This window comes from Oncorhynchus kisutch, unplaced genomic scaffold, assembly GCF_002021735.2.
Source record: "Oncorhynchus kisutch isolate 150728-3 unplaced genomic scaffold, Okis_V2 scaffold1115, whole genome shotgun sequence".
Classification (NCBI taxonomy): domain Eukaryota; kingdom Metazoa; phylum Chordata; class Actinopteri; order Salmoniformes; family Salmonidae; genus Oncorhynchus; species Oncorhynchus kisutch.
In genome coordinates this window covers 24500-87767 of record NW_022263060.1, presented here as the reverse complement: position 1 = coordinate 87767, position 63268 = coordinate 24500, and the positions used below count along the sequence as shown (strand labels likewise).

At 42.4% G+C, this 63268-nt stretch overlaps 1 protein-coding gene across 3 annotated transcripts; it reads left to right on the top strand.

Annotated features, from left to right (window-relative positions):
* Positions 1 to 3114: 3114 nt before the first annotated feature.
* LOC116364637 (B-cell receptor CD22-like) lies at positions 3115 to 37683 on the top strand. 3 transcript variants are annotated; one of them, XM_031817667.1, is made up of 11 exons: positions 3115 to 3412; positions 13517 to 13864; positions 14028 to 14240; positions 18977 to 19306; positions 25830 to 26084; positions 30169 to 30432; positions 30534 to 30621; positions 30714 to 30753; positions 30879 to 30959; positions 37079 to 37159; positions 37325 to 37683. In XM_031817667.1, the coding sequence occupies exons 1-10, from the start codon at positions 3358 to 3360 to the stop codon at positions 37145 to 37147; spliced, it is 1743 nt and encodes a 580-aa protein (XP_031673527.1). In that variant the 5' UTR covers positions 3115 to 3357; the 3' UTR covers positions 37148 to 37159; positions 37325 to 37683. The 3 variants fall into 3 exon arrangements, with proteins under 3 accessions (XP_031673527.1, XP_031673526.1, XP_031673528.1); XM_031817666.1 differs by lacking the exons at positions 37079 to 37159; positions 37325 to 37683 and adding exons at positions 31167 to 31249; positions 31368 to 31932; XM_031817668.1 differs by lacking the exons at positions 37079 to 37159; positions 37325 to 37683 and adding exons at positions 31167 to 31245; positions 31368 to 31924.
* Positions 37684 to 63268: the final 25585 nt, after the last annotated feature.

Genomic DNA, 63268 nt, shown 5'->3' with positions numbered 1-63268 from the left:
TGATTTAAGAATGTGAAATGTCAGAATAAAGTTTAATGAATTATTTCAGCACATTCCAGTGGGTCAGAAGTTACATACACTCAATAGTATTTGGTAGCATTGCTTTAAATTGTTTAACTTGGGTGAAACCTTTTGGGTAGCTTCCTCAAGCTTCCCACGATAACATTCCTCCTGACAGAGTTGGTGTAACTGAGTCAGGTTTGTAGCCCTCCTTGCTTGCACACGCTTTTTCAGTTCTGCCCACACATTTTCTATAGGATTGAGGTCAGGGCTTTGTGATGGCCACTCCAAAACCTTGACTTGGTTGTCCATAAGCCATTTTGCCACAGCTTTGGAAGTATGCTTGGGGTCAATGTCCATTTGGAAGACCATTTGCGATCAAGCTTTAACTTTGACTGTCTTGATGTTGCTTCAATATATCCACATTTCCTCCCTCGTGATGCCATTTATTTTGTGAAGTGCACTAGCCCCTCCTGCAGCAAATCACCCCCAAAATATGATGCTGCCACCCCTGTGCTTCACGGTTTGAATGGTGTTCTTCAGCTTGCAAGCCTCCCCCTTTTTCCTCCAAACACAACAATGGTCATTATGGCCAAATTGCTCCCAAGGATGAACCAGACTTGTGGAGGTCGCCAATTTGTTTTCTCAGGCCCCCCTTTGAACTCTCAGGCCCCTTATTGCCAGTTTGTTATTGTTATTGAACCAAGTGGATGAGGATATGATTGGGACATAGTCTCCCTAGGCAGACAGGTTGCCTCCCACAATGTTAACAATGTCCTTGCTGTTTCACTAAGGGTGGGATTTCATAGACTAGTAGACATATTAAGACTGTAGTAATGTTGAGATGCCAGTAGGGGGCAATCTAGTCTAGACCACTGGAGCCAAACATACTATTTAGTCTACTTTCAGTTGCACATTGATGCAGCTGATGAGGAGTGATGGGAATGATGGGTCTTTTAATAAATGTAGGCCCACTCAAAGAAAGAAATCCAAATATGCTGACTTTTGTCCATTTTCTATTAGAAACAGTAACATCGCTTTAGTGACATGCTGTTCACACCCTGACTAGGCTACTTTTAAAATGTATCAACCACAGAACTCACTTAGGTTACGCCTGCTTCTACTGATGCAGTAGACCACTTCTTGTTTCCATGCAGCGATAGTAAGTTGACTACTTCTTGTTTCCATGCAGCGACAGTAAGTTGACTAACTGTACAAGACCTTCCCTTCACTCTGTAAGTACTCTTGACAATATCTTGAAATATAGTTTCATGTTTTCTTGTAATATATCATATATTGAGGGTAAGACTTCCCGTATCGTTTAATTTTGATGTTTTGAGCTGTGTTTTGGTTGTTACATCAGGGCCAGTATTCATAAAGTATATCAGAATAGGAGTGCTGATCTAGGATCAGGTTCACCTCATCCAAACAATTATGATCTAAAAGGCAAAACTGATCCTAGAACAGCACTCCTACTCTGATACACTTTCTGAATACCGGCCCTGGACTATGTTGATGTGTTAAGTTAGTTCAGTTTATTCATGTGCATGTTTTTGTATATGTGGGGTTGTGTTTAGGAGTAGTATTAACATGAGACACAGTGATGGGGGTTGTGTAGGAGTAGTATTAACATGAGACACATTAGACAATGCAGAATATCGTCCTCTGTAACTGAGTTGGTAGAGCACGGCGCCTGCAACAACACGGAACCTTCAGTAGCAGCTGATGAGGAGTGATGGGATTTAGTAACATTTTGCCTCTAAAAATGTATGGCCACTTCTCAAAGGCAACTATTTTCTGACATGTTATTTGTGCATGTTAATGTCTAACGCCTTGACTGGGCTACTTTTAAAAATGTGTCAACCACAGAATTCACACTTACAGTAGGCTACTTCTTGTTTCTATGTACTGCCAGCCATCACCTTCCTGTCATCTGTAGACCTCTACAGCCTGAACCATAGTGTTCTTTATATGGACATTATACTGTATGTACTTAATTAGCACTTTATATTCACATAATAGTATGAAAACATGCTACATTAGACTGTGACTCGTTTCAGGAAACTAGACCTGGGTCACTACTTCACAGGAGAGCGATTTGAAAGTAAAGTTTTTTATTCAAAATGCGTTATTTGGCAGAAATGCCTTCTGGAACATGTGAACTTTCATGTGCCTTAATAACAAACTTGTATGCCAACTGTACATACGAATAAAAGGAGCCTAGTTGGTTTAGCCACAGAACCTTCCCGCTAGCCATGATGGCTGAGGTGAGTGGGCTGGACATGCTGAGAGATGAGTGCTGTTCTGGTCCTCTTGTATATTAATGACGTAAAGAGGACCTTAAGAGGAAAGGACAGTTCCCGACCACTTTAAATATGTATCAACCAGTTGACTCACTGTACAAGACCTCTCCTTCACTTCACTCTAAGTACTCTTGACAATAACTTTGTTAGTTTTTGGTTATTAGTTTGTAGCTGTAAGTCATTATTGAGGCTAATGTATCATTTTACTTGTTATGTTTTGGTTGTTACATCAGGGTCAGTATTCATAAAGTGTCTCAGTGTAGGAGTGTTGATCTACATAGTGATGAGATGATTAACCAGGGTAAAATAGACATGCAAACAACCATTTGAATCTCTGCTCAGTGTGCGTGTGAATGACAGTGGGTTTATCTGAGGGCCCTTCAGGACCAGACTGATGGGGAGGAGGGTTGACATCTTTACTGTGTAGGATGTGTGTTTCAACTTTCTACATCCATAACAACCAGCTCTCTAGACTTTTTATACAGACTCCATGGGCCTTATGGGCCTTCAATACAGATGGTTTCTGTATTTGTGTGTGTGTGTGTGAGAGAGTCACTTGCTGTTTAGCCTCACAGCTTGAGGATAGGAGTTATCATTGAACCTGGTGGTCAGTCTTTAGGCTGCTGTACAGCTTGACGGACCGTAGAGGATTGAACATTTATCCTCCTATATTTGGGGTTCTGAGAATAAAACAGCTTCAGAATAATCAATATAGAAATATGTTTTTTGCAGTTCTACAAATATGTTCAATAAGTGATTGTTGATAATGATGACGACTATTGTATACATTACGAATGTATTTTGTATCATACTTTATGTCAGATTAAATAGACAGACATGCAACACATTGCATACATACATAGTGCAATACACTTACAGACAGACAGTATTCACATAGACAACCATATAGCACAATACAACACAAAATGAGCCTGGTTCATTTTCAGTAATGAGGCCCTGTACCCCATTTACAGTTTATACTTCAATGTATCAGGTGGAGTTATTCACCAGCTATAGTGTTTGTTTCTAAGACTGCAGGGTGGGAGATGCAACAATGGCCTTGAGAACAGCAGGAAGTGTGTTGGTGGTCTTTCTCTGGTCTGTAGCAGGTATGGTCTCATTCTTATCTTTTAGTTGCTTTGTTTAATAATCTACAGACATTTCTAAAAGGATATGAATCATAATGTTAATCTGGTGTGTTCTGTTAGGAGTCTCCACTTCACTTTAAATAGTTATCTTTCAAGTGATAAGTGATGCGTATCTGTGATTTCCATTCACTCAACTCAACTATGGCGACAAAGTGGACAAAACATTTACAGTCAGTCATTTAGCAGACAAGCCTATGCAGAGCAACAAAGGTCAAGTGCCACGCCCAAGGGCACTTTGACAAAGTCAAATCGGGGCCCAGAACCACCTTTCGGCCACCGGCCCAAGCTCCTAACTGCCAACAAGATCCCCCCCCCCCCCCCCCACAGTTCCCAGAGAGCTGCCCCTCAACCATCCTCACTCAAAACATGCATTGGACGTAACAGCGTTGCCCCTCAGTGTCATTCAAAAAATGTTGGTTTATTTTGACTGAATTTTCTACTTTTGTCTTTGACCGTCATTCTATCCCCCACCCAGACACTCCACATCCCAACTCAGTTTCCCTCAGCCCATCCCACCCATCTCTGCTGGCCACAATCTTTGGATTTCTACACACCATGTATCTTTCAACTATGCTGTGATGTTTAACATACAATTTGAATAGATGTAATCAAATAGAATCCACCGATTGCGAGTTGATTCGTAAGAGTATTAGTATGTTAGTAATTGACTGACCAGGTCTCTCCAGATCTCTCAAAAATGCTATTTGTAGGGTCAATTTTAGATTCATGTTATGCTTTTTTGTCCATTCCTGAGACCAGCAACAGGCTACCTGAGGGCAATACCAGAACAAATGGTCTATTGATTTTTGCATCCACACAACTAAATCTGAAGAGCTACGATAATTGAATGCCCCAAATATTCAACATTGTTGGTGGCAAGAATTCTGTAGAATAATGTGAGCTGAAAAACAAGGGGTGGCAGGGTAGACTAGTGGTTAGAGCGTTGGACTAGTAACCGGAAGGTTGCAAGTTCAAACCCCCGAGCTGACAAGGTACAAAACTGTCGTTCTGCCCCCGAACAGGCAGTTAACCCACCGTTCCTTGGCCGTCATTGAAAATAAGAATTTGTTCTTAACTGACTTGCCTAGTTAAATAAAAAACGAAGTCTTGAGTCATTTTAAAAATGCACAGTTAGTCAGAAGTTTACATACAAATACGCCAAATACATTTAAACTCAGTCTCACAATTCCTAACATTTAATCCAGGTAAAAATTCCCTGTTGTAGGTCAGTTAGGATTACCACTTTATTTTAAGAATGTGAAATGTCAGAATAATAGAATGATTTCAGCTTTTATTTCTTTCATCACATTTCAAGTGGGTCAGAATTTGACATACACTCAATTAGTATTTGGTTGCATTGCCTTTAAATTGTTTAACTTGGGTCAAACATTTCAGGTAGCCTTACACAAGCTTCCCACAATAAGTTGGCTGAATTTTGGCACATTCCTCCTGACAGAGATGGTGTAACTGAGTCAGGTTTGTAGGCCTCCTTGCTCGCACACGCTTTTTCAGTTCTGCCCACAAATTTTCTATGGGATTGAGGTCAGGGCTTTGTGATGGCCACTCCAATACCTTGACTTTGGTTGTGCTTAAGCCATTTTGCCACAACTTTGGAAGTATGCTTGGGTCATTGTCCATTTGGAAAATCCATTTGCGACCAAGCTTTAACTTCCTGACTGATGTCTTGATGCTGCTTCAATATATGCACATCATTTTCCTTTCCTCATGATGCCATATATTTTGTGAAGTGCATCAGTCCCTGCAAAGCACCCCCACAACATGATGCTTGGGATGGTGTTCTTCGGCTTGCAAGCCTTCCCCTTTTTCCTCCAAACATAACGACGGTCAGTATGGCCAAACAGTTGTTTTCGTTTCATCAGACCAGATGACATTTCTCCTAAAAGTACAATCTTTGTCCCCATGTGCAGTTGTAAACCATAGTCTGGTGTTTTATTAATGGCTGTTTTGGAGCAGTGGCTTCTTCGTTGCTGAGCAGCCTTTCAGGATATGTCGATATAGGACTCGTTTTACTGTGGATATAGATTACTTTGTGCCTGTTTCATCCAGCATAGTCAGGGTCCTTTGCTGTTGTTCTGGGATTGATTTGCACTTTTCACACCAAAGAACGTTCATCACTAGGAGACAGAACGCATCGCCTTCCAGAGCAGTATGAAGGCTGTTTGGTCCCATGGTGTATATACTTGCGTACTATTGTTTGTACAGATGACCGTGGTACCTTCAGGCGTTTGGAAATTGCTCCCAAGGATGAACCAAACTTGTGGAGGTCTGCAATATTTTCTGCAATATATAGGTCTTGGCTGATTTCTTTTGATTTTCCCATGATGTCGAGCAAAGAGGCACTGAGTTTGAAAGGTAGGCCTTGAAATACATCTACACCTCCAATTGACGCAAATGAGCCTATCAGAAGCTTCTAAAGCCATGACATCATTCTGTAATTTTCCAAGCTGTTTATAGGCACAGTCAATTTAGTCTATATAAACTTCTGACCCGCTGGAATTGTGATAGTGAAATAATGTCTAAACAATTGTTTGAAAAATTACTTGTCATGCACAAGTCCTACTTGCTTTACCAAAACTAGTTTGTTAACAAGACATTTGTGGAGTGGTTGAAAAACAAGTTAATGACTCCAACTTAAGTGTATGTAAACTTCCGACTTCAACTGTATATCAACTCATACACCCTGTGCCATGGAATCGGTACATTCAAAACATTTCTTCCCAGCTGTTTTTCAATCTATATGGCACAGCTGTCAACATCCTGGTCCTCAAACAAAACTGGTATACTTTCCTATTTATGCTGTTTTTGTTCCTCCGGCAGTTTTGATCCTTTATATTGGGCAGACACCAGTTCCCTACCTCCTCCAGTTTGATCCTTTATATTGGGCAGACACCAGTTCCCTACCTCTTCCAGTTTTGATCCTTTATATTGGGCAGACACCAGTTCCCTACCTCCTCCAGTTTTGATCCTTTATATTGGGCAGACACCAGTTCCCTACCTCCTCCAGTTTTGATCCTTTATATTGGGCAGACACCAGTTCCCTACCTCCTCCAGTTTTGATCCTTTATATTGGGCAGACACCAGTTCCCTACCTCCTCCAGTTTTGATCCTTTATATTGGGCAGACACCAGTTCCCTACCTCCTCCAGTTTTGATCCTTTATATTGGGCAGACACCAGTTCCCTACCTCCTCCAGTTTTGATCCTTTATATTGGGCAGACACCAGTTCCCTACCTCCTCCAGTTTTGATCCTTTATATTGGGCAGACACCAGTTCCCTACCTCCTCCAGTTTTGATCCTTTATATTGGGCAGACACCAGTTCCCTACCTCCTCCAGTTTTGATCCTTTATATTGGGCAGACACCAGTTCCCTACCTCCCGCCGCTGCCACCTGCCTACTCCATTTGTGTAATGCTGTAATCTTGGACTGAGCAGACCTTCCCATACAATTCTGATAACTCCATGAAATACATTCTTCCATACCAATTTACAATAATTGCATAACCAAATTCTCTCAACATATTTTCCATAAATACAGGTATTTTATCAACCAGCACATTGAGGTCAGCCATAATGTAATATTTGTTCTGTCTTTTCTGGGGGATGAAATTGAAATCAGTTCTGCAATGCTTTTTTTGAAAAAGAGATACATTGAATGTTTCATTTTTAATTAATTGGTAATTTGTACAAAGACAAAAAGGCCATTTTTAAACAGTGGTTGAACATTTCTTAGTAATCCATTTGAGAACCATTTTGGGGTCAAGTAAAACTTTTGTATAAGTGAAGCTTTCAGAGAGTTTAAGTGCTTTTATATTTAGTCTGAACTCACCCAGTTCTAGCAGGACACAAGGCGAGACCCAGATGCAGACACAGGAGGCAGATGGTTGGAGTCTTACAATGTTAATTCATCCAAAAGAGGTAGGCAAGACAATGGTTGTGGACAGGCAAAAGGTCAAAACCAGATCGGAGTCCAGGAGGTACAGAGTGGCAGACAGGCTCGTGGTCAAGGCAGGCAGAAAGGTCAGGCAGGCAAGTATATAGTCCAGAAACAGGCAAGGGTCAAAACCAGGAGAACTAGAAAAGGATAATAGCAAAAAAGCAGGAGAACGTGACTTAAACATACAAGACGACCTGGCACAGAGAGACAGGAAACACAGGGATAAATACACTGGCACAGAGAGACAGGAAACACAGGGATAAATACACTGGCACAGAGAGACAGGAAACACAGGGATAAATACACTTGCACAAGAGACAGGAAACACAGGGATAAATACACTGGCACAGAGAGACAGGAAACACAGGGATAAATACACTGGCACAGAGAGACAGGAAACACAGGGATAAATACACTGGCACAGAGAGACAGGAAACACAGGGATAAATACACTGGGGGAAAAAAGCGACACCTGGTGGAGACCATCACAGGGACAGGTGAACCAGATCAGGGTGTGACATGTTCATATTAATTATATAGCTACAGTGTCTTTATAAATGTGAAATTTGACTTTGCCACTTCAGCATGTTTTTGCGGCACAGTTAATGCCATGCCGAGTCACTGGCCAGAAGGTTGAGGGTTCGCCGATCACCACCGACGAGATCACTCTCCCTGCCTGTTTCTTTACACTACAATCAGAGCCGGCTGCAGACAATGATCAGCTAGGGGGAAATCAGATTTTAAACATTTCGATGCAATATTTATTTATACAGTATAATATATGCAACAAATTTTCCACCAACAGGTTTCTATGCCAATGCACCACACAACCAATAAACAAAAGCATAATGACTTTGAGCACTTCAATATCATGGTTTGCGTTTTAAAACCACAATCAAAACTCAATCTAGAGAAACAGGAAATTACAGCCCTCCTTATCTTGTAGGCCTACCCAGTAAAGAAGGCTTGGCAAACAGAGAACACATCACTCCTTATCTTGTAGGCCTACCCAGTAAAGAAGGCTTGGCAAACAGAGAACACATCACTCCTTATCTTGTAGGCCTACCCAGTAAAGAAGGCGTGGCAATCTCTGAATGTTGTTGAACTTTTTGGTGTTTTGTAAGGATGTCTCTTTCCTTTCATCAAATGGTCACTTTACAGACTAAACTGATTGATTTTATTTGTCAGTAATAAAACACACACACACATATATACAGTGGGGAGAACAAGTATTTGATACACTGCCGATTTTGCAAGTTTTCCTACTTACAAAGCATGTAGAGGTCTGGAATTTTTATTATAGGTACACTTCAACTGTGAGAGACGGAATCTAATTGTATGATTTTTAAGTAATGAATTTGCATTTTATTGCATGACATAAGTATTTGATCACCTACCAACCAGTAAGAATTCCGGCTCTCACAGACATATTCGTTTTTCTTTAAGAAGCCCTCCTGTTCTCCACTCATTACCTGTATTAACTGCACCTGTTTGAACTCGTTACCTGTATAAAAGACACCTGTCCACACACTCAATCAAACAGACTCCAACCTCTCCACAGTGGCCAAGACCAGAGCGCTGTGTAAGGACATCAGGGATACAATTGTAGACCTGCACAAGGCTGGGATGTGCTACTAGCCAATAGGCAAGCAGCTTGGTGAGAAGGCAACAACTGTTGGCACAATTATAAAATGGAAGAAGTTCAAGATGACGGTCAATCACCCTCGGTCTGGGGCGCCATGCAAGATCTCACCTCGTGGGGCATCAATGATCATGAGGAAGGTGAGGGATCAGCCCAGAACTACATGGCAGGACCTGGTCAATGACCTGAAGAGAGCTGGGACCACAGTCTCAAAGAAAACCATTAGTAACACACTATACCGTCATGGATTAAAATCATGCAGCACACGCAAGGTCCCCCTGCTGAAGCCAGCGCATGTCCAGGCCCATCTGAAGTTTGCCAATGACCATCTGGATGATCCAGAGGAGGAATGGGAGAAGGTCATGTAGTCTGATGAGACAAAAATAGAGCTTTTTGGTCTGAACTCCACTCGCTGTGTTTGGAGGAAGAAGAAGGATAAGTACAACCCCAAGAAAACAATCCCAACTGTGAAGCACAGAGGTGGAAACATCATTCTTTGGGGATGGTTTTCTGCAAAGGGGACAGGATGACTGCACCGTATTGAGGAGAGGATGGATGGGGCCATGTATCGCAAGATCTTGGCCAACAACCTCCTTCCCTCAGTAGGAACATTGAAGATGGGTCGTGGCTGGGTCTTCCAGCATGACAACGACCCGAAACACACAGCCAGGGCATCTAAGGAGTGGCTCCGTAAGAAGCATCTCAAGGTCCTGGAGTGGCCTAGCCAGTCTCCAGACCTGAACCCAAAAGAAAGTCTTTGGAGGGAGCTGAAAGTCCGTATTGCCCAGCGACAGCCCCGAAACCTGAAGGATCTGGAGAAGGTCTGTATGGAGGAGTGGAACAAAATCCCTGCTGCAGTATGTGCAAACCTGGTCAAGAACTACAGGAAACGTATGATCTCTGTAATTGCAAACAAAGGTTTCTGTACCAAATGTTAAGTTCTGATTTTCTGATGTATCAAATACTTATGTCATGCAATAAAATGCAAATTAATTACTTAAGAATCATACAATAGGATTTTATGGATTTTTGTTTTAGATTCCGTCTCACTGTTGAAGTGTACCTATGATAAAAATTACAGACCTCTATGCTTTGTAAGTAGGAAAACCTGAAAAATTGGCAGTGTTTCAAATACTTGTTCTCCCCACTGTGTGTGTGTGTGTGTGTGTATGCATGTGTGTGTATATATACACACAGTTATTTAAAATTGACCAGTATTGCACAATACAGTCTGGGACGTATTTCCATACAATTACATAGATACAGACACTGCAGAAATGCAGACAAAAATGTTTGACCTACAGATGAGTATGAAGGGGGAGTTTAAGTACAATTCTTACAAGCCTTTGGCTGGTCTGTCGCTTATTCTTTAGATGTTTGGGGCTGCTGGTGAAACAAATATTTTAAAATCTGCATAAAAATTTATGCACATTTTCCCATCAGTTGTCTCTGTGCACTTTCACCCCCCTGTGAAGTTCATCACCCCCCTGTGAAGTTCATCACCCCCCCTGTGAAGTTCATCACCCCCCCTGTGAAGTTCATCACCCCCCCTGTGAAGTTCATCACCACCCTGTGAAGTTCATCACCACCCTGTGAAGTTCATCACCACCCTGTGAAATTCATCATAATATATTTCATCTGTAGCCTAATAAATGCTTTCCCATGATGTTGTACCATTTTCTATCCAACATGTACTTTTAATTCGCATAAAAAAAGTTGGTTGGGAACCTTGTTCACGTCAGGCCGTTTTGAGGTTCCTGGAATTAGATATTGGACGAATGTGCGCATGCCTAAAGGAGACTTTTAAAGTAGCCTAATCAGATGACAACATTGTGGCTGGTTGTGTTTATGCCACATATAAAAGGTAATACATTTAAATGATTATTTAGGCTATATTGAAGCCTTACGTCTAATGTACGCGAGGAATAGCTGGCTCGGGATTGGAGAGGAGGCAGATCCTGTTAAGCCTACCTGAATAACTGGGTTTTTGCGCCGATCCGCTGAAACAGACAGCGGATCTCAGTATCAGAAACACACAGCCAGACTGGCCTGCTACTGTGCCTTCCTAGACCTTAGAAATTGTCGATGACCCACAACTGATCCAAATGGAAGGAAACGTTCAAATCACAGGGCTTTTGCGCCGTTATTAAAATGACATTTTCACACAGTCTACAGTACAGTAGAAATGTGTACTCACTTAAAAACAATATTGCAACTATTCATTGCATTGTTGTTTGGTAGTCTAGTCTAGGTAGGATCATTGTATTGTCCCTAAACAAGATCATTGGGGGGCTTTTTAAACTGTGCATCTCATGTTCTTTCTTGCGCAATGATGCACCTGGTCTCTCTGCTGCCTATCAGCTATTCATATGTTTTCTTGTGGATTCATATTGAAAATGTGTGCAGCTTTGAATGATTTTATGTGTGGTATGTTTGCTAATTAGCCTATTACAGATCTGGACAAACAATCCATATACCACTATTGTCACTATGAATGGTGGATTTAGGGCAGGATAGACAGTTAGACTGGTAGACTATACTGACCTGTGGTAGGTAGACTATACTGACCTGTGGTAGGTAGATTATATTGACCTGTGGTAGGTAGACTATATTGACCTGTGGTAGGTAGACTATACTGACCTGTGGTAGGTAGACAATACTGACCTGTGGTAGGTAGACTATACTGACCTGTGGTAGGTAGACTATACTGACCTGTGGTAGGTAGACTATACTGACCTGTGGTAGGTAGATTATATTGACCTGTGGTAGGTAGACTATATTGACCTATGGTAGGTAGACTATACTGACCTGTGGTAGGTAGACAATACTGACCTGTGGTAGGTAGACTATACTGACCTGTGGTAGGTAGACTATACTGACCTGTGGTAGGTAGACTATACTGACCTGTGGTAGGTAGACTATACTGACCTGTGGTAGGTAGACTATACTGACCTGTGGTAGGTAGACTATACTGACCTGTGGTAGGTAGATTATATTGACCTGTGGTAGGTAGACTATATTGACCTGTGGTAGGTAGACTATACTGACCTGTGGTAGGTAGACAATACTGACCTGTGGTAGGTAGACTATACTGACCTGTGGTAGGTAGACTATACTGACCTGTGGTAGGTAGACTATACTGACCTGTGGTAGGTAGACTTTACTGACCTGTGGTAGGTAGACTATACTGACCTGTGGTAGGTAGACTATACTGACCTGTGGTAGGTAGACTATGCATGTGTAAAAGCATAGTGCACAATGGAAGTACCAAAACACCTTGATATAGGGGAGGTGCATACAAGATGAGGAGGACATTTAGCTAGCATGGAAGACATTATAAAGTAAACCTGCTAAATAACTAATTTTATCCAGATATACAACACACTACCCTCCCCTGTGGCCAATAAAAAAAAACACACAACCCTCCCCAAAGCAACTAAAAAGGTTTGACAACCCTCCCCAAAGCAACTAAAAAGGTTTGACAACCCTCCCCAAAGCAACTAAAAGATTTGACAACCCTCCCCAAAGCAACTAAAAGGTTTGACCACCCTCCCCAAAGCAACTAAAAAGGTTTGACAACCCTCCCCAAAGCAACTAAAAAGGTTTGACCACCCTCCCCAAAGCAACTAAAAAGGTTTGACCACCCTCTCCAAAGCAACTAAAAAGGTTTGACAACCCTCCCCAAAGCAACTAAAAAGGTTTGACCACCCTCCCCAAAGCAACTAAAATGTTTGACCACCCTCCCCAAAGCAACTAAAAGGTTTGTCAACCCTCCCCAAAGCAACTAAAAAGGTTTGACAACCCTCCCCAAAGCAACTAAAAAGGTTTGACAACCCTCCCCAAAGCAACTAAAAAGGTTTGACCACCCTCCCCAAAGCAACTAAAATGTTTGACCACCCTCCCCAAAGCAACTAAAAGGTTTGTCAACCCTCCCCAAAGCAACTAAAAAGGTTTGACAACCCTCCCCAAAGCAACTAAAAAGGTTTGACAACCCTCCCCAAAGCAACTAAACAAGTTTGACAACCCTCCCCAAAGCAACTAAAAAGTTTGATAACCCTCCCCAAAGCAACTAAACAAGTTTGATAACCCTCCCCTATTTTGGACCCCCCAGTAAATTGTGATGTGTCCCTAACACGTTAGTGAAGGAAATTAAGAAATGTATTAAAATGCTGGAAGTGAATGCTGGAATGAAACTATTAACTATGCAAATGAGCGAGAGCTGTGTACATTCAGGAAAGAGATGCCTGGCTCAAGTAGAAGCCTGTCTGTAATAAAGCATTTGTTATGTTCAGTTATTTATCGGTAATCAAATAAAACGCCCAAACTAATTGAAGTTTTACGGTAGGCCAGGCCTCACTAACTATAGTAGCACAGCACACCTTGATCTGTTGTCTCTCGATCCGTCCCTTAGTCTGTGCCAACAGACCTTGGCTTAATTTTGATACAATTGTGTTGCATGACTTTTTCAGTGGTGCTGGGTCAGGATGGCTGGAATGTGACTTACACCAAGAATAGAATCTGTGTCTTGAAGGGGTCTTCAGTGGAGCTGTCCTGCTCTTACACATATCCCAGTGGTCATACAGTCACAACAGCCTTCTGGTTCACTGAATTGGGGACTGGTGTAGAACCTGACAGTCTAGGTCAGGACCCAGAGTATTCAGGTCGTCTGGAGTATCATGGAGACAAGAAGAATGGTCAAAGCCTGAAAATAACAGACCTGGGAGAGAGTGACTCTGCTGAGTACAAGTTCAGATTTATGACAAATCAGGAAGGAGGGAAATATATGGGCAGTCCTGGAGTCACTCTGTCTGTCACAGGTACAGTAACATTCAATATAGTTAAACTGTTGAATTCCATTTAGTTCAGGATAATTGTCTTGGTTTGTATTTATGTCTGTATAACATAGGATTTCTTCCATCTTCGTATTAGAGTGATAAGTCAGTGATAAAGGGATTTACAGTGATATTGTTTTTTCTCCAGGTCTTCAGGTGAAGGTGACTGGTGGACATCAGGATAAGACACTGACCTGTAGCACCACCTGTACTCTGACTGACAACCCCACCTACATCTGGTACAAGAACGGACACAAAGTAAAGGAGGACACTTCCAGCCTGTACTCAGACTCCTTTAGTGATGCAGACAGGTACTCCTGTGCTGTAAAAGGCCATGAGGATCTCCACTCTCCTGCAGTCTGTGAGTGTGGACTTTTACATACATTTTCATACAAATAAAATGTTGTTTCCGGTTGTGAGATGATTCTAATTGTATTTGCTGTTAATGTGCCGTCCACTTCTGCTTTAGTTCCGTATCTTCGTAGGGCTTCAAGATTGTACATCAAATTCAGAAGATATATTCATGTTTGTGGGTGAATTTACTTCTACCAGATGCCTTTTATGAAGACCTTTACTCAACATGTTGACACATTGAACACCCTTTATGAAGACCTTTACTCAATATGTTGACACATTGAACACCCTTTATGAAGACCTTTACTCAATATGTTGACACATTGAACACCCTTTATGAAGACCTTTACTCAACATGTTGACACATTGAACACCCTTTATGAAGACCTTTACTCAACATGTTGACACATTGAACACCCTTTATGAAGACCTTTACTCAACATGTTGACACATTGAACACCCTTTATGAAGACCTTTACTCAACATGTTGACACATTGAACACCCTTTATGAAGACCTTTACTCAACATGTTGACACATTGAACACCCTTTATGAAGACCTTTACTCAACATGTTGACACATTGAACACCCTTTATGAAGACCTTTACTCAACATGTTGACACATTGAACACCCTTTATGAAGACCTTTACTCAACATGTTGACACATTGAACACCCTTTATGAAGACCTTTACTCAACATGTTGACACATTGAACACCCTTTATGAAGACCTTTACTCAACATGTTGACACATTGAACACCCTTTATGAAGACCTTTACTCAACATGTTGACACATTGAACACCCTTTATGAAGACCTTTACTCAACATGTTGACACATTGAACACCCTTTATGAAGACCTTTACTCAACATGTTGACACATTGAACACCCTTTATGAAGACCTTTACTCAATATGTTGACACATTGAACACCCTTTATGAAGACCTTTACTCAATATGTTGACACATTGAACACCCTTTATGAAGACCTTTACTCAACATGTTGACACATTGAACACCCTTTATGAAGACCTTTACTCAACATGTTGACACATTGAACACCCTTTATGAAGACCTTTACTCAATATGTTGACACATTGAACACCCTTTATGAAGACCTTTACTCAATATGTTGACACATTGAACACCCTTTATGAAGACCTTTACTCAACATGTTGACACATTGAACACCCTTTATGAAGACCTTTACTCAACATGTTGACACATTGAACACCCTTTATGAAGACCTTTACTCAACATGTTGACACATTGAACACCCTTTATGAAGACCTTTACTCAACATGTTGACACATTGAACACCCTTTATGAAGACCTTTACTCAACATGTTGACACATTGAACACCCTTTATGAAGACCTTTACTCAACATGTTGACACATTGAACACCCTTTATGAAGACCTTTACTCAATATGTTGACACATTGAACACCCTTTATGAAGACCTTTACTCAACATGTTGACACATTGAACACCCTTTATGAAGACCTTTACTCAACATGTTGACACATTGAACACCCTTTATGAAGACCTTTACTCAACATGTTGACACATTGAACACCCTTTATGAAGACCTTTACTCAACATGTTGACACATTGAACACCCTTTATGAAGACCTTTACTCAACATGTTGACACATTGAACACCCTTTATGAAGACCTTTACTCAACATGTTGACACATTGAACACCCTTTATGAAGACCTTTACTCAACATGTTGACACATTGAACACCCTTTATGAAGACCTTTACTCAACATGTTGACACATTGAACACCCTTTATGAAGACCTTTACTCAACATGTTGACACATTGAACACCCTTTATGAAGACCTTTACTCAACATGTTGACACATTGAACACCCTTTATGAAGACCTTTACTCAACATGTTGACACATTGAACACCCTTTATGAAGACCTTTACTCAACATGTTGACACATTGAACACCCTTTATGAAGACCTTTACTCAACATGTTGACACATTGAACACCCTTTATGAAGACCTTTACTCAACATGTTGACACATTGAACACCCTTTATGAAGACCTTTACTCAACATGTTGACACATTGAACACCCTTTATGAAGACCTTTACTCAACATGTTGACACATTGAACACCCTTTATGAAGACCTTTACTCAACATGTTGACACATTGAACACCCTTTATGAAGACCTTTACTCAACATGTTGACACATTGAACACCCTTTATGAAGACCTTTACTCAACATGTTGACACATTGAACACCCTTTATGAAGACCTTTACTCAACATGTTGACACATTGAACACCCTTTATGAAGACCTTTACTCAACATGTTGACACATTGAACACCCTTTATGAAGACCTTTACTCAACATGTTGACACATTGAACACCCTTTATGAAGACCTTTACTCAACATGTTGACACATTGAACACCCTTTATGAAGACCTTTACTCAACATGTTGACACATTGAACACCCTTTATGAAGACCTTTACTCAACATGTTGACACATTGAACACCCTTTATGAAGACCTTTACTCAACATGTTGACACATTGAACACCCTTTATGAAGACCTTTACTCAACATGTTGACACATTGAACACCCTTTATGAAGACCTTTACTCAACATGTTGACACATTGAACACCCTTTATGAAGACCTTTACTCAACATGTTGACACATTGAACACCCTTTATGAAGACCTTTACTCAACATGTTGACACATTGAACACCCTTTATGAAGACCTTTACTCAACATGTTGACACATTGAACACCCTTTATGAAGACCTTTACTCAACATGTTGACACATTGAACACCCTTTATGAAGACCTTTACTCAACATGTTGACACATTGAACACCCTTTATGAAGACCTTTACTCAACATGTTGACACATTGAACACCCTTTATGAAGACCTTTACTCAACATGTTGACACATTGAACACCCTTTATGAAGACCTTTACTCAACATGTTGACACATTGAACACCCTTTATGAAGACCTTTACTCAACATGTTGACACATTGAACACCCTTTATGAAGACCTTTACTCAACATGTTGACACATTGAACACCCTTTATGAAGACCTTTACTCAACATGTTGACACATTGAACACCCTTTATGAAGACCTTTACTCAACATGTTGACACATTGAACACCCTTTATGAAGACCTTTACTCAACATGTTGACACATTGAACACCCTTTATGAAGACCTTTACTCAACATGTTGACACATTGAACACCCTTTATGAAGACCTTTACTCAACATGTTGACACATTGAACACCCTTTATGAAGACCTTTACTCAACATGTTGACACATTGAACACCCTTTATGAAGACCTTTACTCAACATGTTGACACATTGAACACCCTTTATGAAGACCTTTACTCAACATGTTGACACATTGAACACCCTTTATGAAGACCTTTACTCAACATGTTGACACATTGAACACCCTTTATGAAGACCTTTACTCAACATGTTGACACATTGAACACCCTTTATGAAGACCTTTACTCAACATGTTGACACATTGAACACCCTTTATGAAGACCTTTACTCAACATGTTGACACATTGAACACCCTTTATGAAGACCTTTACTCAACATGTTGACACATTGAACACCCTTTATGAAGACCTTTACTCAACATGTTGACACATTGAACACCCTTTATGAAGACCTTTACTCAACATGTTGACACATTGAACACCCTTTATGAAGACCTTTACTCAACATGTTGACACATTGAACACCCTTTATGAAGACCTTTACTCAACATGTTGACACATTGAACACCCTTTATGAAGACCTTTACTCAACATGTTGACACATTGAACACCCTTTATGAAGACCTTTACTCAACATGTTGACACATTGAACACCCTTTATGAAGACCTTTACTCAACATGTTGACACATTGAACACCCTTTATGAAGACCTTTACTCAACATGTTGACACATTGAACACCCTTTATGAAGACCTTTACTCAACATGTTGACACATTGAACACCCTTTATGAAGACCTTTACTCAACATGTTGACACATTGAACACCCTTTATGAAGACCTTTACTCAACATGTTGACACATTGAACACCCTTTATGAAGACCTTTACTCAACATGTTGACACATTGAACACCCTTTATGAAGACCTTTACTCAACATGTTGACACATTGAACACCCTTTATGAAGACCTTTACTCAACATGTTGACACATTGAACACCCTTTATGAAGACCTTTACTCAACATGTTGACACATTGAACACCCTTTATGAAGACCTTTACTCAACATGTTGACACATTGAACACCCTTTATGAAGACCTTTACTCAACATGTTGACACATTGAACACCCTTTATGAAGACCTTTACTCAACATGTTGACACATTGAACACCCTTTATGAAGACCTTTACTCAACATGTTGACACATTGAACACCCTTTATGAAGACCTTTACTCAACATGTTGACACATTGAACACCCTTTATGAAGACCTTTACTCAACATGTTGACACATTGAACACCCTTTCATTTTTATTTATTTTGAAAGTTTAAAAACTACAATGCTGAAAGAGTAGTCACTTCCTGGTTACTTTCACAGCATATCATTATGGTTTTCACTACTAATTGTTTTCATACTTTATTAACAACATGCGTGTATACTAGTAGGTATTGCAATGACATATTTATGTAAGGTGTTTTGTTGTCTTTTTGTATTTCAGGTCAGAACTGTTGGATTGTGACTTACACCCATCAGAGTATCTGTGCCTTGAAGGGGTCAACAGTGGACATATCCTGCTCTTACACATATCCCATTGATCATGAGATCAAAACAACTTTCTGGTTTACTAAATGGGAGTCTGATATGGATCCTGAAGATCTGAGCTCAGTGCCAGGATATGAGGGTCATATAGAGTACCTTGGGGATAAGAAGAGTGAGGGTACCCTGAGAATCACAGACCTGAGATTGAGTGACTCTGCTGGGTACAGATTCAGATTAATAACATCTGGAGATAAGTTTGCTGGCTCACCTGTCTCCCTGACTGTCACAGGTAATCTGTCACACATGTTACGGTGACCATATTACCACCACACAGCCAGTCATGAGTCATGAGGCCTGTCAAATTCCACGTGACCGTTTAGCCACGATAATTAGCCTTCTCCAAGCTCAGATGCTTCTGATGGTCGTTGGTAGCCTTTCTAACTGCCTGGTACTCAGCAATATTTTGTCCCTCTAATAACTCTGACATCAATGCAAATGTGATCGAAAATCTAACCAAACATGAGCTCATGTTGTGCAACATTTCTATAGGCTGTACAATTGCGTGAGAAAACTGAGTGATGGCCTCTATTGAAAAGAGGAGGATCCCATCAGCTTTCTATAGGCTAGGCCTACTATACTGTATTTATTTCTCAACTTTCCAAATTTATATAGTGTCAAAAGACACGCGCAGGTGTCTGTAATCATGACCGGGTGTGGCCTGATATCATTGGTCAACTCTCATATATTAAAATAGCATACAAAAAACATAAATGGATAGCGTACAGTCATAGATACCATTTGGCCACATAAACCCACAAACATTTACAATAGCAAAATCACAATAATCACAAGAATGGCTTCAGATCAAAGTCCACATTGAGACCGAAGGGAGCAAGGGTCTTTAAATTAAAGATCCAGGCAAGCCTCTCGTTTTAACAATAAATTGTTGAGGTCACCCCCTCTCCTAGGGAGGGTGACATGTTCGATGCCAATATAACGCAGAGACAAGTTTTTGCACCTAATGGTGCTACGATACTTATTATTCACATAATTTTTACCACAAGGACAAGTTATAAGATAAATAACTGCCTTAGTGGAGCACGTGATAACACCTTTGATTGGGATCTGTTTCCATATTTGGTGGTGTTTGAATGATCTACATTTATAAGTGCCATTGCATTGAGCACAGCCATTACACTTGTAGTTTCCATCCATTAGGGGCGCAAATCAAATCAAATTCAAATCATATCAAATTTTATTTGTCACATACACATGGTTAGCAGATGTTAATGCGAGTGTAGCGAAATGCTTGTGCTTCTAGTTCCGACAATGCAGTAATAATGAACAAGTAATCTAACTAACAATTCCAAAAAAACTACTGTCTTATACACAGTGTAAGGGGATAAGGAATATGTACATAAGGATATATGAATGAGTGATGGTACAAAGCAGCATAGGCAAGATACAGTAGATGATATCGAGTACAGTATAACATATGAGATGAGTATGTAAACAAAGTGGCATAGTTAAAGTGGCTAGTGATACATGTATTACATAAGGATGCAGTCGATGATATAGAGTACAGTATATACATATGCATATGAGATGAATAATGTAGGGTAAGTAACATTATATAAGGTAGCATTGTTTAAAGTGGCTAGTGATGTATTTACATAATTTCCCATCAATTCCCATTATTAAAGTGGCTGGAGTTGAGTCAGTGTCATTGACAGTGTGTTGGCAGCAGCCACTCAATGTTAGTGGTGGCTGTTTAACAGTCTGATGGCCTTGAGATAGAAGCTGTTTTTCAGTCTCTCGGTCCCAGCTTTGATGCACCTGTACTGACCTCGCCTTCTGGATGACAGCGGGGTGAACAGGCAGTGGCTCGGGTGGTTGATGTCCTTGATGATCTTTATGGCCTTCCTGTAGCATCGGGTGGTGTAGGTGTCCTGGAGGGCAGGTAGTTTGCCCCCGGTGATGCGTTGTGCAGACCTCACTACCCTCTGGATAGCCTTACGGTTGAGGGCGGTGCAGTTGCCATACCAGGCGGTGATACACCCCGCCAGGATGCTCTCGATTGTGCATCTGTAGAAGTTTGTGAGTGCTTTTGGTGACAAGCCGAATTTCTTCAGCCTCCTGAGGTTGAAGAGGCGCTGCTGCGCCTTCTTCACGATGCTGTCTGTGTGAGTGGACCAATTCAGTTTGTCTGTGATGTGTATGCCAAGGAACTTAAAACTTGCTACCCTCTCCACTACTGTTCCATCGATGTGGATAGGGGGGTGTTCCCTCTGCTGTTTCCTGAAGTCCACAATCATCTCCTTAGTTTTGTTGACGTTGAGTGTGAGGTTATTTTCCTGACACCACACTCCGAGGGCCCTCACCTCCTCCCTGTAGGCCGTCTCGTCGTTGTTGGTAATCAAGCCTACCACTGTTGTGTCGTCCGCAAACTTGATGATTGAGTTGGAGGCGTGCGTGGCCACGCAGTCGTGGGTAAACAGGGAGTACAGGAGAGGGCTCAGAACGCACCCTTGTGGGGCCCCAGTGTTGAGGATCAGAGGGGTGGAGATGTTGTTGCCTACCCTCACCACCTGGGGGCGGCCCGTCAGGAAATCCAGTACCCAGTTGCACAGGGCGGGGTCGAGACCCAGGGTCTCGAGCTTGATGACGAGCTTGGAGGGTACTATGGTGTTGAATGCCGAGCTGTAGTCGATGAACAGCATTCTCACATAGGTATTACTCTTGTCCAGATGGGTTAGGGCAGTGTGCAGTGTGGTTGAGATTGCATCGTCTGTGGACCTATTTGGGCGGTAAGCAAATTGGAGTGGGTCTAGGGTGTCAGGTAGGGTGGAGGTGATATGGTCCTTGACTAGTCTCTCAAAGCACTTCATGATGACGGATGTGAGTGCGGTAGTCGTTTAGCTCAGTTACCTTAGCTTTCTTGGGAACAGGAACAATGGTGGCCCTCTTGAAGCATGTGGGAACAGCAGACTGGTATAGGGATTGATTGAATATGTCCGTGAACACACCGGCCAGCTGGTCTGCGCATGCTCTGAGGGCGCGGCTGGGGATGCCGTCTGGGCCTGCAGCCTTGCGAGGGTTAACACGTTTAAATGTCTTACTCACCTCGGCTGCAGTGAAGGAGAGACCGCATGTTTTCGTTGCAGGCCGTGTCAGTGGCACAGTATTGTCCTCAAAGCGGGCAAAAAAGTTATTTAGTCTGCCTGGGAGCAAGACATCCTGGTCCGTGACTGGGCTGGATTTCTTCCTGTAGTCCGTGATTGACTGTAGACCCTGCCACATGCCTCTTGTGTCTGAGCCGTTGAATTGAGATTCTACTTTGTCTCTGTACTGGCGCTTAGCCTTGCGGAGGGAATAGCTGCACTGTTTGTATTCGGTCATGTTACCAGACACCTTGCCCTGATTAAAAGCAGTGGTTCGCGCTTTCAGTTTCACACGAATGCTGCCATCAATCCACGGTTTCTGGTTAGGGAATGTTTTAATCGTTGCTATGGGAACGACATCTTCAACGCACGTTCTAATGAACTCGCACACCGAATCAGCGTATTCGTCAATGTTGTTATCTGACGCAATACGAAACATCTCCCAGTCCACGTGATGGAAGCAGTCTTGGAGTGTGGAGTCAGCTTGGTCGGACCAGCGTTGGACAGACCTCAGCGTGGGAGCCTCTTGTTTTAGTTTCTGTCTGTAGGCAGGGATCAACAAAATGTAGTCGTGGTCAGCTTTTCCGAAAGGGGGGCGGGGCAGGGCCTTATATGCGTCGCGGAAGTTAGAGTAACAATGATCCAAGGTCTTTCCACCCCTGGTTGTGCAATCGATATGCTGATAAAATTTAGGGAGTCTTGTTTTCAGATTAGCCTTGTTAAAATCCCCAGCTACAATGAATGCAGCCTCCGGATAAATTGTTTCCAGTTTGCAGAGAGTTAAATAATGTTCGTTCAGAGCCATCGATGTGTCTGCTTGGGGGGGGATATATACGGCTGTGATTATAATCGAAGAGAATTCTCTTGGCAGATAATGCGGTCTACATTTGATTGTGAGGAATTCTAAATCAGGGGAACAGAAGGATTTGAGTTCCTGTATGTTTCTTTCATCACACCATGTCACGTTGGCCATAAGGCATACGCCCCCACCCCTCTTCTTACCAGAAAGATGTTTGTTTCTGTCGGCGCGATGCGTGGAGAAACCCGTTGGCTGCACCACTTCGGATAGCGTCTCTCCGGTGAGCCACGTTTCCGTGAAGCAAAGAACATTACAGTCTCTGATGTCCCTCTGGAATGCTACCCTTGCTCGGATTTCATCAACCTTGTTGTCAAGAGACTGGACATTGGCAAGAAGAATGCTAGGGAGTGGTGCACGGTGTGCCCGTCTCCGGAGTCTGACCAGAAGACCGCCTCGTTTCCCTCTCTTTCGGAGTCGTTTTTTTGGGTCGCTGCATAGGATCCGCTCCGTTGTACTGTTTGTAAGGCAGAACACAGGATCCGCGTCGCGAAAAACATATTCTTGGTCGTACTGATGGTGAGTTGACGCTGATCTTATATTCAGTAGTTCTTCTCGACTGTATGTAATGAAACCTAAGATGACCTGGGGTACTAATGTAAGAAATAACACGTAAAAAAACTAAAAACTGCATAGTTTCCTAGGAACGCAAAGCGAGGCAGGCCAACTCTGTCGGCGCCGGAATCAAATAGACGTGGTGCAGGGATATCTTGGGGTGGTAAATCAGAGTTTACCAATTGATCTCTGAGGTTTCTTCCCCGTGAGAATACGACCAAGGGAAGGTCCTAAAACACATTACTGATACTATCATTGGATCTTAGAATGTGCCAATGTTTGTGAACGATTCCCTTAATTTGTTCAGTGCACCTTGAAAAAGGTCATGTCTCGTTATGTTTTGAATTTTCTCAATGACTGTATTAATCGGACCATTTTTGTACCCCCTCTCCTTGAATGTTCTCTGCGTTTCAGCCATATTTCTGTCTATCTTCTTTTTTTTTACAAACTCTTTTGATTCAACAGAATTGGCTGAAGAGCAAACTGTTTTTCAAGGGAACAAACTTTTACGATCAGTAGGTTTTCTGTAAAGATCAGTGCATAGAACATTATCTTCAAACAAGATCAGAAGATCAATAAATAAGTGAAGTGAAGTGATGGCTATTTAACAGTCTGATGGCCTTGAGAGAGAAGCAGTTTTTCAGTCTCTTGGTCCTAGCTTTGACCAACCTGTACTGACTTCAGCTTCTGGATGATAGCGGGGTGAACAGGCTGTGGCTCGGGTGGTTGAAGATCCTTATGGCCTTCCTGTGACATCAGGTGCTGTTGTTGTCCTTGAGGGCAGGCAGTGTGCCCCCGGTGATGCATTTGGCAGACCGCACCACCCCATGGAGAGCCCTGCAGTTGCAGGCGGAGCAGTTGCTGTACCAGGCAGTGATACAGCCTGACAAGATGCTATTACTATAATTACCTTATTAAGGGCAGTCATACAGACACAGTAGTGGTATGTCACAGAAAAGTACCTAATTTAGTATTGCACATAAGAGGACATGATACACAGTTAATGCGGAAAGTGTTCAGACCCCTTGACTTTTTCCAAATGTTGTTACATTACAGCCTTATTCTATAATGGATTAAAGATCACATTTCCATAAGTATTCATAACCATTACTCAGTACTTTGTTAAAGTACCTTTGGCAGCAATTACAGCCTTGAGTCTTCCTGGGTATGGCGCTACAAGCTTAGCACACCTGCATTTGGGGAGTTTCTCCTATTCTTCTCTGCAGATCCACTCAAGCTCTGTCAGGTTGGATATGGAGAGTTGCTGCACAGCTATTTTCAGGTCTCTCCAGTGATGTTCGATCGGGTTCAAGTCCAGGCTCTGGGTGGGCCACTCAAGGACATTCAGAGACTTGTCCCGAAGCCACTTCTGCGTTGTCTTGGCTGTGTGCTTACAGTTGTTGTCCTGTTGGAAGGTGCCTTTTGGCAAACTCCAAGAGGGCTGTCATGTGCCTTTAACTAAAGAGTGGCTTCTGTCTGGCCACTCTACCATAAAAGCCTTATTGGTGGAGTGCTGCAGAGATGGTTGTCCTTCTGGAAGGATCTCCCATCTCCACAGAGGAACTCTGGAGCTCTGTCAGAGTGACCATCGGGTTCTTGGTCACCTCCCTGACCAAGGCCCTTCTCCCCCGATTGATCACTTTGGCCAGCTCTAGGAAGTGTCTTGGTGGATCCAAACTTCTTCCATTTAAGAATGATGGCAGCCATTGTGTTCTTGGGGACCTTCAATGTTGCAGAATTGTTTTGGTACCCTTCCCCAGATTTGTGCCTCGACACAATCCTGTCTCGGAGCTCGACGTGCAATTCCGTCGACCTCGTGTCTTGGTTTTTGCTCTGACATGCACTGTCATCTGTGGGACCTTATATAGACAGGTGTGTGCCTTTCCAAATCGTGTCAATTGAATTTACCACAGGTGTACCACAATCAAGTTGTAAAAACATATCAAGGATGATCAAAGGAAACAGGATGCACCTCAGCTCAATTTCGAGTCTCATTTCAAAGGGTCTGAATACTGATGTAAATAAAGGTATTTTTTTTATTTCATTCAATCATTCAATCTAAAAACCTGTTTTTGCTTTGTCATTATGGGGTATTGTGTGAAGATTGAGGGAAACAATTATTTCAATGCATTTTAGAATAAGGCTGTAACATAACAAATTGTGGAAAAAGTCAAGGGGTCTGAATACTTTTGAATGCACTGTATGGGAGGACAATATTAATTGTTTTATTTTTACTCTAGATGTTGTGTTGGAGATGGTTCCTACATCTGTGTCAGAGAGTGAGAGTGTCACACTGACATGTAGAACCAAATGTACGATGGACCCAATCGCAGCATTTATTTGGTATAAGAATGGACAACCTATACCAAACAGCAACACCTACTCTCTTGTCTATAGCCTATTCTCAGTCAGCAGTGAGGATACAGGCAGATACTCCTGTGCTGTAGAAGGCCATGAGGATCTCCCCTCTGGTGAAGAGACTCTCACGGTCAGATGTAAGTTTAAACCTTTAGTTTGGTATTATAACATTGTATTGACAGACATTAGCTCCACATGATACTTGAATTGATCAACCTCAATAAAAGGGTGAATCTAAGAGTCATTGTGTGGAGGAGTACAGTTGAAGTCGGAAGTTTACATACACTTAGGTTGGAGTCATTAAAACTTGCTTTTCAACCACTCCACAAATGTCTTGTTAAAACCTCTTTGGGCTGCAATCCCGTTAACGGGATGATATGACAACAGCCAGTGAAAGTGCAGGGCGCCAAATTCAAAACAACAGAAATCTCATAATTAAAATTCCTCAAACATACATGTATGTAATACCATTTTAAACAGTCATCTTGTTGTTAATCCCACCAGTGTCCGATTTCAAATATGCTTTTCAGCGAAAGCACCACAAACGATTATGTTAGGTCACCACCAAGACACCACCAAGCCACCACCAAGCCATTTTTCCAGCCAAAGAGAGGAGTCACAAAAAGCACAAATTGAGATAAAATTAATCACTAACCTTTGATGATCTTCATCAGATGACACTCATAGGACTTCATGTTACACAATACATGTATGTTTTGTTTGATAAAGTTCATATTTATATCCCCAAAAAAGTTTACATTGGCACGTTACGTTCACTAGTTCCAAAAACATCCAGTGATTTTGCATAGCCACATCGATTCAACAGAAATACATAAATGTAGATGATAATACAAGTTATATACATGGAATTATAGATATACCTGTTCTTAATGCAACTGCTGTGTCAGATCTTTAAAAAAACAAACAGAAAAAGCAAACCATGCAATAATCTGAGACGGCGCTCAGAAATATAATGCAATTAGCCGCCATTTTGGAGTCAACAGAAACCAGAAATCACATGATAAATATTCCCTTACCTTTGATGATCTTCATCAGAATGCACTCCCAGGAATCCCAGGTCCACAATAAATGCTTGATTTGTTCGATAATGTCCGTTATTTATGTCCAATCAGCCTCTTTTGTTCACGCGTTTGGTACACTTATCCAAACGCTGGTGCTGGTCCACCATTTCTTCGGACAAAAACTTCTAAAAGTTATATTACAGGTCGAAGAAACATTTCAAACTAAGTACAGAATCAATCATTATGATGTTTTTATCATAAATCGTCAATAAAGTTCCAATCGGAGAATTCCTTTGTGTCTTGAGGAGGAACGGAACACAGGAAGATATCATGTGCTATGCGCGTGACCAGGAAATGGCTCTCTGCCAGAAAGCTGACTCATTCCCCTCTTATTCAGTCCCACAACACAGTAGAAGCCTCATTCAAGTTTATATAGACAGCTGACATCTAGTGGAAGCCCTAGGAAGTGAATCTTCATTCATATCCCAATGTGATTTCATTAGGGAATGGGTTGAAAATATACCAACCTCAGATTTCTCACTTCCTGTTTGGATTTCTTCTCATGTTTTTGCCTGCCATATGAGTTCTGTTATACTCACAGACATCATTCAAACAGTTTTAGAAATGTCAGATAATAATTTGCATATATTAGCAACTGAGACTGAGGAGCAGGCCGTTTACTCTGGGCACCTTTCATCCAAGCTACTCTCTTGGCAGGCATATGAAGTTTTAACAAACTACAGTGGCTTGTAAAATGGCATTTTTCCTATTTTGTTGCCTTACAACCTGGAATTAATATATATACATATATTTATTTATTTTTTACCCCTTTTTCTCCCCAATTTCGTGGTATCCAATTGTTTTTAGTAGCTACTATCTTGTCTCATCGCTACAACTCCCGTACGGGCTTGGTAGAGACAAAGGTTGAAAGTCATGCGTCCTCCGACACACAACCCAACCAAGCCGCACTGCTTCTTAACACAGCGCCATCCAACCCGGAAGCCAGCCGCACCAATGTGTCAGAGGAAACACCATGCACCTGGCAACGTTGGTTAGTGCGCACTGCGCCCGGCCTGCCACAGGATTCGCTGGTGCGTGATGAGACACCGGCCAAACCCTCCTAACCCGTGCGTCGCCCCACGGACCTCCCGGTCGCGGCCGGTTACAACAGAGCCTGGGCGCAAACACAGAGTCTCTGGTGGCACAGCTGGCACTGCAGTACAGTGCCCTTAACCACTGCGCCACCCGGGAGGCTATTAAAATATATTTTGGGGGGGGTTTGTAAATTTTGATTTACACAACATGCCTACCACTTTGAAGATGCAACATATTTTTATTGTGAAACAAACAAGAAATAATTTTTAAAAACTGAAAACTTGAGCATGCATAACTATTCACACAATGCCTTTTGGTGAACACCAAACTTGTTTGCTTATTTTTTTCTTTAAGCAATGGCTTTTTTCAGTCCACTCTTCCCAAAAACCCAGTTCTGTGGAGTGTACAGCTTAAAGTGGTCCTATGGACAGATACTCCAATCACCGCTTTGGAGCTTTGCAGCTCCTTCTAGGTTATCTTTGGTCTCTTTGTTGCCTCACTGATTAATGCCCTCCTTGCCTGGTCTGTGAGTTTTGGTGGGCAACCCTCTCTTGGCAGGTTTGTTGTGGTGCCATGTTCCTTCCATTTGTTAATAATAGATTTAATGGTGCTTCATGGGATGTTCAAAGTTTATGATTTTTTTTACAACCCAACCCTGATCTGTACTTCTCCACAACTTTGTCCCTGACCTGTTTGGAGAGCTCCTTGGTCGTCATAGTGCCGCTTGCTTGGTGGTACCCCTTGCTTAGTGGTGTTGCAGACTCTGGGGCCTTCCAGAGCAGGTGTATATATACTGAGATCATGTGACAAATCATCTGACACTTAGATTTAACTAATTATGTGACTTCTGAAGGTAATTGGTTGCACCAGATATTATTTAGGGGCTTCATAGCAAAGGTGGTGTATACATTTGCACGCACCACTTTTCCGTTTGCATTTTTAAAAAATATTTTTAAACAAGTAATTTTTTTCATTTCACTTCACCAATTTTGACTATTTTTGACGAAAAACTATTTAAATTACAGGTTGTAATACAACAAATTAGGAAAACGCCAAGGGGGGTGAATACATTTGCAAGGCACTGTATAGTTTTGGCAAGTCAATTAGGACATCTACTTTGTGCATGACACAAGTACGTTTTCAAACAATTGTTTATAGACCGATTATTTCACTTATAATTCACTGTATCACAATTCCAGTGGGTCAAAAGATTACATACACTAAGTTGACTGTGTCTTTAAACAGCTTGGAAAATTACACAATTTCAGATGTCATGGCTTTAGAAGCTTCCGATAGGCTAATTAACATCATTTGAGTCAATTGGAGGTGTACCTGTGGATGTATTTCAAGGCCTACCTTCAAACTCAGTGCCTCTTTGCTTGACATCATGGGAAAATCAAAAGAAATCAGCCAAGACCTCAGAAAAAGATTGTAGACCTCCACAAGTTTGGTTAATCCTTGGGAGCAATTTCCAAACACCTGAAGGTACCACGTTCATCTGTACAAACAATAGTATTCAAGTATAAACACAATGGGACCACGCAGCCTTCATACCGCTCAGGAAGCAGATGCGTTCTGTCTCCTAGAGATTAACGTACTTTGGTGTGAAAAGTGCAAATCAATCCCAGAACAACAGCAAAGTTAAAATGTGATGTGAAGATGCTGGAGGAAACGGGTACAACAGTATCTATATCCACAGTAAAACGAGTCCTATATCAACATAACCTGAAAGGCCACTCAATAAGGAAGAAGCCACTGCTCCTTAAACCGCCATAAAAAAAAAGCCAGACTACAGGCTCAATACTAATTGATGTAAACTTCTGACTCACTGGGAATGTGATGAAAGAAATAAAAGCTGAAATAAATCACTCTCTCTACAATTATTCTGATATTTCACATTCTTAAAATAGTAGTTATCCTAACTGACCTACGACAGGGAATTGTTACTAGGATTAAATGTCAGGAATTGTGAAAACTGAGTTTAAATGTAGTTGGCTAAGGTGTATGTAAAGTTCCGACTTCAACTGTACATTTGTGGAAAGTTAATATAATATTTAACTGACCTAATTTGTACTTTTACTATATCCAATGTATTTTACACCAGATGGACCAAGGAACACCTCAGTATCCGTCAGTCCCTCTGGTGAAATAGTGGAGGGCAGTTCAGTGACTCTGACCTGCAGCAGTGATGCCAACCCACCTGTGGACAAATACACCTGGTACAAGAAGAACGTAGCCTCACCAAAAGCATCAGGACAGAGTTACAGCATCACTAACATCAGCTCTGAGGACAGAGGAGAATACTACTGTGAAGCTAGAAACATTAAAGGGACAGAGACTTCCATCCCTGTCCATATTAATGTTATGTGTAAGTATGTCATGTTTTGTCTATTTCTGGTGCTCTGTGAGATGACTGATTTAACAGATATATGTTCTAACCTCTTGACACCTAAACCCATGTCCCTGCAGCAGTGTTTCCCTGGGTTCCTGTGATGGGGGTGGGGGCTGTCCTGACTGCTGGAGCTCTGCTCCTCACCATCTACTGCTATATGAAGAGGTGAGTCTTTCATTGAGAGATACTGCATTAGTAACACATCAACCTCCACTAGAGGTCAGTAAGAGCATAACTCACTCTGTTCCTCTTTACAGGAGATCCACAGGAGGAAATGATGCAACAACAGACACACAGGTGATTATATCAGTTACACCTCCACCTTCACGCCTGGTGACATTAATCTACTGTATCACAACAGTCTCTTTCACACTATTTTCACTTTTACTATGTTCTCTCTCTCCATTTCCCGCTCTCTCCAGAGTGTCCACCATGACCCTAACAGTGACACGTACACAGGTCTGAACGTGAGGACCAGTTCAACTGACTACGACACTCTGGCAGTAAGTCTCTTATTATGTGTTTGTGTTTAGAGAAAATGATAGAGGTGTCTCAAAGTGCTCATGCATTTCCCCTCCCTCCCTCCCTCCCTCCCTCCCTCCCTCCCTCCCTCCCTCCCTCCCTCCCTCCCTCCCTCCCTCCCTCCCTCCCTCCCTCCCTCCCTCCCTCCCTCCCTCCCTCCCTCACACCCTCCCTCTCTCACTCTACAGAGTGTCCATCCTGACCCTAACAGTGACATGTGCACATCTCTGAAGAAGAATACCAGGTCACCAGAGTGACATCCAGGCAGTAGGTGTGTGTGTGTGTGTTTGTTCCTAAACATTTTATGAAGTGGTGTATAAAGTGCTCCTTCAGTGTGTCTTTGTTCAGAAGGTGAGAGACTCACCCAGTGACACATCCCCCTCAAATAGATACTAAGCCACCATAGAACCTGGACTGAAGAGAACCACCACAGAACCTGGATTGAAGACAACCACCACAGAACCTGGATTGAAGACAACCACCACAGAACCTTGCATTAAAATAATCTATGCCGAATCTGGACCTAGGATTTCCAGACAATGAACTTTAACTTCTCCACAAACATTTAAGTTTAATGTTTTTTCCTTGTAACGTTAATTATATATATTGAAGATAAATAGGATGGATTATACTTCTACTCTTTTACAATGGGACATTTCCCCATTGTAAAATATGTATAATATTGAAAACAGCTTTTAATATGTTTTGCTTTCGCACCTTGTTGCTCCTCATGTGTTAATTGACTTACTTTGTATTGCTGTCAGACATTATTGTGCCATGGCATTTATGAATATTAATATCACAATCACACTTGATTTATGGTGACATTTTTTATGATTATTTCCAATACAGTGTGATTCAGTGTAAATTATGCATTTTGTTGTGAATTAGCTCAAAGTTTAAGACAATAAAATGTTTTAAACTTTAAAGCAATAAAAGTTGCTTTAAATATTACAGCCTAGTCTGTCTTTATCATCTGTTAACTTGAAAATCTTAAAAAGATTTATTTATACAAGTATCCCACAATACAGTAGAGTAGAGCACCCCGCCCTCCATTTGGCAAATCTGACCATAATTATATCTTCCTGATTCCTGCTGACAAGAAAAAACTAAAGCAGGAAGTACCCAGGACTCGCTCAATACGGAAGTGGTCAGATGACGTGGATGCTACGCTACAGGACCTTTTTTTCTAGCACAGACTGGAATATGTTCCGGGATTCATCAAATGGCATTGAGGAGTAAACCACCTCAGTTATTGTCTTCATCAATCAGTGCATCGACGACGTTGTCCCCACAGTGACCGTACCTACATATCCCAACCAGAAGCCATGGATTACAGGCAACATCTGCATTGTGCTAAAGGCTAGAGTGCACAATTATGAACTTGAAAATGTATGAATAAACCAATTAGGCACATTTGGGCAGTCTTGATACAACATCTTGAACAGATGTGCAATGGTTCATTGGATCAGTCTACAGTCTACTTTGCACATACACTGCGGCCATCTTGTGGCCAAAGTCTAAATTGCGCTTGGGCTGGAATAATACATCATGGCTTTTCTCTTGCATTTCAATAATGATTGTACAAAGAAAATACCCCAAAAAATGTATTTGTTTGTATTATCTTTTACCAAATCTAATGTGTTATATTCGCCTACATTCATTTCACATTTCCACAAACTTCAAATTGTTTCCTTTCAAATGGTATCAAGAATATGCATATCCTTGCTTCAGGTCCTGAGCTACAGGCAGTTAAATGTGGGTATGTCATTTTAGGCGAAAATGGGAAAAAAGGGTTCGGTCCTTAAGACGTGGAGGGTGTAGTACAGGCTTTTATGCACAACGCAACTCAGCATGCCTGGATACAGATTAATCATGTATTGTGTGGTTATGGTACAACAAAACCCAGAGGACTTTGCTTTTAAGGCTATGACACTCACAGCCATGATAAAAATGTCATCATAACACATGGGCTCTCATGCAATATTGCTTAAATATACCATGGCTGTTAGCCAATCAGCTTTCAGGGCTGAAACCTTCCAGTTATTACTACAAAATATACTACAGAATAATGACATGTTTGTCAGTACCGTTGACAGAGTACACAGTTGTTTCCTAATCCTTGCTTTGCCTGATGGCAATTGAAGTTGAACAAGGACATCAGGCCTTTGGTTAACCGTGCATCAGGCCATTGCTAACCTTGCAATCTATGTCAAGAGACTTTGTTTGAAACACCGGAAGTTATGCAGTAAACACTGTCTCAGTGTCACGCCCTGACCTTAGAGAGATGTTTTATTTCTCTATTTGGTTAGGTCAGGGTGTGATTTGCGGTGGGCATTCTATGTTGTCTATTTCTTTGTTTTTGGCCCAGTATGGTTCCTAATCAGAGGCAGCTGTCTATCGTTGTCTCTGATTGGGAATCATACTTAGGCAGCCCTTTTCCCACTTTCTGTTGTGGTATCTTCTTTTTGCACAGCTGCTGTTAGCCCCGCAGAACTTTACGTTCGTTTATATTTTGTTGTTTTTTGGAGTCAATTAATATTAAAGTATAATGTACACTGCACCTTGGTCTCCTTCTAACAACGGACGTAACAGGTTGTTATATCAGGGTCCGTATTCACAAAGTGTCTCAGAGTAGGAGCGCTGATCTTGGTTCAGGGCTCCTGGTCCAAATAATTAAGAAATAAAACGGTGTGTGTGTTGCACGCAGTGGATTTAGCTGAGGGCCCTTCAGGACTGATGGGGAGGAGGGTTGATATGTGTAGGATGTGTGTTTCAACTTTCTACATCCATAACAACCAGCTCTCTAGACTTTGATACAGACTCCATGGGCCTTATGGGCCTTCAATACAGATTGTGTGTGTGTGTGTCACTTACTGTTTAGCCTCACAGCTTGGGGATAGGAGTTATCATTGAACCTGGTGGTCCGTAGAGGATTGAACATTTATCCTCCCATATTTGGGGTTCTGAGAATGAAACAGCTTCAGAATAATCAATGTAGAAATATGTGTTTACAGTAATACAGACCTGTTGTTGTTGTTAATGATGATGATGACCTTATTGTATCTATTCAGAAATCATTTTTGCATCATACAGCATATCTTAAATAGCGAGACGGACATGCAACACATCACATACATACATTTGTATATGCTTTGAGTGTGACATCCACTTCTGCTTTAGTTCCGTATCTATTCCCAAGCTGTGTTGAATGGGCTTCAAGAATATACAATCAAATTCATGAAAATGTGGTCATTTATAAAAATTGTGGTAAACTGTGGGGTGTTGGGTTGAGCGTGCAGAGATTAACACAGGGAGGTTTTAGTCAGCAGACACAACTTTACTAGGCCATAAAATAAACATAACATACTGTGGGGTGTTGGGTTGAGCGTGCAGAGATTAACACAGGGAGGTTTATGTCAGCAGACACAACTTTACTAGGCCATAAAATAAACATAACAAAGAAAATCACATAGATTTGGCTCGGTCCTTCTTCTCAGCTTTGGCTCTGTGTCGGTCTCTCCCGGGTCTCTCCAGCGGTGTGCCACATTTGCTCCTTTTATGTTGCCTCCACGGCTGGTTGGCACTTTCCCTAATTACCTCCACATGGAGCCATCCGTGTCGGGGTGCATTCATGTCACTGGGAGAATTCACTTTTTGAAGACCTTTGCGCTATGTTTTTGCACATAGAACACCCTTTCAATTTTCATAAAATGAAAACTACAAATGTTGAAAAACTACAAACCTGAAGGGGTGGTCACTTCCTCGTTACTTTTACTGAATATAATTACGGTTTTAGAAACGGTTAGGAAGTAATTATTATTTTCCTACTTTATTAAAAATATAAGTGTATACTGGTAAGCATTGTAATTAAAGATTTATGAAAGGTGTTCTGTTACCTTCTTGTATTTCAGGTAAGAAGTGTTGGAGGGTGACTTACACCCATCAGAGTATCTGTACCTTGAAGGGGTCAACAGTGGACATATCCTGCTCTTACACATATCCCAGTTATCATGAGATCAAACATGCTTTCTGGTTTACTAAATGGTCTGGTGTGGAGCCTGAAGATCTGAGCTCAGTGCCAGGGTATGAGGGTCATATAGAGTACCTTGGGGATAAGGAGAGTGACTGTACCCTGAGAATCACAGACCTGAGATTGAGAGACTCTGCTGGGTACAGATTCAGATTGATAACATCAGGAGATACGTTTGCTGGCTCACCTGTCTCCCTGACTGTCACAGGTAATATGTCACTCATCTCACATCTATTACTGTAATGAACTTATTAAGGGCAGTCATACAGAAACTGTGGTGGTATGTGACAGAAAAAAAACAAATCTAGTATTTCATATAAGAGGACATATATAGGAGGAGAATAATGATGTGGTTCCTTTTACTCTAGATGTTGTGTTGGAGATGGATCCTATATCTGTGTCAGAGGGGGAGAGAGTCACACTGAGATGTAGAACCAAATGTACACTGGACCCCATCCCAGTCTACAGTTGGTATAAGAATGGACAGTCTATACCAAACAGCAACACCTCCTCTCCTGTCTATATCCTTTTCTCAGTCAGCAGTGAGGATACAGGCAGATACTCCTGTTCTGTAGAAGGACATGAGGATCTCCCCTCTGCTGAAGAGACTCTCACTGTCAGATGTGAGTAGATGGGGTTTAAATATTTAGTTTGGTATATTAACATTGTAGTGACAGATATTAGCTTCACATGATACTTGAATAGAGAATCTTCAATAAGAGGGTGAATCTAAAAGTCATTGTGTGGAAAAGTACATTTGTGGAAAGTTAATAGAATATTTGCAACTAACCTAATTTGTACTCCTTCTAAATCCACTGTCTTTTACATCAGATGGACCAAGGAACACCTCAGTGTCAGTTAGTCCCTCTGGTGAAATAGTGGAGGGCAGTTCAGTGACTCTGACCTGCAGCAGTGATGCCAACCCACCTGTGGACAAATACACCTGGTACAAGAAGAACGTAACCTCACCAAAAGCATCAGGACAGAGTTACAGCATTACTTCTATCAGCTCTGAGGACAGAGGAGAATACTACTGTGAAGCTAGCAACATTAAAGGGACATTAAAAGGGACATTAAAGGGACTTCCATCCCTGTCCATATTAATGTCATGTGTAAGTATGTCATGTTCTGTCTATTTCTGGTGCTCTGTGATATGACTGTTTTAACAGATAAGCACTATAAACACATGTACACACGGATTTTGTGCTGTAGATATGTGGTGTTAGAGTAGGTGCCTAAGTTCATATAAGTCATGTGTTGTGCAATCTGTAGTGAATGCATTGTAATGTTTTAAAAATGGAATAATTGCCTTAATTTTACTGCCTACATTTTGCTAATGAGGATCCATAATAAATACAACTACAAACAGATATATGTTCTAACCTACTGACACCTAAACCCATGATCCTGCAGCAGTGTTTCCCTGGGTTCCTGTAATGGGGGTGGGGGCTGTCCTGACTGCTGGAGCTCTGCTCCTCACCATCTACTGCACTCTGAAGAGGTGAGGATTTTCATACCAGGGATAAATATGAAATGTTTATAAACCTCCAGTAGAGGTCAGTAGAGATTTTATCTCACTATGTTCCACTTTACAGGAGATCCACAGGAGGAAGTGACGCCACAGCAGACACACAGGTGATTATATCAGTAAACCTCCACCTCCACACCTGGTGACATTAATTTACTGTATCACAACAGTCTCTTTCACACTATTTTCACTGTTACCATGTTCTCTCTCCCTCTCTCTATTTCCCGCTCTCTCCAGAGTGTCCATCATGACCCTAACAGTGACACGTACACAGGTCTGAACATGAGGACCATGTCACCTGACTACGACACTCTGGCAGTACGTCTCTTATTATGTGTTTGTGTTTTATACAGTATTTGAATTTGTTCAGAGAAAATGAAAGAGAGAGTGGTGTCACAAAGTGCTCATGCATTTCTCTCTCTCTACTCCCTCCCTCCTTCCCTCCTTCCCTCCCTCCCTCTCATGCTCTCTCTTTGCCTCCCTCCCTCCCTCTCACACTCTCTCTTTGACTCTCTCTCACTCTCTCGTTCTCTCCACAGAGTGTCCATCCTGACCCTAACAGTGACATGTGCACATCTATGAAGAAGAAGACCAGATCACCAGAGTGACACCCTGGGAGTGTGTGTGTGTGTGTGTGTGTGTGTGTGTGTGTGTGTGTGTGTGTGTGTGTGTGTGTGTGTGTGTGCGTGTGCGTGTGCGTGTGCGTGCGTGTGCGTGTGTGTAAGTGTCCATAAACACTTCATGAAGTGCGGTGTAAAGTGTTCATTCAGTGTGTCTTCTTTCAGATTAAGGGACTCCCCTGTGACACAGACCCTCAGATAGATGCTGAGCCCTCCGATTATCAGAACTGAAGCAAACCACCACAGAACCTGGACAGTGACACAGACCCTCAGATAGATGCTGAGCCCTCCGATTATCAGAACTGAAGCAAACCACCACAGAACCTGGACAGTGACACAGACCCTCAGATAGATGTTGAGCCCTCCGATTATCAGAACTGAAGAGAACCACCACAGAACCTGGACTGAAGTCAACCAACACAGAACCTGGACTGTAGAGAACCATAACAGAACCTGGTCCGAAGAGAAGAGAACCCCCAATGTTTTTTCCTTGTAATGTTAATTAAATATATTGAAGATAAATAGGCTGGATTATACTTTTACTCTTTTATAATGGGACATTTCCCCCCAAAATGTCCAAAGTTATTCTCATGTAGTAATGAAAACAACAATGAAGGCGATGCGGGCACCAGCTGGAAAATGTGAAAAAGTTTGTGCAGGTCCTGTTCTGACTGGAGATGCGCAAATGTCTGCATACTTGATCTGCGGAAACAATTGGGAGGTGCTTGGGAAAGTTCGTCAGGCTCAGTAATTCCCCAAAAACTGAATTGTCAGCAAAAGTGAAATGGCCTACTTTTATGTGAAATAATGAGGACCCCAACTCAAACTGTTGTTAGAAAATAAAACTTGTTAGAAAATCATATGAATTTGACAAGTTGAAACAGCCTATACATAAAAGCAGGCAGCGTGCCTTAGTTTGAGGGCAGCGCGGATTAAGACATTAACCTTTTCACATGAGTTCCAATATCTCTAACGGTTGCCCCAGCATAAGTTTTTTATGCACGTGATGTCAGAATGCCCTCACTGTTCCAAAATGTCATTGTTACGCAACAGGACAGTTGAGCTAACGTAGGCTAATGCGATTAGCATGAGGTTGTAAATAACAAGAACATTTCCCAGGACATAGACATATCTGATATTGGCAGAAAGCTTACATTCTTGTTAATTTAACTTCACTGTACAATTTACAGTAGCTATTACAGAGAAATAATACCATGCTATTGTTTGAGGAGAGTGGACCATTTTGAACATGAATGTTATTAATAAACAAATTAGGCACATTTGGACAGTCTTGATACAACATTTGAACAGAAATGCAATGGTTCATTGGATCACTCTAAAACTTTGCACATACAATGCTGCCATCGAGGGGCTAAAAATCTAACCTGGGCTGGAATAATACATTATGGCCTTTCTCTTGCATATCAAAGATGAAGGTCCCAAAAAATTAAAAAGAACGGTTGATTTTTCCTTTGTATTATCTTTTACCAGATCAAATGTGTTATATTCTCCAACATTCCTTTCATATTTCCACAAACATCAAAGTGTTTCATTTCAAATGGTAATGTACCAAGAATATGCATATCCTTGCTTCAGGACCTGAGCTACAGGCAGTTAGATTTGGGTATGTCATTTTAGGCAAAAATTGAAGAAAAGGGGCAGATCCTTAAGAGGTTTTAAAATATGATGAAAAGAAACATGACTGTAAATAATTCATTACAAACTTTCAAACGAAATGTAACTTCTTGGCAGGGAAAAAACACATTTCAATAAAGGTGGGTTTTGACACTCTTAAGTAGGTGTCATAATCAGCCATAAAATAACACAATATATGTCACAGCAGGTGATGATAGGTCATGAGAATGTTATGACCATATTATGACAGGTTATGATAAGTTATGTCAGCTGTTATGACATATTGTGACATGGTCATGACAAAGTCATAGCGTGCTATGACACTGTGTCAAATAAATTGTTACCATTGGGGTCAATCCCATGTCAATTCAGAAAGTAAACCAAATTCCAATTCTACATTTTCACTCATTGAAAAGGTTTGAAGATAATTGGAATTAGAATTTCAATCTACTTCCTGAATTGCTTGTGGTTGACATCATTCTTATTCAGCTCCTGATGTGCAGAAGTGTGAATGAAACCTCAGTGAGGTTTGAAATATAACTATTTAAAGTGAAGAGGAGACACTTAACAGAACACATCGGAATAACATTAGGATTTTTAAACTTTTAGAAATGTTTTTAGATTGTTAAACAGAGCAACGAAAAGATATGAATGAGACCATACCTGCTACAGACCAGAGAAAGACCATACCTGCTACAGACCAGAGAAAGACCATACCTGCTACAGACCAGAGAAAGACCATACCTGCTACAGACCAGAGAAAGACCATACCTGCTACAGACCAGAGAAAGACCATACCTGCTACAGACCAGAGAAAGACCATACCTGCTACAGACCAGAGAAAGACCATACCTGCTACAGACCAGAGAAAGACCATACCTGCTACAGACCAGAGAAAGACCATACCTGCTACAGACCAGAGAAAGACCATACCTGCTACAGACCAGAGAAAGACCATACCTGCTACAGACCAGAGAAAGACCATACCTGCTACAGACCAGAGAAAGACCATACCTGCTACAGACCAGAGAAAGACCATACCTGCTACAGACCAGAGAAAGACCACCAACACACTTCCTGCTGTTCTCAAGGCAATTGTTGTATCTCCCACCCTGCAGTCTTAGAAACATAAACAACAACTCACTCTATAGCTGGTGAATAACTCCACCTGAGACATTGAAGTATAACTTCTTAAGCTGGTGAATAATGTTGTGGAAAAAGCCCAACAGCCGGATCTTATACCCGGTCAGCAGTGAGGATGCAGTGATGCCAACCCACCTGTGGACAAATACAGCTGGTACAAGACGAATGTAATCTCAGCATAAGCATCAGGACAGAGTTACAGCATCACTAACATCATCTCTGAAAACAGAGGAGAATACTACTGTGAGGCCCAGAATGGAAGAGGATCTATGAACTCTACAGCTCTGATGATCATTGTAGCAGGTAAAGTTACATCTTCAATACTTCTATACAAAACTACAAGTTTCAAGCTGATCTTAATCATTGTGTTTTGACTGATTACACTTTGGTTCATAATTATGTGTTGGCTTGGATCCCTTGACAAGTAGTATAAGATCTCCAAGTAGTAACATGTATTGTGTTGATATTCTGAATTATGTTCGTTTTTACATTATAAGACATGCCATCGTCCATTTGATCTTTTAAGGAAACATACCTCAGTTCTGACTGCAGCTGTAGGAATCATAGTGGTTTTTCTGGTTCTCATCCTCTGTCTCTCTGGACTCATCTCTGGACTTCAATCCAACATGGCGTAGCAGTCAGACGTCTTTGTCCTGTCGTGTCCCTTGTATATATCGTTTTACATATTTTTCTTTGCATATCTTTTAAAATATTTTGCTAAACCTCAACATCTAAATACTCTCCTGCATCCCGCCTCACCCAATGTGGCGTGGATCTGCTTTTTTTTCTAAAGTATTTATATTTACTTTGGATCTGGAATCCCTCAACTGAAGCTAGCCAGCTAACTACCAGCTATCAGTCAGCAAACCATTGCCAGCGGTCATCAGCTAACCTTCAGCTCGGAAAGCTCTCGCCAGTTCGAACAACGTGACTCTAACCAGAGCATAACGGACCTCTTATTTTATCCCCGGATTCCTACCGTAAACTGAACATTTTCATCTGGATCTTCACAACTAGCTAACCACAATCCCGGTTGACTACTCCTGGCTAGCGTTTCCATCCCAGAGCAAGCACCAATTAGCTTGAAGCTAGCCCGGCCAGGGCTACTGTGCTACCACCGAAGCATACTCCTGAGCTACAATATCCGGACCCCTTCTACAGCCGGTACGGAGCATGGAACCCCGTAGGTCCCCTACAACTGGAATACTGACATAATCTGCCCGAGGACTACAACAGGTCCCTCAAGCGCGACGCCCGCTGAAGGCCCATTATGCTAACCAGCTAGGCCTGCTAGCTACCTAGAGCTACTTGGAACCCTACTAAGTCCACGACTGGTCTATCGACGTCACAGCATGAAGAGGCAAGAGTTAGCCCCTGCTAACTGCTTGCTTGCTAACCCGGTCTGCTAACTGCTAGCCCCGGCTAACCCGGCCTGCTAACTGCTAGCTTACCCCGGTCTACTAACAGCTAGCTTGCCGACTCCGGCCTGCTAACTGTTAGCTTGTTAGCATCGGCCTGCTAATCTGTCTGAATCGCCGTGTCCCCAGCAAGCCCAACCACTCACTGGACCCATATGTTCACTTGGCTACGCATGCCTCACTCTAATATCAATATGCCTCGTCCATTACTGTCCTGGTTGGTGATTACAGTCTTATTTCACTGTAGAGCCTCTAGCCCTGCTCAATATGCCTTAACCAACCATGCCTGAACCAACCATGTTGTTCCACCTGCGATGATCACCTGGTTTAAACATCTCTAGAGACTATATCTCTCTCATCATTACTCAATGCCTAGGTTTACCTCCAATGTACTCACCGCCTACCTTACCTTTGTCTGTACACTATGCCTTGAATCTATGTTATCGTGCCGAGAAACCTGCTCCTTTTACTCTCTGTTCCGAACGTGCTAGACGGCCAGTTCGTATAGCCTTTAGCCGTACCCTTATCCTACATCCCCTCTGTTCCTCTGGTGATGTGGAGGTTAATCCAGGTCCTGCAGTGCCTAGCTCCACTCCCACCCCCCAGGTGCTCTCATTTGTTGACTTCTGTAAATGTAAAAGCCTTGGTTTCATGCATGTTAACATTAGAAGCCTACTCCCTAAGTTTGTTTTACTCACTGTTTTAGCACACTCTGCCAACCCAGATGTCTTAGCCGTGTCTGAATCTTGGTTTAGGAAAACCACCAAAAACCCTGAAATCTACATCGCTAACTATAACGTTTTCCGCCAGCATAGAACTGCCAAAGGGGGCGGTGTTGCAATCTACTGCAAAGATAGCCTGCAGAGTTCTGTATTACTATCTCAGTCTGTACCCAAACAATTTGAGCTTCTACTTCTAAAAATGCACCTTTACAGAAACAAGTCTCTCACTGCTACCGCTTGCTATAGACCTCCCTCTGCCCCCAGCTGTGCACTCGATACCATATGTGAATTGATTGCCCCACATCTATCTTCAGAGTTTGTGCTACTATATTATATAAAAAATACTCTAAAAATATTGTCTGTGACTATAACAGAACTGATGTTGCAGGCGAAAGCCTGAGAAAAATCCAATCCGGAAGTGCCTCGTGTTTTGAAAGCGCTGCGTTCCAATGCGTCCCTATTGAGCAGTGAATGGGCTATCAACCAGATTACTTTTTCTCCGTATTCCCCAAGGGGTCTACAGCATTGTGACGTAGTTTTACGCATTTATGTTGAAGAATACACGTAAGCGGCTACATTGCTCAAGTGGTCACCTGATGCTCCCAGAGAGATTCTCAAGTAAAATACAGAGGTAGCCATTATTCCAATCGGTCCTACTGAAAAACGAATTGTCCCGGTGGATATATTATCGAATAGATATTTGAAAAACACCTTGAGGATTGATTATAAACAATGTTTGCCATGTTTCTGTCGATATTATGGAGCAAATTTTTTATATTTTTCGGCGTTTTCGTGACTGCAATTTCCGGCGATTTCTCAGCCAACCGTGAAGAACAAATAGAGCTATTTCGCCTACAAAAATAATATTTTTGGAAAAAAGGAACATTGGCTATCTAACTGGGAGTCTCTTGAGTGAAAACATCCGAAGCTCATCAAAGGTAAACTATTTAATTTGATTGCTTTTCTGATTTCCGTGACCAAGTTACATGCTGCTAGCTGGACAAAATGCTATGCTAGGCTATCGATAAACTTACACAAATGCTTGTCTAGCTTTGGCTGTAAAGCATATTTTGAAAATCCGAGATGACAGGTGATTAACAAAAGGCTAAGCTGTGTCTCAATATATTTCACTTGTGATTTTCATGAATAGGAATATTTTCTAGGAATATTTATGTCCTTTGCGTTGTGCTAATTAGTGTCAGTCGATGATTACGCTCCCTCATGCGGGGTGGGGAGTCACTAGAGGTTTAACACCCCGGCCATCCTACAATCTAAGCTTGTTGACCTCAATTTCACACAAATGATCAATGAACCTACCAGGTACAACCCCAAATCAGTAAACACGGGCACCCTCATAGATGTCATCCTAACTAACTCGCCCTCCAAATACACCTCTGCTGTTTTCAATCAAGATCTCAAAGATCACTGCCTCATTGCCTGCATCCGTAATGGGTCTCAGACAGAACGACCACCCCTCATCACTGTCAAACGCTCCCTGAAACACTTCTGCGAGCAAGCCTTTCTAATCGACCTGGCCGGGGTAACCTGGAATGACATTAACGTCATCCCGTCAGTAGATGATGCCAAGCTATTCTTTAAAGTGCCTTCCTCACCATCTTAAATAAGCATGCCCCTCTTAAAAAATGTAGAACTAGGAATAGATATAGTCCTTGGTTCACTCCAGACCTGTCTGCCCTTGACCAGCACAAAAAAAATCCTGTGGCGTTCTGCATTAGCATCGAATAGCCCTCGTGATATGTAACTTTTCAGGGAAGTTATGAACAAATATACACAGGCAGTTAGAAAAGCTAAGGCAAGCTTTTCAAACAGAAATTTGCATCCTGTAGTACTAACTCAAAAAGGTTCTGGGACACTGTAAAGTCCATGGAGAATAAGAGCACCTCCTCCCAGCTGCCCACTGCTCTGAGGCTAGGAAACACTGTCACCACTGATAAATCCACTATAATTGAGAATTTCAAAAAGCATTTCTCTACGGCTGGCCATGCTTTCCACATGGCTACCCTTACCCTGGTCAACTGCCCGGCATCCTCCACAGCACCCCGCCAAAGCCCCCACCATTTCTCCTTTACCCAAATCCAGATAGCTGATGTTCTAAAAGAGCTGCAATATCTGGACCAGCCGGGCTAGACAATCTGGACCCCTCTTTCTAAAAATGTATGCCGAAATTGTTGCAACCCATATTACTAGCCTGTTCAACCTCTCTTTCGTATCGTCTGAGATTCCCAAAGTTTGCAAAGCTGCCGCGGTCATCCCCCTCTTCAAAGGGGGTGACACTCTAGACCCAAATCTATCCTACCCTGTCTTTCTAAGGTCTTCGAAAGCCAAGTTAACAAACAGATTACTGACCATTTCGAATCCCACCATACCTTCTCCGCTATGCAATCTGGTTTCAGAGCTGGTCATGGGTGCACCTCAGCCACGCTGAAGGCTCTAAATGACATCATAACCGCCATCGATAAGAGACATTACTGTGCAGCCGTATTCATCGACCTGGCCAAGGCTTTCGATCACAACATTCTTATTGGCAGACTTGACAGCCTTGGTTTCTCAAATGATTGCCTCGTCTGGTTTACCAACTACTTCTCTGATAGAGTTCAGTGTGCCAAATCGGAGGGCCTGTTGTCCGGACCTTTGACAGTTTCTATGGGTGTGCCAACAGGGTTCAATTCTCAGGCCGACTCTTTTCTCTGTATACATCAATGATGTTGCTCTTGCTGCTGGTGATTATCTGATCCACCTCTACACAGACGACACCATTCTGTATACTTCTGGCCCCTCCTTGGACACTGTTAACTAACCTCCAGATGAGCTTCAATGCCATACAACTCTCCTTCCGTGGCCTCCAACTGCTCTTAAATGCAAGTTAAACTAAATGCATACTATTCAATCGATCACTGCCCGCACTGATCCTGGGTGTCTGGTGAGACTGTAACCTCTCCTTATAATGGATATGAATCCATTATATTTTCCTGTTGATAGATATATGGTTAGTACAAAGGCCTTCAAATTCAGAGAGCAAAGTTCAGAGCAGGTTAAAGTGAACCATTACCTTGCAGAATCCTTCACTAGTGTTGGATATATGCTTGGTGCACCAATGCTAACATAACCGTCCTTGGGAGCATTTCCACTGTCAACAGGCATTGCCTCCCTAGGAGTGTAGCCAATTTGGGAGACTCCAGTTCTGCCATTCTTGTAGTGCGATTTGGAACTGTAGGAAGAGATTGGGATGACACCCGACTGTTCAACAATGCTGGCTTGAGGCACCATCTTCAGTGCTTTCGTAGTGCTTCTGCTGAGAATTTGGGGCCAGTTGCTGCTGGGAAATTTGGGCTACATGCCAAAATTGCTGAGGAATGGGGTTGGGTTGCTGCTGGGCCATTTGAGCTGGATACCTCACTTGCTGAGGTTCGACGACCAGTTCCTTCTGCTGCTCGACTGCCGGTTCCTTCTGCTGCTCGACTGCCGGTTCCTTCTGCTGCTCGACTGCCAGTTCCTTCTGCTGCTCGACTGCCAGTTCCTTCTGCTGCTCGACTGCCAGTTCCTTCTGCTGCTCAACTGCCAGTTCCTTCTGCTGCTCAACTGCCAGTTCCTTCTGCTGCTCGACTGCCAGTTCCTTCTGCTGCTCGACTGCCAGTTCCTTCTGCTGCTCGACTGCCAGTTCCTTCTGCTGCTCGACTGCCAGTTCCTTCTGCTGCTCGACTGCCAGTTCCTTCTGCTGCTCGACTGCCGGTTCCTTCTGCTGCTCGACTGTCAGTTCCTTCTGCTGCTGGGGAAATTGAGATGGATGCCACACGAGCGGAGGATGCTGGAGAATGGCGGCCAGATGATTCTCCTGATGGAGCATTTTAGCTCGATACCACATTTGCTGGGGCATGGCGGTCAGTTCCTTCTGTTGATGTTCAGTGGCCGGTTGCTTCTGCTGCAGGGGCATTTGAGCTGGATGCCACGATTGCTCGGACGTGGTGGGTGGTTGCTTCTGCTGCTGAGGTTCAGTGGCTGTTCGATTCTTGGACATTTGAGCTGGATGCCACACCTGCTGAGGTTGCTGAGCTATGGGGGCCAGTTGCTTCTGCTGGGGAAATTGAGCTGGATGCCAAATTGCTGTGGCATGGTGGTCAGTTCCTTCTGCTGAGCTTCAGGGGCAGGTTGCTTCTGATGCAGGGGCATTTGAGAAAGATGCCACACTTGCTGGGGCACGGCGGTCGGTTGCTTCTGCAGTGTGTGAAATGGATTCCACACATGCTGGGGCATGGCAGTCGGTTGCTTCTGGGGCATTTGAGCTGGATGCCACACTTGCTGGGGCACGGCGGTCGGTTGCTTCTGCTGTAGGGGCATTTGAGAAGGATGCCACACTTGCTGGGGCATGGCAGTCGGTTGCTTCTGGGGCATTTGAGCTGGATGCCACACTTGCTGGGGCACGGTGGTCGGTTGCTTCTGTTGCAGGGGCATTAGAACTGTCTATCACAGTATAAAGAATACTGTTTTACATACGTCTTGTCAGTTCTCTGTTCTGCCCTGCGTGGTATTACAGTGAGCCCGTATATACGAAAGTTGCATTTGCCATTTATTACTTAGCTAACAAAAAATACTTAGTATAAAATCGGTGACTCATTGTTATATTTATCCTGATACCAAATTCGAATTTACGCAACTCTAACAATGGTTCGTCAGGACCTCCAACAGCCGAAGCTAAGTAGTAACATTAACATGATGCCTTCTAATTGCAGTCACTGTACTCATAATATACAGGAGAACGATCGCCTTACGGCGAGGATAGCTGTGCTACAAGCCCAGCTTCAGATGCAATCGTTAGGCAAGGGTAATTTCAGTGTAGGAAAGGATGAACACAGTCCTCGCAGCCGGACAACTTTCTCACGGATTCTGGAAGGAAATGCTGTAGGAATGCTCAACCGGTGTCGCTCATTCAGCCGACAGAAACTTTCAACCGGTTTTCCCCATTAAGCAGCAAGTCGGAGTCAGAGGCCGAGCCTTCTCGTGTCTCTACTCCTCCCGTTATGGGGTCTGAGACTCCGAAGCTTCCCACCATTAGCTCTGACAAATTGAAAACTCTAGTCATTGGCGACTCCCGCAGTATTAGACTTAAAACGAATCATCCAGCGATCATACACTGTTTACCAGGGGGCAGGGCTACCGACGTTAAGGCTAATCTGAAGATGGTGCTGGCTAAAGCTAAAACTGGAGAGTGTAGAAAGTATAGAGATATTGTTATCCACGTCGGCACCAACGTGGTGTTAGGATGAAACAGTCAGAGATCACCAAGCGCAACATAGCTTTGGTGTGTAAATCAGCTAGAAAGATATGTCGGCATCGAGTAATTAACTCTGGCCCACTCCCAGTTAGGGGGAGTGATGAGCTCTACAGCAGAGTCTCACAACTCAATCGCTGGTTGAAAACTTTTCTCTGCCCCTCCCAAAAGATAGAATTTGTAGATAATTGGCCCTCTTTCTGGGACTCACCCACAAACAGGACCAAGCCTGACCTGCTGAGGAGTGACGGACTCCATCCTAGCTGGAGGGGTGCTCTCATCTTATCTACCAACATAGACAGGGCTCTAACTCCTCTAGCTCCACAATGAAATAGGGTGCAGGCCAGGCAGCAGGCTGTTAGCCAGCCTGCCAGCATAGTGGAGTCTGCCACTAGCACAGTCAGTGTAGTCAGCTCAGCTATCACCATTGAGACCGTGTCTGTGCCTCGACCTAGGTTGGGCAAAACTAAACATGGTGTTGTTCGCCTTAGCAATCTCACTAGGATAAAGACCTCCTCCATTCCTGTCATTATTGAAAGAGATCATGATACCTCACATCTCAAAATAGGGCTACTTAATGTTAGATCCCTTACTTCAAAGGCAATTCTAGTCAATGAACTAATCACTGATCATAATCTTGATGTGATTGGCCTGACGGAAACATGGCTTAAGCCTGATGAATTTACTGTGTTAAATGAGGCCTCACCTCCTGGCTACACTAGTGACCATATCCCCCGTGCATCCCGCAAAGGCGGAGGTGTTGCTAACATTTACGATAGCAAATTTCAATTTACAAAAAAATATGATGTTTTCGTCTTTTGAGCTTCTAGTCATGAAATCTATGCAGCCTACTCAATCACATTTTATAGCTACTGTTTACAGGCCTCCTGGGCCATATATAGCGTTTCTCATTGAGTTCCCTGAATTCCTATCGGACCTTGTAGTCATAGCAGATAATATTCTAATCTTTGGTGACTTTAATATTCACATGGAAAAGTACACAGACCCACTCGAAAAGGCTTTTGGAGCCATCATCGACTCAGTGGGTTTTGTCCAACATGTCTCTGGACCCACTCACTGTCACAGTCATACTCTGGACCTAGTTTTGTCCCATGGAATAAATGTTGTAGATCTTAATGTTTTTCCTCATAATCCTGGACTATCGGACCACCATTTTATTATGTTTGCAATTGCAACAAATAATCTGCTCAGACCCCAACCAAGGAGCATCAAAAGTCGTGCTATAAATTCACAGACAACACAAAGATTCCTTGATGTCCTTCCAGATTCCCTCTGTCTACCCAAGGATGCCAGAGGACAAAAATCAGTTAACCACCTAACTGAGGAACTCAATTTAACCTTGCGCAATACCCTAGATGCAGTTGCACCCCTAAAAACTAAAAACATTTCTCATAAGAAACTAGCTCCCTGGTACACAGAAAATACCCGAGCTCTGAAGCAAGCTTCCAGAAAATTGGAACGGAAATGGCGCCACACCAAACTGGAACTCTTCCGACTAGCTTGGAAAGACAGTACCGTGCAGTACCGAAGAGCCCTTACTGCTGCTCGATCATCCTATTTTTCTAACTTAAGGTCAACAAGCTTAGATTGTAGGATGGCCGGGGTGTTAAACCTATAGTGACTCCCCATCCCGCATGAGGGAGCGTAATCATGGACTGACACTAATTAGCATAACGCAACGGACATAAATATTCCTAGAAAATATTCCTATTCGTGAAAATCACAAGTGAAAAATATTGAGACACAGCTTAGCCTTGTGTTAATCACCCTGTCATCTCGGGATTTCCAAAATATGCTTTACAGCCAAAGCTAGACAAGCATTTGTGTAAGTTTATCGATAGCCTAGCATAGCATTTTGTCTAGCTAGCAGCAGGTAACTTGGTCACGGAAATCAGAAAAGCAATCAAATTACATTGTTTACCTTTGATGAGCTTCGGATGTTTTCACTCACAAGACTCCCAGTTAGATAGCCAATGTTCCTTTTTTCCAAAAATATTATTTTTGTAGGCGAAATAGCTCCGTTTGTTCTTCACGTTTAGCTGAGAAATCGCCCGGAAATTGCAGTCACGAAAACTCAGAAAAATATAAAACATTAGCTCCATAATATCGACAGAAACATGGCAAACGTTGTTTATAATCAATCCTCAAGGTGTTTTTCAAATATCTATTGGATAATATATCCACCGGGACAATTCGTTTTTCAGTAGGACCGATTGGAATAATGGCTACCTCTATATTTTACGTGAGAATCTCTCTGGGAGCATCAGGTGACCACTTGCGCAATGTAGCCACTTACGGGTATTCTTCAACATAAATGCGTAAAACTACGTCACAATGCTGTAGACCCCTTGGGGAATATGGAGAAAAAGTAATCTGGTTGATAGCCCATTCACTGCTCAATAGGGACGCATTGGAACGCAGCGCTTTCAAAACATGAGGCACTTCCGGATTGGATTTTTCTCAGGCTTTCGCCTGCAACATCAGTTCTGTTATAGTCACAGACAATATTTTTATATTATTTTTTATATAATATAGTAGCACAAACTCTGAAGATAGATGTGGGGCAATCAATTCACATATGGTATCGAGTGCACAGCTGGGGGCAGAGGGAGGTCTATAGCAAGCGGCAGCAGTGAGAGACTTGTTTCTGTAAAGGTGCATTTTTAGAACTAGAAGCTCAAATTGTTTGGGTACAGACTGAGATAGCCTGCAGAGTTCTGTATTACTATCTTTGCAGTAGATTGCAACACCGCCCCCTTTGGCAGTTCTATGCTGGCGGAAAACGTTATAGTTAGCGATGTAGATTTCAGGGTTTTGGTGGTTTTCCTAAGCCAGGATTCAGACACGGCTAAGACATCTGGTTTGGCAGAGTGTGCTAAAGCAGTGAGTAAAACAAACTTAGGGAGTAGGCTTCTAATGTTAACATGCATGAAACCAAGGCTTTTACGTTTACAGAAGTCAACAAATGAGAGCACCTGGGGGGTGGGAGTGGAGCTAGGCACTGCAGGACCTGGATTAATCTCCACATCACCAGAGGAACAGAGGGGAAGTAGGATAAGGGTACGGCTAAAGGTTATACGAACTGGCCGTCTAGCACGTTCGGAACAGAGAGTAAAAGGAGCAGGTTTCTCGGCACGATAACATAGATTCAAGGCATAGTGTACAGACAAAGGTAAGGTAGGCGGTGAGTACATTGGAGGTAAACCTAGGCATTGAGTAATGATGAGAGAGATATAGTCTCTAGAGATGTTTAAACCAGGTGATGTCATCGCAGGTGGAACAACATGGTTGGTTAAGGCATGGTTGGTTAAGGCATATTGAGCAGGGCTAGAGGCTCTACAGTGAAATAAGACTGTAATCACCAACCAGGACAGTAATGGACGAGGCATATTGATATTAGAGAGAGGCATGAATAGCCAAGTGAACATATGGGTCCAGTGAGTGGTTGGGCTGGCTGGGGACACGGCGATTCAGACAGATTAGCAGGCCGATGCTAACAAGCTAACAGTTAGTAGGCCGGGGCTAAACAAGCTAGCAGCTAGTAGACCGGGGCAAGCTAGCAGTTAGCAGGCCGGGGCCGGCAAGCTAGCTGATAGTAGACCGGGGTAAGCTAGCAGTTAGCAGGCCGGGTTAGCCGGGGCTAGCAGTTAGCAGACCGGGTTAGCAAGCAAGCAGTTAGCAGGGGCTAACTCTTGCCTCTTCGTGCTGTGACATCGATAGACCAGTCGTGGACTTAGTAGGGTTCCAAGTAGCTCTAGGTAGCTAGCAGGCCTAGCTGGTTAGCATAACGGGCCTTCAGCGGGCATCGCGCTTGAGGGACCTGTTGGAGTCCTCGGGCAGATTATGTTGGTATTCCAGTTGTAGGGGATCTACGGGGTTCCATGCCCCGTACCGGCTGTAGAAGGGGTCCGGATATTGTAGCTCAGGAGTATGCTTCGGTGGTAGCACAGTAGCCCTGGCCGGGCTAGCTTCAAGCTAATTGGTGCTTTCTCTGGGATGGAAACGCTAGCCAGGAGTAGTCATCTGGGATTGTGGTTAGCTAGTTGTGAAGATCCAGATGAAAATGTTCAGTTTGCGGTAGGAATCCGGGGATAAAATAATAGGTCCATTATGCTCTGGTTAGAGTCACGTTGTTCGAACTGGCGAGAGCTTTCCGAGCTGAAGGTTAGCTGATGATTAACCTGGCAATGGTTTGCTGACTGATAGCTGGTAGTTAGCTGGCTAGCTTCAGTTGAGGGATTCCAGATCCAAAGTAAATACAAATACTTTAGAAACAAAAGCAGATCCACGCCACATTGGGTGAGGCGGGATGCAGGAGAGTATTTAGATGTTGAGGTTTAGCAAAATATTTTAAAAGATATGCAAAGAAAAAGATGTAAAATGATATATACAAGGGACACGACAGGACAAAGACGTCTGACTGCTACGCCATGTTGGATTGAAGTCCAGAGATGAGTCCAGAGAGACAGAGGATGAGAACCAGAAAAACCACTATGATTCCTACAGCTGAATTCAGAACTGAGGTATGTTTCCTTAAAAGATCAAATGGACGATATGAGTACATGGCATGTCTTATAATATAAAAACGAACATAATTCAGAATATCAACACAATACATGTTACTACTTGGAGATCTTAAATTACTTTTCAGAAGTTTACATACACTCAATTAGTATTTGGTAGCATTGCTTTTATATTCTTTATCTTGGGTCAAACATTTCAGGGAGCCTTCCACTAGCTTCCCACAATAACTTGGATCAATTTTGGCCCATTCATAACGATGGTCATTATGGCCAAACAGTTTTATTTTTGTTTCATCAGACCAGAGGACATTTCTCCAAAAAGTATGATCTTTGTCCCCATGTGCAGTTGCAAACCATAGTCTGGCTTTTTTTATGGCGGTTTAAGGAGCAGTGGCTTCTTCCTTATTGAGCGGCCTTTCAGGTTATGTTGATATAGGACTCGTTTTACTGTGGATATAGATACTTTTGTACCCGTTTCCTCCAGCATCTTCACATCACATTTGAACTTTGCTGGGATTGATTTGCACTTTTCACACCAAAGTACGTTAATCTCTAGGAGACAGAACGCATCTGCTTCCTGAGCCTTATGAAGGCTGCGTGGTTCCATGGTGTTTATACTTGAATACTATTGTTTGTACAGATGAACGTGGTACCTTCAGGTGTTTGGAAATTACTCCCAAGGATTAACCAAACTTGTGGAGGTCTACAATCTTTATCTGAGGTCTTGGCTGATTTCTTTTGATTTTCCCATGATGTCAAGCAAAGGGGCACTGAGTTTGAAGGTAGGCCTTGAAATACATCCACAGGTACACCTCCAATTGACTCAAATGATGTCAATTAGCCTATCGGAAGCTTATAAAGCCATGACATCTGAAATTGTGTAATTTTCCAAGCTGTTTAAAGGCACAGTCAAATTAGTGTATGTAATCTTTTGACCCACTGGAATTGTGATACAGTGAATTATAAGTGAAATAATCGGTCTATAAACAATTGTTTGAAAACGTACTTGTGTCATGCACAAAGTAGATGTCCTAACAGACTTGCCAAAACTATACAGTGCCTTGCAAAAGTATTCACCCCCCTTGGCGTTTTGCTAATTTGTTGCATTACAACCTGTAATTTAAATGGTTGGGAACCATTAGGCACAACATTATGTTTTCGAATGACATCCCCAAGAGGTGAAATATATAGCGAAAACAATAGTGGTCCTAAAACGGAACCTTGAGGAACACCGAAATGTACAGTTGATTTGTCAGAGGACAAACCATTCACAGAGACAAACTGATATCTTTCCGACAGATACGATCTAAACCAGGCCAGAACTTGTCCAATCTCTCCAAAAGAATGTGGTGATCTATGGTATCAAAAGCAGCACTGAGGTCTAGGAGCACGAGGACAGATGCAGAGCCTCGGTCTGATGCCATTAAAAGGTCATTTACCATCTTCACAAGTGCAGTCTCAGTGCTATGATGGGATCTAAAACCAGACTGAAGTATTTCGTATACATTGTTTGTCTTCAGGAAGGCAGTGAGTTGCTGCGCAACAGCCTTTTCTAAACTTTTTGAGAGGAATGGAAGATTCGATATAGGCCGATAGTTTTTTATATTTTCTGGGTCAAGGTTTGGCTTTTTCAAGAGAGGCTTTATTACTGCCACTTTTAGTGAGTTTGGTACACATCCGGTGGATAGAGAGCCATTTATTATGTTCAACATAGGAGGGCCAAGCACAGGAAGCAGCTCTTTCAGTAGTTTAGTTGGAATAGGGTCCAGTATGCAGCTTGAAGGTTTAGAGGCCATGATTATTTTCATCATTGTGTCAAGAGATATAGTACTAAAACACTTGAGCGTCTCTCTTGATCCTAGGTCCTGGCAGAGTTGTGCAGACTCAGGACAACTGAGCTTTGAAGGAATACGCAGATTTAAAGAGGAGTCCGTAATTTTCTTTCTAATAATCATGATCTTTTCCTCAAAGAAGTTCATGAATTTATCACTGCTAAAGTGAAAGCCATCCTCTCTTGGGGAATGCTGCTTTTTAGTTAGCTTTGCGACAGTATCAAAAAGGAATTTCGGATTGTTCTTATTTTCATCAATTAATCTCACACAAATTATCAATGAACCTACCAGGTACAACCCCAAATCAGTAAACACGGGCACCCTCATAGATGTCACCCTAACTAACTCGCCCTCCAAATACACCTCTGCTGTTTTCAATCAAGATCTCAGAGATCACTGCCTCATTGCCTGCATCCGTAATGGGTCTGCGACAGAACGACCACCCCTCATCACTGTCAAACGCTCCCTGAAACACTTCTGCGAGCAGGCCTTTCTAATCGACCTGGCCGGGGTAACCTGGAATGACATTAACCTCATCCCGTCAGTAGATGATGCCTGGCTATTCTTTAAAGTGCCTTCCTCACCATCTTAAATAAGCATGCCCCTCTTAAAAAATGTAGAACTAGGAATAGATATAGTCCTTGGTTCACTCCAGACCTGTCTGCCCTTGACCAGCACAAAAAAAACCTGTGGCGTTCTGCATTAGCATCAAATAGCCCTCGTGATATGTAACTTTTCAGGGAAGTTACGAACAAATATGCACAGGCAGTTAGAAAAGCTAAGGCAAGCTTTTTCAAACAGAAATGTGCATCCTGTAGTACTAACTCAAAAAGGTTCTGGGACACTGTAAAGTCCATGGAGAATAAAAGCACCTCCTCCCAGCTGCCCACTGCTCCGAGGCTAGGAAACACTGTCACCACTGATAAATCCACTATAATTGAGAATTTCAAAAAGCATTTCTCTACGGATGGCCATGCTTTCCACATGGCTACCCTCACCCCGGTCAACTGCCCGGCATCCTCCACAGCACCCCGCCAAAGCCCCCACCATTTCTCCTTTACCCAAATCCAGATAGCTGATGTTCTAAAAGAGCTGCAATATCTGGACCAGCCGGGCTAGACAATCTGGACCCCCTCTTTCTAAAATGTATGCCGAAATTGTTGCAACCCGTATTACTAGCCTGTTCAACCTCTCTTTCGTATCGTCTGAGATTCCCAAAGTTTGGAAAGCTGCCGCGGTCATCCCCCTCTTCAAAGGGGGTGACACTCTAGACCCAAACTGCTACAGACCTGTATCTATCCTACCCTGTCTTTCTAAGGTCTTCGAAAGCCAAGTTAACAAACAGATTACTGACCATTTCGAATCCCACCATACCTTCTCCACTATGCAATCTGGTTTCAGAGCTGGTCATGGTTGCACCTCAGCAACGCTCAAGGCTCTAAATTACATCATAACCGCCATCGATAAGAGACATTACTGTGCAGCCGTATTCATCGACCTGGCCAAGGCTTTCGACTCTGTCAATCACAACATTCTTATTGGCAGACTTGACAGCCTTGGTTTCTCAAATGATTGCCTCGTCTGGTTTACCAACTACTTCTCTGATAGAGTTCAGTGTGTCAAATCGGAGGGCCTGTTGTCCGGACCTCTGACAGTTTCTATGGGTGTGCCAACAGGGTTCAAATCTCAGGCCGACTCTTTTCTCTGTATACATCAATGATGTTGCTCTTGCTGCTGGTGATTCTCTGATCCACCTCTACACAGACGACACCATTCTGTATACTTCTGGCCCCTCCTTGGACACTGTTAACTAACCTCCAGATGAGCTTCAATGCCATACAACTCTCCTTCTGTGGCCTCCAACTGCTCTTAAATGCAAGTAAAACTAAATGCATACTATTCAATCGATCACTGCCCGCACCTGCTCGCCAGTCCAGCATCACTACTCTGGACGGCTATGACTTAGAATACGTGGACAACTACAAATACCTGGGTGTCTGGTTAGACTGTAACCTCTCCTTCCAGACTCACATAAAACATCTCCAGTCCAAAATTAAATCTAGAATTGGCTTCCTATTTCGCAACAAAGCATCCTTCACTCATGCTGCCAAACATACCCTCGTAAAACTGACCATCCTACCGATCCTCGACTTCGGTGATGTCATCTATAAAATAGCCTCCAACACTCTACTCAATAAACTGGATGCAGTCTATCACAGTGCCATCCGTTTTGTCACCAAAGGCCCATACACTACCCACCATTGCCACCTGTACGCTGTCGTTGGTTGTTCCTCGCTTCATACTCGTTGCCAAACCCACTGGCTACAGGTTATCTACAAGTCTCTGCTAGGTAAAGCCCCACCTTATCTCAGCTCACTGGTCACCATAGCAGCACCCACTCGTAGCACGCGCTCCAGCAGGTATATCTCACTGGTCACCCCCAAAGTCAATTCCTCCTTTGGTCGTCTTTCCTTCCAGTTCTCTGCTGCCCATGACTGGAACGAATTGCAAAAATCTCTGAAGCTGGAGACTCACATCTCCCTCACTAGCTTTAAGCACCAGCTGTCAGAGCAGCTTACAGATCACTGCACCTGTACATAGCCCATCTGTAAACAGCCCATCTATCTACCTACCTCGTCCCCATACTGGTATTTATTTATTTATTTAGCTTCTTTGCACCCCAGTATCTCTACCAGCACATTCATCTTCTGCCAATCTACCATTCCGGTGTTTAATTGCTATATTGTAATTACTTCGCCACCATGGCCTATTTATTTCCTTAATAACTTACCTCATTTGCACTCACTGTATATAGACTTTTCGTTTTCTTTTGTCATACTGTATTATTGCCTGTATGTTTTGTTTATTCCATGTGTAACTCTGTGTTGTTGTATGTGTCGAATTGCTACGCTTTATCTTGGCCAGGTCGCAGTTGCAAATGAGAACTTGTTCTCAACTGGTCTACCTGGTTAAATAAAGGTGAAAAAAAAAAATGTGGTTCAGGTGAGTGAGATTACATTTATTTTATATAATTGCACTTTAGTAACTTCATTGATTATTAATTGATTGATATCTTCGTACATTCATTCATGTGTAAAACAGGAAGAAGGTCTCCACACCCACCTCCAACACAAGAGACACAGCAGATGATGGACAGATGAGTCTGTTGGAATCAGAAGATGACTGTGTATTCTTTGTGTTACATGGCCATGATCCCTACTGCAGCACAGACAGCGGACACAGACGACCAGGATGACATTCACTACGCCAGTGTCCACTTCTCTCACTCCAAAAACCAGGCAGTGCCTCTGTACTCCACTGTCCAGCTGCCTCAACCACAGAAACAAGACGAAGATGTCCAATGCGCTGCTGTGGAATTCAACCGCCTCAGTGCTTCCACCCAGTGAGCATATTCTGCCATTACAACAACATAGAGTCAATCCTAGAACATTGTGCACACAGCATTAATTGAGAAGTTTGCTTGTTTACAACCAAATCTGGATGTCCAGTACACTGCTGTGAATGCTTTAGACAGGTCTCTACAGGGGGGAAATCAACCAAAAAATACCCCAGCTATTATCAACTTGTCTGCAGTAAGTTCATTCACCTCAGTCCATCTACAAATAAATATCCTATTTTCTATACAGTTGTATTGTTATACCCCTGAAATGGAGGACATATGGGAAATTGTTCATATGACATTTTTAGATCTTTATTGTGTGCATGTTGATAGTATTTTAATGTAGGACTGTAGGGAAGATAGGTCATGTTGTCACGACTTCTGCCGACGTCGTTGCCTCTCCTTGTTCGGGCGGTGCTCGGCGGTCGACGTCACTGGTCTTCTAGCCATCATTGATCCATTTTTTGTCTTGTCTTCCCACACACCTGTTTTCAATCACATTCATTACCTGTTGTGTATTTAACCCTCTGTTTCCCCTCATGTCTTTGTCAGAGATTGTTTATTGTCAGTGTTGTGTTTGTTGTTGTGCGATGGTGTGCGATGGGTCCTCGTACCCATGTTTGTTTATATTCTGTTCTTATTAGTGTTATGGAGCATGTTACGTGGACATTCATTAAAAGACTCCATTTTACACTCCGTTTGACTCTCCTGCGCCTTACTTCCCTGCCACCTATACACACGACTCTGACACGTGTGTTCCTAAATTGTTTGATTAGAGTACAGATTTTGTTAGGGGAACCCATATGGGGCCCCGACCCCAAGTTTGGGAACATCTGTAAAAACCTATCCCTCTGCTTCCTCTCTGTCTCTGCTTCCACCTGCATGCATTGCAGCCTGCCTCAGCCTCTCCACTGAGTTCCACATGACTGTCCCTCAGTATTCTACTCTCTGTAAAGGACTTAGTAGCGTATTTGTTTCTCTTGCTGAGGTAGGCTCTGTTTAACATCAGCGTCTTACTACATCCTTACTACATCTAGCTGGCTAAGTAACACTAACCAGACCCCTTCAATGTTACTGCAATCAAAATGTTTGCTGGCAGCTATGACCCCCAACCTGACTGACTGACATACAGAATGTATGTATAAGAGACTATTTACCAGTTGTGCACTCATTCTCTGAGAGTGATTTCTTTGTTCAGGGGATGTCTTTAGAAACGGCAGGAGTCGCGGAAAGGTTAAAAAATAATGCCTTTTGTCCGGCATCTCGCAAACACACTGTTCTCACTGAGTTCTACATACAGTAACTACAGTACATACAGTGACTACAGTACAGTGACTACAGTACACACAGTAACTACAGTACATAGTGACTACAGTACACACAGTAACTACAGTACATATAGTGATTACAGTACACACAGTACATACAGTGACTACAGTACAGTGACTACAGTACACACAGTGACTACAGTACATAGTGACTACAGTACATACAGTGACTACAGTACACAGTGACTACAGTACATACAGTAACTACAGTACATACAGTAACTACAGTACATACAGTGACTACAGTTCATATAGTGATTACAGTACACACAGTAACTACAGTACGTACAGTGGCTACAGTACACAGTGACTACAGTTCATACAGTATGTACAGTGGCTACAGTACATACAGTAACTACAGTATGTACAGTGACTACAGTACATAGTGACTACAGTACATATAGTGATTACAGTACACACAGTGACTACAGTTCATACAGTACGTACAGTGACTACAGTACATACAGTAACTACAGTACGTACAGTGACTACAGTACATACAGTACGTACAGTGACTACAGTAACTACAGTACGTACAGTAACTACAGTACGTACAGTGACTACAGTACGTAAAGTGAGATTAAAGCTTGATTGAAAGCCTTTTGTCCTTAGAAGAAATAACAGTCCAAAATGTTGTCAAACTAATAGTTAGAGAATAGATTACATCATTGTTCAGTGAGAATGTGATGTCATATAGAATGAGTGCTATTATTGTCCTGTGTTGCCATATATTCATTTTCAGTTTATAATAACATGTACTCATATCTTCTGTTTTACTGTGTCTGTTAGGCAAACAAACGATCATGACAAAAGGCGAGACCCAGATGCAGAAACATGAGGCAGATGGTTGGAGTCTTAAAATGTTTAATAATCCAAGGGGGTAGGCAAGAGAATGGTTGTGGACAGGCAAAAAGGTCAAAACCAGATCAGAGTCCAGTAGGTACAGAGTGGCAGACAGGCTCGGGGTCAAGGCAGGCAGAATGGTCAGGCAGGCGGGTACAGAGTCCAGAGAGCAGGCAAGGGTCAAAACCGGGAGGACTAGAAAAAGGAGAATAGCAAAAGGAGTACGGGAAAAAGATACTGGTTGACTTGACTTAAACATACAAGACAAACTGGCACAGAGAGACAAGAAACACAGGGATCAATACACTGGGGAGAATAAGCGACACCTAGAGGGGGTGGAGACAATCACAAGAACAGGTGAAACAGATCAGGGCGTGACACAAACATTAGTTATCAGCTGTTGGAGTCACAGTGGTTGTTCTGGTTCACATATTCTGTCTCTCTGGCTTCATGTGGTTATGTTGTGAAGTGAAAAAGCATCTTTCAAAAAATTATTCCACTGTATTAACAATGATTTATTCGTATATTAATTCATTTGTTTACAAAATAGTTAGAAGTTCTCCAAATCCATCTCTGACATAAGAGACACAGTAGACAACTGTCACGTTCTGACCTTAGTTCATTTGTTTTGTCTTTTGTTTTAGTATAGTCAGGGCATGAGTTGGGTGGGTTGTCTATGTTAGTTTTTCTATGATTTGCTATTTCTGTGTTTGGCCTGGCATGGTTCTCAATCAGAGGCAGCTGTCAATCGTTGTCCCTGATTGAGAACCATATTTAGGTAGCCTGTTTTCTATTGTGTTTTGTGGGTGGTTGTTTTCTGTCTTTTGTGTGGCTGCACTAGACAGAACTGTTTCGGTTGTTGTTTTGTTATTCAGTGTTCAGTTTTCATTAAATAAAATGAACATGTACCACGCTATGCATTGGTCCTCACCTTCTTCCCACGACAGCCGTTACAACAACGGACAGGTGAGTCTGTTCAAACAGATGTAAGATTTTTATTGCTTTGTGGGAAACATCCACTCTTCATGCTGTCTGTCCCCAGTTCTATTTATGTTGTCTGTTCTCTCTCTCCATCAGGGAGACTACGCCAGCGTTAAATTCTATCACTCCAAAAACCAGGAAGTGCCTCTGAACTTCATCGTCCTGTTCCTGGGGTTGAGGCATTTGGATGTGGATGTCCAGTACGCTGCTGTGATATTCAGCCACCCCAGTGCTGCCACCCGGTGAGCATATTCTGCCATTATAACAGTCAACGCTAGAACATTGTGAAACACACACAGACAACATCAAGGTCATTCATATGTTGCTGCTTATTGGAGGAGTAGAGGTTGATGTCATCAATATGCAAAAGTAACGTGAACTACCTTATCGACCTCCCGGGGGCTGAATTCTCCCTGCTACTGAGGGATGAGGAGGATGATTCCCTCTTCTCTATCTGAAGGGTTGAAGGAGCATTATTCAAGTCAAATTACATTTCATTGAATTCATACTATGGTGTAACAGTGGACATTTGGAAAGTTGCAGTTTTAATGTCTAAAGTTACAGGAGTATTCTTCAGGCCAAATGGCATTTCTTGAGACTAGAAACTGTACAATGGACATCTCAAGATCAATTACTATGACATGCCTATAATGAAGAAGTGATGTTGTTTTTAAGGAACTGTTCTGTCTGCATTCCAAATGGCACCCTATTCTCTATTTAGTTCACTACTGGTCTGAAGTAGTCCACTATAAGGGAGTAGGGTGCCATTTGGGACTCTCATTCAGTTTAATGGATGTTTCTTTCTCCAGGCCCGTGGTTGAACCCCCTGTTCTCAAAAGCACAGTCAACAAACCCAGAACCAAGAAGACCTGAACACAACAAACCAAGAAGACCGGAACACAACAAGTTTGACAAAACGCTCTATATAGACCCATATATTTGAACTAAGTGATATAATAATATACACAGTGTAGAAAATAATAGGAACATGATACCCTTTTCCATTCACCCCTGAAAGGCACACACATACAATCCACACACAATTTGACACAAAAATCCCAGACTGGCAAGCAGGCAGACAAACAGTTCAATATGTGTATCATTGGTCATAGGTATGGTGTGCCAGTGATATCAACTGTGGAATTCGATGCTATTTTTATTTAATTTTTTTAGCCAGTGTTAGATTTTGTGGGGTGAAGTTTGTTTAAAAATAATTGAAAAGGGCAGGATGGTATCTGATACTTTGAGGTGAAAGTGTCAGTGCTTGAGAAGAGGTTTGATTGTGTGTGAATACACCTCTGGTTGATGACCTCTCTCCTTTGTGTTTGAGGAAGTTGAAGGAGTGGAAGAAGCACCTTCTGCTCCCCCCTCCAGCCTCCTTGGGGGTCTTGGAGCATCCCTCAGCAGCAGGGAGAACTCAGCCCCCTGGAGTTCGATAAGGTGGGTCACGTTACTCAGCATCCTCTGACTCCGCTCACTCTTCTCAAATTGTCCCAATATAAAAAAAATAGGCGGGCTGAGCAGCATAGATTTGTATTATTTCGCTCTCTGATTGGATTGTTTGAATTAATTTGAATTCAGGACCAATCAAGGAAAAACAGCATTGATTAAATACTTATTGGAACATGTGAATCCCTCATCCAGTTCCTTGTTCCTTGGCAAAGATTTCAGCTTCATCTCTTATTCTCTGCCCCCTGGCCACAGCCCTGTCTGACAGCATCCCAATTCTCCACCCTTCCTGAAGCGTGCACTTGCATTCTTTTTTCGCATGGATTTAGCTAACAAAGATGGAAACTCAAGCCAGTCAATGTTCACACCAATTCCATGATGGGAAGTGTGCCCTTGCACACTTGGGAAAGGGTGGAGAATGGGGAACTCTCAGGCACCTTATTGCCATTTTGTTATTGAACCAAGTGAATGAGGATATGATTGGGACATATTAGTCACCCTAGGCTGACAGGTTGCCTCCCACAATGTTAACAATGTCCTTGCTGTTTCACTAGGTCTGGAATTTCCTAGACGAGTAGAGGCATGGAGACTGTAGTCTGCAGTAATGTTGAGATGCCAGTAGGGAGCGCTCTAGACCACTGGAGCCAAACATACTACAGTCTACTTTCAGTTGCACATTGATGCAGCTGATGAGGAGTGATGGGAATGATGGGTCTTTTAATAAATGTAGATCCACTTCTCAAAGAAAGAAATGCAAATTGACTTTTGTCCATTTTCTATTTAGAAACAGTAACATCGCTTTAGTGACATGCTGTTCACACATGTTAACCTAACTAGTCTAATTTTAAAATGTATCAACCACAGAACTCACACTTAGGTTACGCCTGCTTCTACTAATACTTACAGTAGACTACTTGTTTCCACACAGCGACAGTAAGTTGACTAACTGTACAAGACCTCTCCCCTTCACTCTAAGTACTCTTGACAATATTTTGAAATATAGTTTGTCATGTTTTTCTTGTAATATATCATATATTGAGGGTAAGACTTCCCGTATCGTTTAATTTGTGATGTTTTGAGCTGTGTTTTGGTTGTTACACTTTATGAATACTGGCCCTGATGTATCAGAATAGGAGTGCTGATCTAGGATCAGGTTCACCTCATCCAAACAATTATGATCTAAAAGGCAAAACTGATCCTAGAACAGCACTCCTACTCTGATACACTTTCTGAATACCGGCCCTGGACTATGTTGATGTGTTAAGTTTAGTTCAGTTTATTCATGTGCATGTTTTTGTGTGTATTTGTGGGTTGTGTTTAGGAGTAGTATTAACATGAGACACATTGTGAAACATTAGACTATGCAGAGTATGGTCCTCTGTAACTGAGTTGGTAGAGCACGGCGCCTGCAACAACACTGGAACCTTCAGTAGCAGCTAATGAGGAGTGATGGGATTTAGTAACATTTTGCCTCTAAAAATGTATGGCCCACTTCTCAAAGGCAACTATTTTCTGACATGTTGTTTG

Bases quoted from the DNA above. Each gene is read 5' to 3' on its own strand.
- LOC116364637 (XM_031817667.1), top strand. From the start codon at position 3,358: ATGGCCTTGAGAACAGCAGGAAGTGTGTTGGTGGTCTTTCTCTGGTCT. The intron at 19,307-25,829 runs GTAATCTGTCAC...TTTTTACTCTAG, and splicing joins TGTCTCCCTGACTGTCACAG to ATGTTGTGTTGGAGATGGTT. The intron at 30,754-30,878 runs GTGATTATATCA...CGCTCTCTCCAG, and splicing joins ATGCAACAACAGACACACAG to AGTGTCCACCATGACCCTAA.